The sequence below is a fragment of the Hemicordylus capensis genome, chromosome 10 (genome assembly GCF_027244095.1).
Source record: "Hemicordylus capensis ecotype Gifberg chromosome 10, rHemCap1.1.pri, whole genome shotgun sequence".
Taxonomy (NCBI): Eukaryota; Metazoa; Chordata; class Lepidosauria; order Squamata; family Cordylidae; genus Hemicordylus; species Hemicordylus capensis.
This window is the reverse complement of record NC_069666.1, coordinates 4,971,029-5,043,117: the sequence shown is the minus strand read 5'-3', so window position 1 is coordinate 5,043,117 and position 72,089 is coordinate 4,971,029. Positions and strand designations below refer to the sequence as shown.

Here is a 72,089-nt window from a genome sequence, read left to right as displayed (position 1 = left end):
CTTGGGCCTGATCTAGCAGGGCTGTTCTTATATTTTTGTGAAAAGATATAATTCTCTCCCCTGCAGCCATCTTGGGATTCTGCTTTCTTATTTTGTTTGTGTGTGCCACAGACCAGCTCTTAGGAGTTTAGAAGAGGGGTTCCCAATCTTCGGTCCCCTGTTGTTGTTGAACGACAACTCCAATCATCCTCAGCCACAATGGCCAGGCATGGGACCCCCCCCCCGATTTAGGACATTAGCTTCTACCTACCTACATTCTTTGTGCTCGTGTCTACCCATTTACTGACTGAAAATCCTTGCTCGTCAGAATATAAATGGAGTCTAAGCCAAATGGAGTCTAAGAGAACCCTCTCCTTGACATTTTTAAAGGCTGGTGGTATATTAATGGACTTTGAGGCTGTTGAGGACAATAGTGACCAAGACAGATGGATGACTTGGCAGGGGAGACTCTTGTTGAGATGAGCCGGATTACGATAGCCCCTGCTGGACACAGCCCCCAGATGGATTTTATAGTCATTTGGTATTTTGCAACCCATTTTATTTCACAGTTGAACTCTGATGCGTAACATCTGGAATCAGTGAGCGAGGAGTTAAGGAAGGATTAGGAACACATTGTGATATATCTCCTGCAACGCTTCTGGTTATTGTTTGTGCTTCCCGAAGCAGAGTCCAACTGATATCCTGCAATCTAATGCATCTGCCTGGTTGTTGGGTATTGGTTTTAAGTGTTCCATGGAGTTGAAAGTTTCATATCATCAGTCAATGGCCAATTCTGCACAAGCCTATTACCTTCTGCACCGGGACCCAGACAGATCTAGGCAGAGTTCGCTCTTAATTTAAAAAAAAAAAAAAAAAAAAGCATTTCTGAGAAGATCAATCAGAGAATTTTCATATGAGAAGCCAAAAAAGGTTTCTATAAGACATGTACAATTCCTCGGGGAGCTTCTGCACTTAGCCCCAGGTAGCGTTCTTGGACATATTCTAGCCTCAGCTCATGAGATTTCCTTGTTCCGGCTATGGAATCCCTGCTAATCCTTAGTATTTTGACCATGACACACTTAAATGGTGAGCAAGAGGGAACCAAGTATCGGAGACTTCCATTGTTTATAGGCTGGTTCACATGAGCAGGGAGCTGTGCACACACAATCTTGGTTTGTGGTCGTGTGAGAATTGAAACTATGGTCATAGGCAAGGGAAGTGATGGTGTGTGAAGCTCATGAAGGGTAGAAAAGCCACCCCAGAAGCTGTTTAATGTCTTACCCAGAAGCCGTTTAATGAGGTAGGAAGAAAAGCCCTCCTACTGAGCAGGAACTACTCAGAGACTTGATTTCCCCTGCCTCCTCCCTTGTTTTTTTAACAAGCACACAGTCACAAAAGCTGCGAAACCGGTCTTGTGGTAGCAAGCATGAATTGTCCCCTTTGTTAAGCAGAGTCCATAAATTAATGGGAGACTACATGTGTGAGCACTCTAAGATATTCCCTTTAGGGGAGTCCTGCTCAACGTAGGCCTCCAGCTGTTTTTGGACTACAGTTCCCATAATCCCCAGCTACAGTGGCCAATAGCCAGAGATTATGGGAGTTGTAGGCCAACATCTGCAGAAGGGCCACAGCTGAGCAGCCCTGCCTTAGAGGAATATCTGGGAAGAGCATCTGCATGTTTGCATGCAGAAGGTTCCACATTCCTTCCCTGGCATCTCCAGATAGGGCTGAGAGAGATTCCTGCCTGCAACCTTGGAGAAGCCACTGCCAGTCTGTGAAGACAATACTGAGCTAGACCGACCAAGGGTCTGACACAGTATACAGCAGCTTTCTATGTTCCTATGATTACTTTTATTGTCCAACCACGCAAACCTTAATGGGAGCCACTACATTCTCTCCAGCTTGTAACTCCAGAAATTTAATTCCAGAAATCCAGGGTTTGGAGGCCAAAATGGTGAGTGAGATTGTTCGCCACTTGTAGCCACATATATTACGTGGATGGTACTATCCATCACTATTTTTGGAGAAGGACACTAGATTTTGTTTATTAAACTGGTTCCACTCCCCATTGATCCAGCCACTTCCATTTGCCACCAACAAATAATCAATACAATCAGCAATACAAGATGCTGGCGTTAGCATCTGAAGCCTCTGCTCCCAGGTGAGAAGGTGGACCTGCTTCCCACAATCTCTTGATTTTGGGCAACACAGATACTTGTCACCTCACTCCTTTGCAAAACCAGTTTTCACCATCCGCCGTCTCAGCACGCCATGCTGTCTTTGTGATGTCCACTCACATCCTCATCTGTTGCTTCCCTTGGCACGAGGAAAGGAGATGGACCCTATCAATCCTTCTTGATGCCACTTCGGATTAGGAGCACAAGCCGCCCTCATCCCAATCTTTCATTTCCAATCAGTAGCACCTCTGCTTTGATCTAGGAGGCCAAGCCAGGAAGTTGACATGCCTATGTCTCCATTGCTTAGAGCAGTCTGTCTCCTTTCACTTCGTGCTCTGCACCTTTAACAAATTCGAGGACGGTCACCTCTGCGCACTTTTTTTTTTTTAAAAAACGAACCTTTCCCTCTCTGTCATTGATGGAGCAGGCATATTAATCACACTCAACCCTACTAACGTTAACAATCCGTCAAAGTGGCTTACGTGATGTTTCATCTAGAGTAACTAGGAAATTCACCTGTGGACTTGCTGATTTGTCCTGGCATTTTGGCTTGGAGGACAAAACAGAGATGGAAACCTGTTTCCGTCTTTCTTATTTTCCTTTCCGTTTTCTAAAACACTTCCACACCTTCCTTCCCATCACCCTCTCCCTTCACCATTCAGAGCTTGTCAAATGTGAACACCATCTTTCCTTCAAGGAAAGCTTAGACAATATTCTGATTCAGGGAAGTGGTGGATGGGATGGGAAACCTGTCTCCGGACTGTACAATTTCAACTTGTGAGATGGTGGCATTGCAGGGTAGACGGCTTCCGCATGAAAAATGGTTCTTGCACACAGAAAACTATCATGTCAGGGAAAAGGCAAGGCTGGGATGTTTCTCCTGATAGAAATGAATGTATGGAAGAGGTTCCACTTAAAGCATGAGGCAGCTGTGGTGCTCAGTACCATCCGAGGGGGTGGGGACGAATGTTCATGGTGATTTTTGACAAGATCTACACCCCTAGAGATGGAAAAGAGGTGACAGCATTGCAAGATAACACAGAGAAAGCTGGAAATGAAACAATGCTTTCATCTCTTTTCCATCTCTAGGGTTTCAATCCATCTGGACACAAGGACTATGGAGCAAATTGTCATCACTTGACTTTTCTATTGAATATTTGTCATTATTAGATTACAATAAAGCCAAGGAGATCCTCAAACAGATGATCTTGGACACTGAACACCAGAATGATTTAAACTCCATTTTGGAGACCATAAGAGGGCACCTTGGTGACTTTAGCTGGAAACCTGCTAGCTACCTACTGTCACCTTCTCTACCGAGCCACCACAGGGTGTTTCTCAGAACAAGATATGATGCCCTACCGATGCCCTACCAGCTGCAGTTTTATCAGGGAGGTTTTTGAAAATTCCTTTAGCCAGTCAGATTTGCCTTTGTGGCTCAGGCGTGTCAAATCTGTCCACCAATGCTGCTGTTTTGCTCTCCCCACACCCATGATAGTCGGTGTAATCTTATTTCTCCCCTGCTATCACACTTTCACAGTGGGGAAATGCTTGACTAACAAGCAGAAGGTTGCTGGTTTGAATACCTGCTGGTGGTTCCCAACTTTGGAAAACACCTCTATCGGGCAGCAGGGATATAGGAAGGTGCTGAAAGGCATCATCTCATACTGCATGGGAGCAAGCAATGGTAAACCCCTCCTGTATTCTACCATAAAAAACCACAGGGCTCTGTAGTTGCCAGGAGTCGACACTGACTCAACAGCACACTTTACCTTTATCACACTTTCCCAGGCAAACTGCTGAATTTTATGCCACACTCTTTGCAGATAAGAAACCTTCTATCACTCACAACGTTGCCAAATTTTATGCGGCTTCTGTTAAGATTTGGGTGGTATACAGGTTAAATTAAATAAAACAAAATAAAAAAGAAAGATCCGCCAACAGCTAACTTCCAGATCTACTTCCTAGCTGCCGATACAAGAGGCTACTATGTTGCTGTACTCTGTATGACTGAATTCTTATTTGAATATAGTATTATTTGTTTGTATGTATGTACATCTGATCAGTGGTTGTAATAAAGCTATTCATTCATTCATTCATTCCTTCATTCCTGGGGGGTGGGTAGATGTTTCCAAAAATTCTTATGAGCATTCGTCCCCCGGGATTGTACTGCTGGGCAAAATTTGTGGGCCCAGCTCAGGGACTCTGGGCTCGTGCCTGGCTCCACACATTCAAAGGTACCATTTACAAGGAGCCCAGGACTTAACATCACCACATTATTATATTTAGGGCCTTCCTGGAGGCATCTGATTGACTACTGAGGGAATGAGGATGGTGGACAAGATAGACTTGGGGGCTGATCTTTGGGTAATGAAGGACTCCAAAAATATACAGGGCTGTTAAAAACCATGGAGATTTAGTGTGGTGCAGTGATTAGAATATTGCCCATGGAACGGGACATCTCGGGGTCACATCAGCCTTCCCTATAACAGGGATTCCCAGATGTCATTGTCATTGTCATAACACCTACCATCCACAGCCACAGGCAAATGCAACTAGGTATAACGGGAGGATATCATCAACAGCATTGAATCAGTCCACTGATTCACATCCCTTCCTGGCCACAAACCTCACTACCACTCAACTGAACCTGCCTCACAGGGTGGTTGTGACGACACAATGGGGCGAACCTCAAGTACCTTGCCCTGAATCCTTGGGGAAAGGATAGAACGCACATGTGAGAATAGCAAGCCCTCTTCTCAGGTCTCAGCTAGACTTAACATTGGAAAGAAAATGGCATTATTGATTATTTCCACCTTTCCCCCACACTCCAGTCCAGGGCTGCCACAAACCACTGACAACTCAAAGGGCACGGGGAGGGTTATTTCACTTTCAAGTACTAAGTAACAAGTATTAAAAGAAGAAGTAAAAACACACAATGACCCTTGTTATTAAGTATTTCAAAGCAGAGACTGGCAAGATACAGCCAAAAGCACACTCCATTTTCTGCTGTGCAGAAGATTGACATAACTCTATGGGTGAAATTTAATTGACATAACTCTATGGGTGAATTAGCTCATAGTAAGACAGTTATATCATTTGACTTTTACTGCTGGTATGTACACTTCCTGCATTTGTTTTAATGTGACATTGCTAATAGGTCACTGGGCACCCAGTCAGCAAGATGCTTAGATTTCATTGATTTTTTTTTTAACAGAGAGCACCCAAGCAACTCATGAATGCTTAGGTATATGTTTCTCAACAAGGCTTGTAAACGCCAACTGATGTTACAGTACATCTATTTGTTATTTATTTGATCACAGAAGGACAAAGAATAACACATGGTTGAACGAGACACCCCTGGATAAGGCTGAGCCAAAAGAGGGGTACTTTTCATGAACACTTTTGGCAGTGCCAAAAAGTATGTTCTCTGAACTGGCTTTGTTGGCTACTCTGAACTGGCTTTGTCACTCTTAACTGGCTTTGTTTACTGCTTTGAGTTGGCTTTGTTTGCTTTAGTGGCATCCACATGTAAGCAGATCCGAATGTGTTGGGTTATCATCATTTTCACTATAAGATCCCCAGTCAGGTGGGATTGCCTATGTGAATAATCAAGAGAAAGGAGCAATAACAGAAAATTGCGGTGAAGTAGCAGGAGAAATCATGGCCATAAATCATATCAAAAGAAGATGAACATTCTCTCAATTTAGTGGTTCTTCAGTGGAGCTGTCACTGAACATGGAGAATCCTGCCTGTAATCTTGGAGAAGCCATTGCCAGTCTGTGTAGACATTACAGAGCTAGATGGACCAATGGTCTGACTCAGTATAAGGCAGCTTCTGATGTTCCTATGTATTGCCTGATTTAGGCTGCCAGCAAATTCTATCTGTAACAAAACAATGTGGATTTGCAAATTCCTCAGTCAAATTATTTGAGGACTCCTGAAGGAAGCTTCAAGAGTTTTGCCAGGTCTCACAAGATGTCTTGGGCAGTGGGGGAGTGAATGTCCCCCCTTTTAATCCCCCAGCCTGTTTCTGAATGAAATTAAAAGTTATGACAATGGGGGGGGGGGGCCCTCACACATCTGTGAGGTTTCAAGAACTCGACTCACTTCAGTGGTTGTCAGGCAGAGTCACTTACTGTTAGAAATACTAAACACCGCTTGTTGATATCATGAAGTTGGCAAGTGACAGCAACATCATAGGAAATTATCGCTGGGATCTGCCTTCCGCAGTAGGCCTTGATGAGTTGGACATACTGAATGAGGTGATTTGCTGCAAAGTCGTGAGGCATCTCTTCTATTCCCCCCCCCCCCCGCACCCCAGCCCTGTTCTTTAACAGGCGCTAATTACGGAGCTTCAGATACTGTAAAAATATACCAGCTGCGTGTACTGTCAGTGCTATGCTGGCTGCTGAGGGTGTCTGCTGCTGCATATGTCAGTGTGTAAGCTGGAGACAGTGGGTGGTTTGACTGTTTATTCCATACGTGCATTTAGAGGGAGTTGGGGAAAAGAACCACCCTGGGTTTTGGGCTCTTGTAAGATGGTCGAAAATGAACCAACGTCATGAAAGCCCCATGAGCAAGGTGTGGGCAGAGAAGCTTTCCAGATAGGCTTCCCCGCCTACATCCCTGTGAAGAATTCCATAGCAGGTATGGTGTGGAAAAATGATCACCGGCAGGCAGAGGTGCACCTAGGTAATTTTGGAGGCTGGATCTAAAGACCTTTGGAGGCCCTCCTTCCCTTAAAATTAAGCATCGCCATGCTCTGCCGTGTGACCACACCACTTGAGACAGACTAAAGAGGATTTGGAGGCCCCCAGGGGCTGTGGAGGCCCGGGACTTTGGCCCCGGAGTCCAGGGATAGGAGTGCCTCTGCCAACAGGGGCCTTATTAGGGGTTGACCCATGGGGCATGGGCCCCCAATTTGAATATGATGAATACAACAAATATTTATATATAATATACATATAAACAAAAGTCCCCAAAGCACTACATCATAAATCCACCATTCTGTCTCAGGAGTGTCCTTAGCTTTCCATTTCTGGCATTTAGCCAGAATTAGTGCCCACAATAGCCATAGTTCTTTACCTCTAGATAAATTCCTGTCTCTTGGAATAAGTCCAAGTGTTGCTACGAAAGCTGTACATTCAAAGTTAGAACCTAATATTAATGATATTCTTTCAAAGACTTCCTTCCAGAATATGGCAACAAATCCGCACGTACACATAGCTTTTAAACCAACTGTTCTCCAAACCACTGACATAGTAGTAGCTTTTGGCAACACCTGCAAAAATGTCTGTTTGTTTACCTTGCCTTCACTTCCTCCCTCTCTCTGAATTGGCTTGCTGCATGATCTCTCATTGTCTTGGATTATGCATGTGACGCAGGAGAAAAAAGCAGTGATTAGAAGAGAAAGTAAGGTACTCAACATGCAGTTGTTAGAGGAAACAACAGCATCCAATAGGACTGAAAACAGGGGGGATTTATCACTATCAAAGCACTGTGGAGAAAATATTTCCACCCTTTCTTAAATGGCTATTTTTTGGCCTCAATAATGAAATCCAAGAATACGTGATGCAGTCGTAGTAAAAGCTACATATCCCTATAGAAGCCGAAACTTGAAGAGTTATTTTAAGAGGGTTAAAGAAAGGGGGGGTGTCACATCAAAAGATCAGAGCAGTTCATCTAGAAGGGGAAGGTTTGCTGTCTATAGCCTTGAAGGAGGAGAAGAAACAAATTTCTCTTAATATCCTGATTACAAGTGGATATTACAGAAATGCTTATATTATTTTGGTATCTTCCTGGCCACATGTACAACTTGCAGCATGAGCAGGGGAGAGGGGAAGAATAGAGGCCCCCCCCCCAAATATCGGCAGCTCTCTCTTTTAGGGTCAGGTTGTTAATCAGTTTCAGGGTTATTTCTCTTTAAAAAGGAATGAAAGACTTCACTGGCTGAATAGTTTGCTCTTCTCAGGTTACGGTGAAACAAAATATGTAAAGTTTTCTCCTTCTGAGTGTTGGAGACACTCTTTTAACTTCCTTTTTAAGTTGGGAAAATGTGGTGAATAGAATCGCTCTTTTCAACTCAAAATTCTTCTTCATGAAGGGTTGGCTCTGTCTCTTTCTCTGTCTCTGTCTCTCTCTCTCTCTTTTTCCCTGGTTGCAGTAGTAGTAAGACATCAGCATCGGCCGACCTTTCCTGAGTATCACACGGAGACTCTGTCCTGATTAAAATGGTTCTATACACTGAAGGCGAAGGCCTATGACATAACTCTGAACAAAACCTCCACAGGACAAGGTGTGAAAGCATAAAGGGATATGCTGCATCCTCCAAAGGCAAGAGAGGAGGGAGAAAAGAGCGGTAGAGATTCTGAATAGTGGTGAGACATACAAAAAAAACCCCTCCGTTTCATTTTGATTAATTCTAGGCAGCTCTTCTTTAAGCAAATGACTATTTTGACCTACGACCCAGCAGGGGAAAAGCTTTCAAGTCTGTCCTTCAAGAAATCCAAAATGAGCGGTGCTGAGACTGCGTCCTGGCTCTGACCCATTGCATTCATCGGCTTTCCGTGGGCAAACGTCAAGTTCATATTAGCTTCACGTTGCTGGGACTTGCATATTGCCGCTGTAATTTAATAGCCAGCAAGAGATTTATTTATTGGGGATTGCGGATGCAAGCATCTCTCTCTCTCCCCCCACCCCACACACCCAGCATACATATTGGCGAGGGGGCTAGGGTCAAGGTGCACGTGAAGAAGGCAGGAGTGTGGAAAAGATGCCGAAAGGATGTGGCAGAGGGGGGATGAAAAGCCAAGAAGAAAACGTAAAAGGAATGACAAGCTCCCGGGTAAAATTTATAGTTATGTGATCCGAGCCCAAAGGGATGCCAAGGCAAGAATGCTCTTTGACCGTAAAAATGCACTAGCTAGTAATGGCTGTTAATGGTGCCGTGTGATTTTTACAGGGATAGACATGTGTGGGTATTGGAAGGAACGTTCTGGAAGTGAGACAATGCTAGGCATGAAAATGGGAGCTAGCCGATTCGGTGAAGTCCATGTGGTTACGTTCGCCTTGTTTTTCACTGCATAGTAAGTTCTGGTAGGAATTACTCAGAAGGATGGAGACAAAAACCGAACCCCATAAACATGACGTAGAGGCCAAATGACATTCTGTGCTGCTCGGCTTGTATGACATTGGAGGAGGGATATATTTTTACATCTCTCCTTAGAATACTTCTGCCTTTTTGCCATTCAGTCCAACTACGCACAACACTGTGTTCTTTCCCCCTGCCTCAGGACAGCAATGCTCTAATAGCACCTGAAGTCTCATTGGTTAGCCAGGTCCTTCCAATTTGCAGAGGGATAGAAAAGCTCAGGATCTGAGTGGGAGGAGGAATCTCTGGCAATCCAGGGGTCAGACAGGGTCCATAAAGCAACTTGATCTGGCTCTCTGGTGCCCTACTGAGTTTTAATCACAATATATAGATCCAATTGTAACTCAAATTTTATTTGTACAAGAAAGAAAGGGAGTCGAGAGTGAGCATGAATTGCCCCTTTGCTTAGCAGGGTTCACCTTGGTTTGCATTTGGATAGGTGACTACTTCTGAGTATTGTCCGTTGTAAGGTATCCCCCTTAGGGGATGGGGCAATAGTTCAGTGGTAGAGCATCTGCTTTGCATGCCGAAGGTCCAAGGTTCAGTCCTTGGCAGCATCTCCAGATAGAGCTAAAACATTAAAAGCCTCCTTAAACTGACTCAGTTAAATTTTTTTAAACACAACAGACTATGCTTCAAAAAGCATTTTAAAAGCCTCTCTAAACAAATGAGTTTTAAGGTTTATATTTTTTAAATCCTTAGGGAAAGAAATGGCAAAGCTCTTCTGGGAAGGCGTTCCAGAGCTGAAAGCCCACAACTGAGAAGACCCTGAGCCGGGTCTCACGATCAGTGAGACCCGGCTTAGAACCGTGAGTGGGGAGAGAGGGCTAAGCCCGCTCTCCCTGCACATGAGCAGGAAGGGAGCCCTGGGTGGCCGGATCAGCTGCCCACATGATTGCCGGTGGGGGGTGGGGAGCTTGGGGGCCACATGGCCCCCAGAAGCTCCAGTATGCCCTGTGCGAGTGCACAGGGCATTCTGGGGAGACCCCCAGAGCCGGGAGGCGGCTCTTCGCTTCCCCTCCACGGTTCTACTCACAGGTAGCCGCAGTGTAGAGCCGCGCCACAGCTAATCATGATCAGATAGCCCGGGTTTGTGGAGCGCTCGGAGTGCTTGCGGAGTGCTGTGGTTTACACGATCTCCTAGCCTGATTTTTGCCGATCGTGAGAATAGCCACCCCACCACACCCATCTCTACTCTCCCCACCACCTGTATCTCAGTGAAAGGCAGGGCCACAGGCAAGGTCTTGAGATAATCAGAAGATAGTCCTAGAAGAATCTTATGGAACAACATAGGAACATAGGAAGCTGCCATATACTGAGTCAGATCATAGGTCCATCCAGCTCAGTATGGTCTACACAGACTGGCAGCGGCTTCTCCAAGGTTGCAGGCAGGAATCTCTCTCAGGCCTATCTTGGAGATGCTGCCAGGGAGGGAACTGGGAACCTTCTGCTCTTCCCAGAGCTGCTCCATCCCCTGAGGGGAATATCTTCCAGTACTTACACTTCTAGTCTTCCATTCGTATACAACCAGGGTGGACCGTGCTTTGCTAAGGGAACAGTCCATGCTTGCTGCCACAAGACCAGCTCTCCTCTCCATGGAGGAGAGGAGTCTTACAGGGACCCCAACCCCAAACCATATTTGGCCTATTTAAAGGCCAAAACCAGCACTTTGAATCTAGGCCAGAAGCAGACTGGTAACCAGTCTACAGGATGGGTGTAATCCTTTGAGAAGCAACTAGTGCCCATGGTCAATCTTGTGGTAGCATTCTGGCCAAGCTGAAGCTTCCAAACCATCTTCAAGGGCAGCCCCACATAAAGTGCATTGCAGTAATCCAATCTGGATGTCACCAACGCATGAGTGACTGAGGTCATGTCTAACTTCTCTCAGTAGGGTTGCAGTTGGCATACCAGCTGTAGCTGGTAAAGCTTTTCAGTGTTGGGCCTATAATTGTGGAATTTCCTCCTAGATGCCTCTTGATAGCCGAGTCTGAAAGATGTCGAGAAGCTTTCTAAGACTTCCTGTCTGAGCTGGGCAACTTCCTGTTTAGTCACGGCCCCCAGTTAGGACTCTCTTTTGGAGGCTTGCATATTGGAAACATATCCAATGTGCCCTGAATGCTGGAGCCATGCAGTTAAACTGGAAAGCTCCGAGCCTCCAGAGCATTGGCCTTTGAGAATATGAGAAGAGGAGCGAAATTGTGCGGGGAGCGGGGAGAGGAGGAGAGCAAATGCAAGCAAGCAAAGCAAAGCAAAATAAATCAAAAGCAGCTTTTTTGGTTACACCAACATCTCAGAGGCCAAGCATAAGAGGGCCGGCACGCTAATGATATCAATTAGGTTCAATCCACTGTGACATTTCAGATATATTATGCTTAGTGGTTAAGTATACTTAAGTCCATATGTATGAGGTTATTAACTGGGTCCAGAACATAACAAATTATCCCCAGAAAGGGGTTCCCCCTACCTTCAACCACTTTTCACTTTCTAAAATAAATTACAGCCTGTAATGGTTCCATGCTGAGGAGTTAATTCCATTTAATTTTTTTTTTTCTGGGTAGCATAAGGGAGTCGACAGATTACTGGCTCTGTGTAATATACATATAAAGGCTATTCACAGATTATGTTGTGCACACATGCTGTCACCCGCATGTGAATACAATGTAATGTGTGAATTAAAACACATACACAATCAAAGTCAATAGGACAACTGGTCCATTCAAAACTGGAGAGTCCAGATCACATGTTCAGTTGTATGCATGAACATGTGAATATACACATGCACAGATCAACAGGTAGTCGATCCTAGGCTGTGGAATGCACTCCCTATAGACATTTGTGGTTTAACATCTTTGCCAGTCTTCTAAAGAGCTCTTAAGACACATTCCTCCTCCCCCAGTCAGGCTTTTAGTAATCTCCAAATGTTTAAAATGTTTAAATTGCTGCTTTTAACAGTTTGTTTTATTTGGGTTTTCTTGTGTTAATTTTTGTGAACTGCCTAGAGCCTTTGGTATATAAATAAATGAATGAATGGATGAATGAATGAATGAATGAATAACAACAATAAGCATATTCATTCACAGACTGTATGCGTTTTGAACATAACGTGCCATTAGGGCTGCAGTTATCAGTGATGGGTCCCACATTTTGGGTCCAGCAGAACATGCCAGTGCAAATGTAGGCATTGTCAACAGGACAAATGCTGTATTTTCAGCCATCTACAAATCCACTTGCCGGCTCACCAGTGGCGAGTGCCCCCAGCCCTCTGGCGAGCAGGACACCCAGCACCACACAGAACTCCTCAACAGAGGTCTCATTTCCACTGCCATTTTTGAGAAGGTAAGAAACAGCAGGAATCCTTTCTGAGCAGCAGGAGTGGGCTCCCACTGTTTCACACCTACTCCATCTCCCGGTCCAAATGACAGAAGACCTGCTTCTTTCCTAGGAAGGACCTCTGCCTGTGCCCCAGAAAGGGGAACTAAGGAAAGAGGCAGGATTGGTGGTGACCACTAATAATGGCTATCATCGAAGAGGGTCCAGGTTAGTGCGGGTCAGGCAGAACAGCCCTTGCAGTATGAGCCACTCGGGACTACCAGCCCCATAGCCGGGCTTTCGTGGAGGGCAGCTGCTCGGTCCCCATGGCTTCGTGCCCTCGCCCGCCTGATTCCGCCACAACAGAGTTCTCAACCTTGAGTCCCCAGATCTTGTTGGACTACAGCTCCCATCTTCCTCAGCCACAATGACCAGTCGCACAAAGAACAAAGACCACTGTGGTTGGCGATGATGAGTAGGGGTGACCCTCTCATGAGGTAAAGTGAGGCAGTCACCTCAGGAACCAGATTATTGGGGTACCAGCAGAGTGCCAAGATGCCCCTTACCACCACCGTTTTAGCAGCTCATCAGGACCAGTATGACCCTTGCAAGCTCTGCAAGGAGAACATCTCCTCCTTGCAAGGCTTGGAGATGAGTAAAGAGGAGGCTCCTGTCCTGGCAGCCTCCCCATCTCCCCGGCCCTTCACCACTCTCCGAGTTTGCAAAGGTTGCTTTGAAAGGGGGCCAGCCCCCAGCAGGGGCATGGGGCAAGGTAGCATTTTGCAGCTCACCTCTGGTATTGCAAAACTTTGGGCCACCCCAATCAGGGGTGTAGCTAGGGGAAAGGGGGCCCATGTTCATCCCTCTACCCGGTGGCCCCTTGGAATGAGGAAGATAATGAAGAAAATAGGAAGGGCTGCCGATGGGGAGCCCTTAGGATCTGAGAGACCCGGGTTCTTTGAACCCATCTGCTCAATTATAGCTACACCCCTGACCCCGATGACGGGAGCTGAAGTTCAGCCACATCTGGAGACCCCAAGTTGGGAATGCCTAATGTAAGAGAATCTGCCTCATCCTCAGCACACACATCCAGAGCTTTTTGACCCTTGGCTCCTAACTGAGGAACTGGTCCGTACCAGGCCAGCTGAAAACTGCAGGAGAGATGACCCTTAACCCCACACATGGTCTCAGCCAGCCCTCTTCCTGGCCAGGAAGGAAGCAAATAGGTTGGCCTGGCTCCTGGGAAGCTGGTGGCGCCTCTAACCTACCTGGCTGCACAGGCTTCTGCGGCTTGCTCTGGGATAGAGGAGGTTTCTTTAAACAACAGAGGTCCTTAAAAATAATTAATTCAAGCAGTGGGACCACAATATACTATGGCTGTATTGTCTGACACTTTAGTATGAAATCCCAGTTTGTTGGAGAGAGGAGCGAAAAGGGGTGCAGAAAATATACAGCATGCTCCCTGGGGCAAAATGGTGAGTGGGGAAGGGTAAAGCATCTCCCTCCTTCTGGCCACATCTCCACTGGAGATGGCCCCCTCATTGCTTCACTTCATGGCGACTGTTCGACAAAGATCTGGGTTTCCAGACTCACATGTGCAATCTGCCATTCAGGGAAGAGCGAGGCTCTGTGGATCTCATTCCATTCTTCTCTCTTCTTTCTTGCCCGCACCTAAGCTCATAGATATTCAGGAGAGGGTGCATCGCTTCCCCATCATTTTCTGTTGAATAATTAAAACCGTGTCACCTTGACAATGCCTGGCAGATAAAGCTGTTGCAGGTATAAACACCTCCTATGTCGGTGTGGGTAGTGTAAGTATATATGTATCTGATACGAGGGAGAGAAACACAGATACGGAGTTATACCAAGTCCCAGTAGAATTTTCGCTCAGATTGAAGGATGCCCATTTCTCCTCTAATTAGCCACCCCAAGGATGCAGTGTCCCCACTAAAGGAGTCTCCTCCCTCCCTTGGAAGCTCTGGTTATTTTCTTTTCCCTTTGCTACTTTCTGCCTCTCGTTTCTGGAGGGCCATCCTCCCTGCTAAGGAAGACTAGACAAGATTCCCATTGGAACTCTTCCCGGCTAGTGTTCACGTAATTGGCACAAGGGGTCAGCATCTGAATCTTCTCCCCCGCTTCCTTCCCCTCTCGCTCTCTGTCTATATCGCTTGGAGCGTATTATCCTTGCGACAAGCTGAACCCCTGCAAGTCCTAAGCCTGAGAAGATGAGACAAAACAAAACACACACAAACACAACCACTGATACTACTGAGAGAACAAAGGGGAAAGCACCGAAGTAACAAAGGACTGTTTAGAGCATGAAGTAGTTCATCGAAAGACGACATTTTTTTTTGTCTTGTAAGGCAGGCCTTCGATTAATTACCCATATATATATTTTAAGGGCTCCAAGATTAGTTTTAATTTATAGCCCTTGATCATGCATATTTGTAAAGCAAGATGGTCTTCGTAATCAATCTATCATACAAACATGCTTTATTACCAATGCTTAAATTTAAGCATCTATTATCAATGCTTAAATGTTGTTCTTAATTTAATCTGATTACTAATGAATGATTATAATCGCTGATATTCTTTACTTTTAGGTCTGCAAAGTCTCTCATCATTTTGATCTGCTTTATTTTGATAAGCAAAATGGCTCAGGAATGGGTCATTATTACTTGAGGTTTTAAGGCGTGAGTTGCCTGAAGCAAAGAGGAATGGACTTGGGTTTTCACCTTGACAGTGTGAACTGAGAGAGCAGAATTATGTTTCCAGACCTGGTAACAAGCAGCTCTGGAGGGACTGGGGCCATGGTGTTCTCAAACTACATGGGTATACTCCTCACTAAGGCAGTTTGGATGATCAATAACTGTAGAGATGTGCGAACTGGCTCGCCCTTGAGCCGGTTCGACATTGAGCCGGTCTGGCTCGAGGGCTTGCCCTTGAGCTGGACTGGGCCCGGTTCGGCTCAAGGTCAAGCTGAACCCACCCCCCGCCAGGCTGGCTTGAGGCTTGTTCAGTGGTTCTGCAATTTTTTTAAAAAAATAAAAATCCCCCCGCCAGTGACCTCAGGGGGTGCTGCCACGGCCACAGGAGGGGGGTGTCTCTGTCACTCCCCCTCCCTCTGCTGGCCTCCCCTGGTCACCCCTGGGCCATTTTAGTCTGACTCGGGCCATGCAAATGGCCATGGCGCATGCACGGCAGCCTCCAAAATGGCCACCACCATGTCAGAAAGGGCCAGAACAGCCCAGAAACAGGCTGAAACAGCTCGAAAATGGGCTGAAACAACCTGGAGGTGACTGGAGGGAAGGCCGGCAGGGGGAGGGGGAGCCAATGGAGATCCCCTGCGGCCACCAGCAGCACCCCATGAGGGCCTCGGGAGCGGTAAATCTGCCATAAACAAACAAGCAAACAAACAAATGAACAAACAAACAACCCTCTCTGGTACCCCAAACTGGGCCCAAACTGGTTCAAATTTGAGCCAAGCCAGACCACTCATTCAGGATTTTGGACCAAACTGGGAAAGGCGGTTTTTTGCACATCCCTAAATAACTAGGAGATTCTGGGTAACCTTTTATTGTCTGTGAGGGAAAAACAAGGTGGTAGGAGAAAGTGGAAGTGATCATGTGTGGCAGGGTCCTTGATCATCTGAACTGCCTTATTCTCTCGCCACCACCCTTACATACTCACTGCTGGCTTGACACTTGACCATCCTTTTACTTTCTGTAGGAAGGCTACAGCATCTGGGGCTCTTTAGTTTGGAAAAGAGGAGACGATGGGGAGACATGATCAAGGTGTGTAAACCTATGCATGGAGTACAGATGGTGGACAGAGAAAATTTTCTCAATCTCTCACAGCACTCAAACCAGGGGTCATCCCATGAAACTGAACGCCAGGGAATTTAGGACCAACAAAAGGAAGTTCTCTTTCCACACAGCACATAATTATTCTATGGAATTCTCTGCCACGGGATGTGGGGATGGCGGCCACTAGCCTGGATGGCTTTCAAAGGGGCTTAGACAAATGCATGGAGGACAGGTCTATTAATGGCTATTAGTCTGGTGGCTATAGGCCACCTCCAGCCTCAGAGGCAAGATGCCTCTAAATACCAGTTGCAAGAAAGTAGCAGTAAGAGAGAGGGCATGCTTTCCATCTCTTGACTGTGGGCTTTTCAGAAACATCTGGTGGGCCACTGTGTGAAACAGGATGCTGGTTTAGAGAGGCCTTGGGTTTGATCCAGCAGGGCTGTTCTTATCTTCTTATGTACTTGAATGAGGGAGATAAATCCCATCATTAGGGGTACAGACCAATCAGAAACATTGGTATATCCATTCATATATATATATATATATATATATATATATATATATATATATATATATACACACACACACACACACACACACACACACACACACACACACATACACACACACGCTGTCATCAAACCATTATTAGGTCTATTACTCAAAAACATCTACAGCAACATGACTTTTAGTTGATTAATCAATTTGCAAATCAATTAAGCCTGCCCACATTTGGATAGGAATACAAACAGTACTCCTGAAGGGGAAAAAAACAGCCTTGGTTTTATGATGCATTCACTTGTCACAGCTGTTACCGCTGCAGAAGTGATATTCCCTCCCAAGTAGAAGAGAGAATGCCTCTACAATAGTACCTGATTGATTGATTGATTAATTGCTGTCAAGTCAGTGTGGATTCTTAGCAACCACATAGATAGATTTTCTCCAGGATCATCTGACTTCAGCTTGGCCTTTAAGGTCTTTCAGTGATGCATTCATTGCTGTCATAATCGAGTCCATCCACCTTACTGCTGGTCATCCTTTTCTTCTTTCCTTCAACTTTTCCCAGCATTATGGACTTCTCAAGGGAACTGGGTTTCCACATAATGTGTCCGAAGGTCAATGCTTTTTCTATCTTGCTTTGTCAAAGTCCAGCTTTCTCATCCATAGAGCGTCACGGGAAAAACCATTGTCCGAACGAGTCTAATCTTCAAGGGAAGTAGATACAATAGTGTGGAGGAGTACCTACTGATCCAGCAGAGGAGTACCTACTTCCCTTGAATTTTTGGTAAGCACTTGCATGAAGGAATTTTGCTTTAAAAAGCAACTGGTGCCCAATTAATTAGAGGCTAGCTATCACATAGTGCTGGGGAAGAGAGGAAGAAGGAAGGAAGTTGCCTGAGCATTAGGAAGGAAGTCGTCTCCCTGTTAGGTGGGTGAGCCAACTCTTGGGGAGTCACATCTCCAACAGGGTTCTCCTCCTCCCAAATGAGTCTGCCCATCCATTCAGATTGTCCAGGGAAAGTCTTCTGCATCTCTCCTGCATGTTGGGTTTTGGTTGGCATCAATGCAGGAGGAATCCCCAGGGGTGACCCTTCCATGAGAAAGAGTGAGGATGTTGCTTCATGTGCAGAAGGGACAGCAGGTATCAGGAGCGGCCGGTGAGGGCAGTGCTGGGGGCATGGGCAGAGAGAGGCACATTTAAGGGGAGATAAGCAGGTGCTTACCAGTGTGTAAGCAGCACCTGAAAGCTGCCACGCTCCTTAAAGGTGCTTCTTGCCACCCCCACTCCAGCACCCTCACTGGCTGCTTCTGGCAAGCATTGTTACTCCAACCATCATGGATGCCAGCCCACAGGCCACACAGAAACATGCTGCTTCTTTCCTCTCTTCTCCCTCTCCTGATGTTAGTTAGGAATGCCCCTACATGGCTTGGTGGTAGAGCATGTCTGCTTGCTACTGCTGCCCCAGCCACATGGTCTGAGAATAATGAGCACCCACTTGCAGATGTGGGGTGCTATATTGTCCGTGATGGGAACTGTAATACAACATGTGGAGACCCAAGGCACATATGTTTCACCAGCACATCGCAACCAGCTGCCTTATTTCGAGTCAGACCCTTGGTCCATCTAGCTCAGTATTATCTACACAGACTGGTAGTGGCTTCTCCAAGGCTGCAGGCAGGAGTCTTTCTCAGCCTTATCTTGGAGATGCTGCCAGGGAGGGAACTTGAACCTTCTGTATGCAAGCAGGCAGATGCTCTTCCTAGACTGGCCTCATTCCCTAGGGGAATACCTTACAGTGCTTACACATGTAGTATCCCATTCAAATGATAAGCAAGTGTAGTGCCTGCTTGGCAAAGTGGACCATGTGCTCCCTGGGAACAGAACTGGATTCATGGTGGATTGGGCAAACCTGTCCTAAGTAGCCTCAAGGTGCTGTTTTTCGGGACCATTCCAAGGGATAATCCTCAGTCATAACATAATCTGAATTTCTGAGGCCTACAAGCAATATAACTGGATCATTCCTTCATTTTGTCTCTTTCAAAAACACACCTCTTCCCCCCACTGCCCAAATGGCGACAATTCTGTGATATTTCCATTAGCAAAAAGAGGAATAGCAAACTGTAAAATGAAAGGCCATTGATGATTTTCTGATTTTTTTTCCTGCACTTGAAGAGGTTTTATTCCCTCTCTTTTTCTTTTCTTTCTTTTTTTAAAAACTCATACACAATTTGGTAAATTAATTCTCAGGTGCAAACTTAAAATAAGACATCCTTTAGGAGTTGGGAATGAGCCTAACAGCATCAGGGATAGAGTGGCAAAGGGCATCCTTTAAGAATACCAGAAAAGATTTTGTAACAAATTAAGCTGCAGATGAAAATGAGCTTGGTGTTTCAGGCCATTATTATGCCTGGTTATGAAACACTAGTATGCATTAATAATAAAGATCAGTGTAGCCTTCTAGGGAAAAATTGAGCATTCTTTTAATTAACTTAAATTTTTCATCAGATTGATTGAAAAGCTCTCATCCTTCTGTACTTTCATGTGGCTCTACATTTTTATGCCGGAGGCTCAGAGCATTTTGAAAGACTCCATGAGTTTGGAGTTTGGCAAAAAATATATATATCACAGCAACAAGCTAGAAGTAAGCTGGGGCATGAAATGGGAAAACATAGAAGCTACTTTGAAGTCAATTTCTTTTTTCCAAATAAAGAAACCCATATTTATTTTCCGAGGCGGAGGAAATCCTCCATGCCTTTCACATGAAAGTAGATATGAATATTCGTAAATATTTTTAAATGTGCCGAATTCTCTTGCTGGGCAAATTTTGAGTGCCGAATTTGGAACTGTAAATGGCATTTTTCAGTGTGAAACTTTGCTTCAGTATTTGGGTGATTAGATCCAGGGGAACCTCTTTGTCATTTCAGTGGGCATCAGATATGAAATGTCATAACCATTTTGTTGTCAGAGATTGTCAAAACAGTAAATGCCAAAAGAATGGGGGTTGTAAAGGAAATAGTTGAAAGTACTCTTCTGCAGATGCTTGTGGAAATAACAGTGGAGTTTACATGGTTCTTTAATAGGTGGGTTCTCATGCTTGCTCAACAATTTGTAGAAGCTCTTCTACAAGTGGAAAAACTATTTTCTGAGTTGGGGAAATGGCTTGTTTTCCTCAAGATCAGATATGAGGGTGTGTGGTGTTGAAGATTTGCCCATCACTAGTATCTGTGCACAAAGAGCTTCCTGCAAGGAGAAATCTAGCAGAGCAGATAGTGGATTGTGCTAAGATCTCTCTCCTTTATGACAGAGGCTTGTTTTTATTCTTAAAAAACCTTGTAGGGCAGGAGTTCCGAACTTGTGGTACTCCAGATATTGCTGAAGATATCTTGGAGAGAAGAGCTGGTCTTGTGGTAGCAAGCATGACTTGTCCCCTTAGCTAAGCAGGGTCCACCCTGGTTGAATATGAATGGGACACTTGATGTGTGAGCACTGTAAGATATTCCCCTCAGGGGATGGATCCGCTCTGGGAAGAGCAGAAGGTTCCAAGTTCCCTCCCTGGCAGCATCTCCAAGATAAGGCTGAGAGAGATTCCTGCCTGCAACCTTGGAGAAGCCGCTGCCAGTCAGTATAGAAAATACTGAGCTAGATGGACCTATGGTCTGACTCAGTATATGGCAGCTTCCTATGTTCCTATGAACTACAACCCCTATCATCCCCTATACATTGTATTTTGGCTAGGGATGATGAGACTTGTAGTTCTGAAACATCTAGAGCACCACAGGTTGTGGACCATTGGTCAAACGACTATTTGTCAATGCAATTAATAGGATGGTTAGAATAATTCTCCAAAATATGTTCTACAGTTATAATCAATGCAGTGACAAATATTCTTTCCCAAATCTGGTTTTGGTTTTTATGCAGAGAGCATTCGTAACCATGATTGCCAAGCTGTTTCTTGAAGTAGCATGGTCCATACTATCATCTCTAATCAGGACTCCTTGGCGCTGTTCTTTCTCTGCATGCAGTGCTACATTCCACAGCCAGCAAAGAATAAGAATCACCTGTGTTGATCTCAAAGAATGGTAAGTTATATCACTTGGACACCGGGAGATAACAAAGCAAAGAGAACAGGAAAACTTTGATGAATTATACAGTAGTCATTTTCTGACGTTACCAGTGTAAGGCAGAAGACAATGTTTCTGATATACTGAGGGAGAATTCATCATCCAGACTGCATTTCAGAGGGGAAGTCCATGACTCCACCACACCACTTCTGCCTGAATGTTCCACATTCAGGAACAAGTGTGGGGCCACATGATCACTTCCTCCCAGAACACAGATGTTTTTGTCAAGAAGCCCAATATTTATTTTTCTTAATAAAGTCCCTTTTCAAACCAAATCACTTGCGGCAGAGCACAACACATCATGGCAAAATCCAAATAAAAACATTAAAACAACACGATTTTGTTTAGCTTTAGTTATATTGGTATTTCTGTGCTGCCTTTCGGTCATGCTGACTCACAAGGTGGCTAACAAGCAATTTAATAAAGCATCCACAAAACATAATCAGACAGTTAAAAAGGTCAGAAGAGAATAAACAGCTCATACTTCCTGTGGGGAGGAGTTCCACAGATGAAGATGAATAGAAAAATAACCCCACAGGAGACCAAAAACCATCACAGTCAAGCAGGCTCAAAGACCTACCTGAAAAACTAGGTCTTAAATGAAAATACATAGGGCGGGTTCACACAATCTAACACATGTTAGTTTGATGGGAATCTCAGATTCCTGAAGTGCATACTCACTCCTGGGGAGCATGTTGTGTGACCCCAGCCATTTCCAGGGATCTCGGGATTTATTTATTTTTACATGCATATCCTGCTCTCCCTCCAAGGAGCCCAGAGCAGCATACATAGTTATGTCTATCCTCACAACAACCCTGTGAGGTATGTCAGGCCAAGAGAGAGATGACTAGATGAGCATCACCCAATGAGTTTCATGGTTGAACAGGGATCTGAGCTCAGGTCTCCCTGATCTTACTCCAACATTTTAACCACTACATCATGCTGTCCAAAGTGACATGAAGCCAAGGTTGGATAATTGAGATCTGAAGTTAGCTTGATGCTCTTTGCTTCATTTCAGTTTGGTGCCACACTGAGTTTCCCGATAATGGCTGGGGTCACACATGCTTGCACGTTGGGAATCTCAGGTTTTCACCTAACTAACATGAGATCAATTGTGTGAACCCATCCATAGTTTAGTAGGGGTGGGAAGGTGCCGTAGCTTAGTGGTAGAGCATCTGCTTTGCATGTAGATGGTCCCAGGTTAATCATGAAAATCGTGAACCCCCAAACAGCTGGTGGGGGAGGGAGGTTGGTCCGGGGTTGAACCAAACAGAGGGTGGTTCAGTTCAACCCCAAACAGTCAAACCAAACTGGTTCGATGTCAAACACATTCAACGTTGAACCTGTTTGCATATCAATACCACTGGGCACAGCTTCAGATTTTAAGTGGAGTGTCCAAAGAAGTATAGATGGAGGCAGGAAGTCCTTAACAAGCAACCTGTACTCTTCAGCAACTGAGTCCTCATTGACTTCCCCATCTAGTCTTATTAGTGCTTTAAATAGCTGATGCCTTTATATATAGCCACCTAATGGTGCAGTGGGGAAGCAACCTGCCTAGAAAGCAGGAGGCTGTTGGTTCGAAACCCCACTGGTGTGTTTATCAGAATATGGGAAACTCCTATCTCGGGCAGCAGCAATATAGGAAGCTGCTGAAAGGCATCATCTCACACTGCACGGGAGGAGGCCATGGTCAACCCCTCCTGGATTCTACCAAAGACAATCACAGGGCTCTGTGGTCGCCAGGAGTTGACACCGACTCGACGGCACAACCTTTCTTTTTCCTTTTTCCATATATAGATAAATTTTATACCAAATGAATCCATATTTGGTGCCAAGAAGCACTTGAAAACCAGGAGTAGATAGTACTGAGTAAAGTGGGCCAATGTCCAACTGAGTAGAAGGCAGCTTCAGATATTCTGATAGTAATACATAACGCAATTTGTTTCTGCTAGTCAAATGGGAGGCACAAAGAGCTTAGAAGGGCATTGATGGGCTAGCCTTTGACCTCTAGAAATCCTGCTCAGGCCACACACTTTTAAGCCTTTCCCTCTTTGCAGCCAACAAGGGCTAGAAACATGAAACTTCCTAGAAAGAAAGAAAGAAAGAAAGAAAGAAAGAAAGAAAGAAAGAAAGAAAGAAAGAAAGAAAGAAAGAAAGAAAGAAAACCTTCTATTCTTCAGATGAGAAATATGTTGCTCCAGTTTCTGCAGGCAGCCAACAACAGTCACCACCACCATAGCAATGCCATCAATGGACATGGCATTCTATAGGTCAGGGATTCCCAATAAGGGATATTAGTACCCCAAAGGGTACTTGAAGGGCTCTCAGGGGGTACTCAGAGCCTTCCTGCTTTCCCCAAGTTAAAGCCCCGATATTTGTTCCCGATCTGAGCATCGCTGACATGAAGGTGATGTGTCCTCAGCCATGTGTCTGCTGCAGAAGGGGAGGGAGGAGGGTGAAGACTCTCCTCTGCTTCTGATTGGCTGGCTGTATGCTGAAGCTCAACATACTCCTCCCCTCAGCCTGACTGACAGGCTTCAGAAAATTAGCACTGAAAATTAGTGCGCATGCGCACTCACACACACAAAAAGGTCTATGGCAGGTGTACTCAAACTCAGGTCCTCATATGATGTTGTATTTTAACTCCCATAATCCCCAGCCCTGATGACCTTTGGCCATTGGGGCTGGGAATGATGGAAATTGTAGTCTGACAAAATAAGGGGTTTGTTTGAGAACCCCGGCTTTATGGGATACCTGAGATGGAGGGTTGTGACAGAAGGGGTACACTTCTTTAAAAAGGCTGGGATCTCCTGTTGTAGGCTAACCAACAAAACAAGAAACCCGGACTCCTCAAATTAAGGAGCGTAAGGTCACATTTCAATAGTGAGGGAGAGGAGGGAACAAAGGGATGTCAAAAGAAACAGAGGCAGCCCACATTTGTCCAGATTTGGTTTTTGGAAACGGATACCTGAATATTTGAAGAGCTTTTGGCAAAGCTGTGCATGGCCAACGAACACAACGGCATGCTCACAACCGGACCCTATACAACAACTGTCAATATATCCCTACCTCTATTGAAAACCAAGTCAGTGGTTTCCTCTCCCCCCCCCCACCTTCGTGGCTCTGGCTGTTGCAGAAGATAATGGCCAAGCAGGGGGACGCAGCCTCTTGAGTCGAGATCAGGCACTGCTGTTCACTTTGTAGTAAGGCAGGGAACGTTATTAAAGGAATGGGAAGCGAGGAGTCAAGCTAGCAGTGGTAAAACCTGCAAAGCAGTCACAACAACACAAGGCAGCAGGCCATGGCAACTGACAGGAGGCTGGGATCTTGGATCCCCCCATGTTCTTGTTCTTATTATTACGACACAGCGTGACTAAAAAATATCACATCAAACACGAGAAAATCCTGCCGGCAAGGGGTAAGAGAGGAGGCTGGCCACCGTTGGAAGTGGAACTTATTGTTCACCTATGTCGGGCAGCGGGAAACAGAACTCTGGGAGCAAAAGGCCGTGGTAAGCAGCTGGCGCCGTGCTTCAGATCAACAACCAGAGTAACTGAAACATTGGATGGAGGCAGGAGAAAGCAAAAAGGAGAGCAGGAAACAAACCCCCTCCCCTCAAGTCTCCCCTGCAAATCTGATGACAAACACGCACTGAATATTCGCTGGCCGTGTGCAAGTTTGCCGAATGTTCGTCAAATATGCGGATATCAGTTTCCAAAAACCGGATCTGGGCAGATGTGGCTGGATTCGATCCTTGGCATGCAGTGGCCTCTGGAATGCTTCCATGTTCAACAGCGAACATGGAATGGCCTTTATTTGAATGTTGACAGCAGCTAGATCTGCATGCCGGATGCCTGGCCAACGCCATGTATTTGGATGGCATGTTTTTCATTCGATACACAAAACTGATTTTCAAATTAGGGACCAGAAGAGCAGATTGTACAACCTTTGCCCTTTTGGAGCATTTGTTTCACCTCTCAGAGGGACTACTAATCTCTTCTGAGAGCTGGTCTTGTGGTAGCAAGCATGACTTGTCCCCTTTGCTGAGCAGGGTTCACCCTGGTTCCATATGAATGGGAGACTAGAAGTGTGAGCACTGTAAGATATTCCCCTCAGGGGATGGAGCCACTCTGGGAAGAGCAGAAGGTTTCAAGTTCCCTCCCTGGCTTCTCCAAGATAGGCCTGAGAGAGACTCCTGCCTGCAACCTTGGAGTCGGAGCCACTGCCAGTCTGTGTAGACAATACTGAGCTAGATGGACCGATGGTCTGACTCAGTATATGGCAGTTTCCTATGTTCTTAAGGAACGGATAGCTGGTGAAGACTGTCTTAAGGGAATTAGTTATGGGTCTTATTTTGAGTGGGACTGCTGTTTTTTTCTGGCCCCTTATCACCTCCTTTACCTCTCCAGTGTCCTAGGCAGATATGTCATTTCCTGGTTCTGCCACTTGGGTTCCTAAGACCTTCTGCTTATAAAGCAGGCACTCTGTTGGGATTCCCATAAAGAGTCTATTAAAAATGTGAAGCAAGCAAGCAAGCCATGCCACAGTCCTCCAATGGGTTGGATGGCCAAATGAACAAGAACAGGAGCTGTTGACCCATGCCTCCAGTCCTCTGACTGGCAGCAGGTCTCAAAGTCCTCTGACTGACTGGCAGGAGGAGTCTTGCCCAGCCCTTCCTGAAGACACAGGAGTCTTGACCAGCCCTTCCTCTTCACATGAGGGGAGGCCAGAGGTCAGATGAAGCTGAAAGACAGCATGTCTGGAGGCCATACGTGGCACGGTCCCCATCCTCGTAGTTCAGACCAGATGCCAAGCCCTTTGCCGGAAATGGGAAGGGTTGTTTTGATACTGCAGAAATGTTCACCCCCCAAAGCCATGTTATTTTGGTGGATTCCTTATTTTGGATACCTGCTTGCAGATATAGGGTTTATTGTTTAGCATTTGGCGAAAGTGCCCCTGGATTGGTCCATGTCACGATCCTTTTTGGACACGAACAGGTAAGAAATGGGAAGGGGCCCCTTTCCCCACTAGGCTTCTATTCATTTCCTATTCAAAGAGGTCTCTACGTTGTCAATGTGACACTTTAATCAGTCACCAAAGTGACTCTTGGAGAACTGATTTCATAATCAATGCCGACACCATTTCACATCGTGGTTCCAACACCGCTTAGTCATTTCGCTTCAGAAGTATGAGTGGAGGGTCAATACATTTCATTACTTTGTTTCATTTGAAGGACAGTACAACGTGAGGACTTTGATTATATTATAAGAATTGCCTTAATGTGACACCGGATTCCTGATATCACAATACCAGACAGAAGAGCTCTGGAGGGCACTCAAATTATCCTTCACCCAGACATCTCACCAACCAACTCTACAAAAGAGACTACAAATGGAGGGAAAAAATGGGGGAGAGAATGCGAAGATGATGTTGCTTCATTTTCATTGCTTATGCTAGATTGTATAAAGGTCTTGAACACATTATGAAACATGGACTGACCAAACTAAACTTTGAAGGATATCAGTGGTTGGAAAGCAAAGTCAATTCTCTGTGTTCCATATGGAGAAACTAACACATGCTTCAATCATGCACATCACTGTCATAATTAGGAGGGTTTGGAAGATGCCATGTCACCATAGCCAACTCACTTCTTCTTGTGTTCAGGATCTCTATGCCTAGTAATGCCACATCAGGGTGATGGACTAGTTAGATTGATCTTGACTGGAGACAACTAGGTTCCAAAACTTTTTGGAGGATGTAGTCTATGATGGAGATAATTTTTCTGTCATCTTGGTTAAATTCTTGTACACCAGGTTTCATTCATTCATTCATTCATTCATTCATTTTCCTGCCTATCCTCCAAGGAGTTAAACACATCATGTCATCTCAGAATAACTCTGTGTGTGGTAGGTTAGGCCAGGAGAAAGTGATATGAGCATGGATACCCAGTAAGCTCCATGGATTGAATTGGAAGGTCATTTATCTAATTTCAGTGGTTCCAGCCACAGCCTCCAGCTAAACTGTATTGTCCAACACAGACTAGAAGCCAACTCAGCACAGAACAGAAAAGAGAGAGAAAGGGAAAATGCTCAGACATCAAGAGATAAATTATTTCCAGATTGTGGAATGATGACAGCAAAGATCCTGCTCTTCACAGCTGATGTTCTAACCTTATCAAGTGAAGGTGGCCGGAGCAGGGCTTGATCTGGTCTACCAAAGCACGAAGCATGGGAGGTGTTAGATATGTGGGTCCCGGGCTGTGAAGTTCCACCCGCATTGAATCAATTAGTTCCAGACTCGCAATCACTGAAGTGCCCACCATCACACTTTCAGCTTTTCCCTCTTCAAACAATCTCCGTTGTAAGCATGAGTGGTGGTGGGCGCTGCTGATGGATGCAAGAGGGGCGGAGCTTCCTCCCTCTTTGCTCTGCTGCACACAGTAGGGCAAATTTATAATGTCTAAATGAGACTATTGTGGTTCCTGTCTGGTAGCAAACCAGGAAAACGTAGGAACATAGGAAGCTGCCATATACTGAGTCAGACCCTTGGTCCATCTAGCTCAGTATTGTCTTCACAGACTGGCAGAGGCTTCTCCAAGGTTGCAGGCAGGAGTCTCAGCCCTATCTTGGAGATGCCAAGGCAACTTGGAACCTTCTGCTCTTCCCAGAGTGGCTCCATCCCCTGAGGGGAATATCTTACAGTGCTCACACATCAAGTCTCCCATTCATATGCAACCAGGGCAGGCCCTGCTTAGCTAAGGGGACAAGTCATGCTTGCTACCACAAGACAAAATATAAGAGAAGCACCACTTTTAAAGGTGCCTCTTTGCTCAGTTAGCAGGGGACTAGCAGGACATTGGAGCAGTATTAGAGGAGCTATTAGAGGAGTATTCATCCAGTCTGTCAAGAGCCAAAAAAAAAAGAAAAAAAAAAAAAGATAATTCATTGAATGACGATCCTGTCTACCATCTTTGCTGTTTTTCAAGTGGGGATCACTTGGACAAAAAACCTTCAATGTGAGAGCCATTCCTCACTGTGCTGACCTTCTCCCAATACTGTACTTTTCTTAGTGCTGAGAGGGCCCTTTGACAGAGCTGGAGCCATCTTTTAAGAGTGCTAGGTAGGGGGAAGTGCTGGGAAGGGCTACACTTCCCAGCATTCTGTGCATGCCTTCTAAGATGGTGCAGGGACTCAAGAGGGTTCCATTTTCCTCAAAGGAGCCCCCAGCGCTGGGCAGTGGGAATGGGGACCTCTGTATAGTTCCTGGGGACTGTGCAGAGTATTCAGCTTCAAACAGGCCCAATAAACAGTTAGTCAGGAAGCAGCACTCAAGGTTGGCGGGGGCCATCTCCAGGCCACCATTAGCCCCCGGGCCTTACAATTACACAGTGCAACGGCTTTGAGAATGCTGGTCTGGAGGCAGCAAGGAGGACTACCAAGAGGGTATCCTCTTCCCTCTGTGCTATTTAATAAACAAGGCAACAAAGAACAAGGAGATCTTACTGATGTCACCCGCCGAGATAATGAGCACAGCTGTCTAATTACCACTTTGAAAGATCTCCTACTTCTTGAGCAGTGCAAGAGTGATTAGACCTGTAAAGCAGACGAGGAATTTAAAACAAAAGCCAAGGAAGTGTGAGGACTATGAGAGTGGCGCTTATTTAAGAGGGGAGAAAATGAACGAGGAAAGATGTTCCTGCTGAGACAAGTAGGATCACAAAACACCGACACAAGAGTCATTAAGTTTTCTAGTGGCTCCCAGGAACATGAACACCTTCATGCAACTGTTACCGCTGAGGAGGATCTAATGACATGTTGGGAAGGCAATTCAAGTAAGCAGTGTGAGAAAGCAGAAAGGAAAAACAGTAGCTGCATTCACACGCAACGCGGAACCACAGTTGAATGGGCCTGTAGTTCCATTGACATTTCATCTGACTGTGGGGAACCGCAGTTTGATGCGGTGATGAAACTAAAGGTTCAGAATTGGAACTCCAGTCTGAAACTGAAAGTTGTAGTGAGTTTCATTGCCAGAACCCAAGGTTCCCAGCAGCCTGTGATATGTCCGAGTTTAGAATCGCAGGCTGGCGTTGGTCCTTGAACTGGAGTTGAAGGAGGAAGGTTGTAGGCAGGAGTCTCTCTCAGCCCTCTCTTGGAGATGCTGCCAGGGAGGGAACTTGGGACCTCCTAGATGCTCTTCCCAGAGCGGCTCCATCCCCTGAGGGGAATCTCTTCCAGTGCTCACACATCAAGTCTCCCATTCATATGCAACCAGGGTGGACCCTGCTTAGCTAAGGGAACAAGTCATCCTTGCTACCACAAGGCCGGCTCTCTCTCTCTTTCTCTGTCTCTCCGCATGTGTGTGTGTACTATTATCTCACATGAGAGCCACCTGAAATTCACTTCAATTTTCCTTTTTCTGAAATGTTGGTGTGAACCCTAAAGCAACCAATGTGCATGTTTAAAGATCATCATCTACTACTACTACAGATATTTATATACTGCTCTTCAACCAAAGTTCTCAAAGTGTTTTACACTGAAAAATAAACAAAACATAAAGGGCAGAAATTGAATAAACAAACAAACAAATAAATAAGATGGCCCCCTGTCCCCAAAGGGCTCACAAACTAAAAAGGAACATAAGGTAGATACCAGCCAAAGCCACTGGAGGGATGCTGTGCTGGGGTTGGACAGGGCCAGTTGCTCTACCCCTGCTAAATGTAAGAGAGCCGCCACAAGGTGTCTCTTTCCTCAGTTAGCAGGAGCAAGCATATTTTCCCTGTGTTCCAATGTAAGCATAGGAGCACAGGATGCTGCTTTATACTGAGTCAGACCATTGGTCCATCTAGCTTGGTATTGTCTACACTGACTGGTAGCAGCTTTGCTAAGGTTTCAGGCAGGAGTCTCTCCCAGCCCTACTTGGAGATGCTGCCAGGAATTGAATCGGGGACCTTCGGCATTCAAGCAGATGCTCTTCCATGGAGCGATGGCCCCATCCCCAAAGAGGCATATCTTACAGCACTCAGATGTAGTTACCATTCAAATGTAAACCAAGGCAGACCTTGCTTAGTGAAGGGGACAATTCATGCTTGCTACCACAAGACGAGCTCTCCTCTATATTTGTGCAACTTTTCAGGGCCCAGATGCATTCGATAGGAGTGCAAAATCCAGGAGTCTGGAGATAAAGTAACCTTGGACAATGCATAACAAAACCAATGCACAGACTGGAATTGACCAAATAATCTTCACGGATATCCAGATATTAAAAATGGAGTTTTGCACATCTCTAGTTATAGTCAAACACAACCAGAAGAGTATTTCAACTCAGGAATAAAAGGCAGAAAGCGTAGCTCTCCCAGAGACACCCACCCCTATAATGTCAAATTATAACGCTCCTGCGTTTTGGTAAGAGAAAAGAATCTCTGTGTCCCAGAGAGCTTAACAATTGCAGCAGGAAGAGAACTTGTTTTTAAAGCCTCCTTGCAAGATGGCTCTCTGGACCATGCTCTCTTTGCTGAGACTAATGAGCATTTTACAAATTTCACAGCTATCAAGCATTCTCTCTCCATCCGCCCCAACATCTTTCCCTGAATCCCAGGCAGCCGGGCTATAAAATATTATTTTAAGCTGTGAGGACAGCCAACCTTTTGAAGGTGGGTCTCCATCTGGAAGGTGAAGGCCAGGCATCCTGCTGGGATAATGTCACTCTTCAGCTTGCCGAAAACTATTGTAAGCAGCACTCAGAGGATGGCGTTATCACAGCAGGACATACGGACACCCTGGAGCGTCCAAGTGCTTAAATGACAATCTTGAAAAGTGGAAGAAGGATGGTGGAGAAGGACACAGCTTTACTCAAAGATGCTAGCTATGAGGGGGAAAGGAGTAAAGCAAAGCAAGGCAGAGTTTCAGCCAAGGATGGATGGAATACTGAAAGCCTCCCTTTTCTTCTCTAGAAGAACTTCCAATAATTGAACCAAGTGGATCATGATCTTGTTTAATAAAGCACTGAATCCTAAAGGAGACTTGGGAACATAGGAACATAGGAAGCTGCCATATACTGAGCCAGAACATTGATCCATCTAGCTCAGTATTGTCGGCACTGACTGGCAGCAGCTTCTCCTAGGTTGCAGGCGGGAGTTGTTCCCAGACCTACCTGCAGATGCTGCCAGGGAATGAAACTGGGCCCCTGCTTGCAGATGCTTTTCGACTGAGCTACAGCCACATCCCCTAAAGGGAATATCGTGCAACGCTCATAAGGAACGAACCGGGAACGAACCGGGAATGACACAACGAAGGGAAACACTGGGAGTGTGAGGACCTCCCCCTCCCCCTGAATCCCAGGATGCCCTGGGGCATGAGAGCAGTTGCTGCTCTTATTAGAACAGCCACCACACTCGGCGCAGCTGCTCCTTCCTCTGGCTCAGTGCCGGAAATGGCAGCAGGCTGGGGGGAAGCTGTTTAACCCAGCGGTGATCATCCAGATGATCGCCTGCTGAGATGAAGCGAACAACAGGCTCACTTAACCCAATGCCAGGTTTAAAAGTGGGGCTTGGTGCGGGTTCAGCACCAGGAGTGGCCTCGCTCGCGGTGCATCACACGGAGGAGTGCAATGCTGTCAGGAACTCTGAGAGCGAATCCAATGATCCACTAAGGACTAAGCCGCGGAGAGCGGAGGCAGGAGCTGGGAATCAGGAGCCAGAGAATGAGCTGCTTATTGGGGCTGGGGCTGTAGTGGAGCAGCAGAGCATCTGCTTTGCATACAGAAGGTCCCCGGTTCGATCCCCGGCAGCATCTCCAGGTAGGGCTGGGAGAGACTCCTGCCTGAAACCTTGGAGAATTGCTGCCAGTCAGGGTGGACAATAATGAGCTAGATGGATTCAGGTTCCGACTCAGTAAACAGCAGCTTCCTATGTTCCCATGAGCTGATAGACCAGACCAAAGAGCAAACCAAACTCACAAGAGAGCCATCCCAGCCCAGACAATCAGGGAACCTTGTACTGCTGTTCCAGCCTAGGAGGAACTAATATCCAGCAGGGATGGGCATGGCCAGTCCAGAGACCGAGGCTAGTTTATTTTCCAATAAGATATCCCAATCTGAAGCCTTGATGGCTCACAAGAGAGCCATCCCAGCCCAAACAATCAGGGAACCTTGTATTGCTGTTCATGCCCAGGAGGAACTAATGTCCAGCAGGGATGGGCATGGCCAGTCCAGAGACTCAGACTAGTTTATTTCCCAATATGATATCCCAACCTGCCGCCTTGATGGCTCACTGTACCGGGCACCCACACTCCAAACCAGCTCTGAAAGTCCCCAGTTCAGTTCCTGACATCTCCAGATGAGCTGGCGAAAGACTGCTGCCAGTCAGTGTAGACAATACTGAGCTAGATGGACCAATAGTCTGACTCTGTATAAGGCAGCTTCCTGTATCCCTAGGGCTCAGAGCCTCTTCAGGCACAGAAGATGGGGGTGTACAACCTGGGGCCCCATAATAGGCATGTGGTAGGTAGCATCAGGTCGATACTGTGTATGCTCTGTTCCACATTATGCTGAGCTCACTTTGCATACTGTACAAATCTCCAACAATATTAGCCGCATTCAGGGTTCCCAAAGCTGGGGGTGGGGAGGGGGCGAAATCCCAATCTTTTCCACATGCAAAAAGTTTTAGGCGAATTGCCAAGGCAAAGTGACGGTATTCTGAGTGCGCCGGTCTCTGTGCATGTGTGTTTGTTGATTTGGTTTGTCAAAGGATCAAACAGAAAGGTCAAAGAGAGGAAATCGCATTAGTAAGCTAAACAGTAGCAATAATTTTAAGTGCTGGTTTCTCCCCCGAGATTAATTTTATATTCTAATATAACCAGCAGCCAGTCAGGGAAGAAAGTGACATTTGACTGGACTAAAACCAAACTTAATGACTGTGAAGGGGCATAAATGTGCTGGGAAGATTTTGGAAAAGGGGTGGGGGCAAGGGGGGAAAAGAATGCAGACAGTCCCTGCAGGATCACATGGCTAGTTTATACAATGATTATCATACGATATAGTAATCTGTTGTGGAATACATGGTTTCGGCTCCCTTCTCTTCCCCAGTGATCTCACAAGAGATGCAGATATCGCCACATTCTGAGCATTCCATAGGTTTGCATATGGACATATTATATCTGCTATTTGAGTAGGAAATATGTGGACATACTTGGTGGGGGGGGGACCAAATGCGATTCTTTTTTGGTGACGGAGGGAAAAACCTGGGGAATTTTGAGTGGAGAAGAGTGGAAGGGAAATCAAATGAATCTGCAGAAAGGCTGGGCAGAGTGGAAACTAGAGAGAGCTGTCTGTCCCCAAATCTCTTTGCCAACAAAAGGTTGTTAGGAACATAGGAAGCTGCCTACTGAGTCAGACCATAGGTCCACCTAGCTCAGTATTGTCTACATTGATTGGCAGCAGCTCTCCAGCATTTCAAGATCTGTAGCCCTACCTGCTGGAGATACCAGGGGAGGTAACCAGGGACCTTCTGCATGAAAACATGCAGTTACTTTTCCAGTGAGCTATGGCCCCAGCCCCTAAGGGGAATATCTCACAGCGCTCACACAAAGTCTCCTATTCAAATGCAAACCAAGTTGGACCCTGCTTAGCAAAGGAGGCAATTTGTGCTGGGTACCACAAGCCCAGCTCAGCCATTTCCCACTGCTCCGAGTCTATATCAACCTAACTTCCAGTAATGGAGGAGTTTGGAGCAGAGCTTGCTCTGAAGGTCTCCTCTAGTTGATCTGGCTCAAGGCTGTTTAAAGCTCTATAGTCAGGGTGATCAGCTTGAGGCTCACCAGCTGCTGTTGATTTAAACTCCCATCACCCCCTGCCATAATTTGTTGTCCCACAACAGCTGAAATGCCTTAGGTTGCCCTCAGTGTTCCCTGTAACAGGAACCCCTGCATGTTGTTGACTACAACTCCCATCATCCACAGCAGATGGGGATTATCTGAGTTGTAGTCCGCAACATCTGGGGACCATTGTGGACCACCCCTGCTTTAATACCACACCTTGTGTCACATCTGGAAAGAGAATGGAAGCCAGCCCAGCAGTTATTTAGCACGGGTGTAACATGCGCTGCCATCTGTTCATTCCTGCTGGTGTTCAAGCTGCCATATTTTGAACTAATTGACATTTCCAGACAGTCTTCAAGGGCTGCTCCAGATACAACATATTGCAAGAGTCCAGTCTTCTGGTTATCAAGGTATGGCTTGCAAAGATCACCATTCTTTGGGTCACTCTAAATCGGTAAAGGGCACTCCTGGTTATGGTAGCCACTTGAGATTCCAGGAAAAACACCAAGTCCAGAATTTACTCCAGATTACATGCTTGATTTTTCAGAGGGAGACTAATTCCACCCAGCAGAAGAGAGCCATTAATTCCCAGATCAATCTGCTCTCCAACTATTCACATCTCTGTTGTGTCTGGATTAAGACATCACAAACTCCAGACACCTGTTTCCACCACCCCACTTGGCTCAGCTGAAAATGAGTCCCAAACATGCATCGTATCATATACATTCCTTTTCTTGATTCATAGTTGGGCCTGAACTTTACTTGGCTTCAAGGCTTGATCCTGACAAAACTTGCTCCGGCACGATGAGTTAAACTGCCCAGGGAAGGCACTTTGCCCTCGCTCCCAACCCCAACTTCCGTTCCCAGGTTACATGAGAAAAGAGTGACCCTCGTTAATACCGCTCTAACGGGCTGCTTATTGTTTTTACTTGTTTTATTTCCTTGCACTTGGAAATAGAAGCAATAAATTTCCAGGGAAATGAAACTCGCTTATCAGATTTCCCAAGCATCAAGTTTCATATTAGGAAAGTAAAGAAATCACTAACTGGATGCAATATCACTGTAAACCAATATAAGGCGGTGGGGAGGCTGGATCGGCGATTAAGAATCTGTGGATGGCCCCCTCCCCTCTTGTGTGAGCTTCCAGTTTCAGACAGGGTGGGGGGAAGCTTTGCTCTTTAAGAGCATTCGCTTTATCCCCTCCAGTTTTAGCTTCCCAAAGCAAAAGCAATTAATACATCTCCCCACATAATTTCCAGGTTGTTATATTTTGATATGCTGGCAAGGAACTGATTTATCAAAAGCAGGAGAAATCCTCAATTAACACTCTTCATTCCTATCATCCAGATTTAGCTTCTAATGGAAAATAACCTTAATTTTATACCAATCTTAGCTGCCTCTTTCTCTCTAACAGCCACCCTTCTGTAGGGCTTCCAGAGAGTCAGGATCGGGGCTTCTGGAGCACAGCTTTAGATAGCCACCTTCTGCCATTCATAACCGTGGCATAAACAGGGGTTAACGCCATTGACGATGCTGTATAATGACTTTGAATCTTATCACCTGAGTCCAGCCCACAGAGAAATCTGGCAGTGTGTGCAGAACATTCTCCCTCTGCATGCCTCAGTTTGAAATAATTTTGAGTCGAGAAATAAAGAATGCAATCTGGAGTAAAGTCCAATCAAGGTGTTTTGTTGTTGTTGTTCGTAAAAATGTTCTGATTTGTAATTTTATAAAGATATCACCTCTTGGATTTATTTGATGAATATTTATGATGAATATTTAGCAATATATAAAAATATCATATTTACAATGATATCTAGTTTTAACCTGCTTTTAATTGGTTTTCTGATTTTAATAATTAGGTATTTTTTCTTTTAGTGTACACTGCCTTGAGCCACTTTAGGAAGGGCGGTATATAAATTGAATATTATTACTATTATTATTGCTACACAGTCAGACAGGTGTTATTGACTGGTTTGTTTTATCCAGACATCGAGTCCTTCCCAAAGATCTGGGATGGCTGAATTTTATTATCAATGTTGTTGCTATTATTATAGATATCGTCGCAGAATATAGGCTGTTCCCAGTAAAGTTGCTTTTTATAACTGGCTGATGGTGATTTCTGTGGCCCCTATGGTGTTGAGGTGCTCTTCAAGGTCTTTTGGAACTGCACCCAGGGCGCCAATTACCACTGGGATTATTTTGGTCTTCTTCTGCCACAGCCTTTCAATTTCAATTTGCAGATCTTTGGAATATTATTATTATTATTATTATTATTATTATTATTATTATTATTATTACCACCACTACTTTTCAACAGTGGTATGTTGAAAAATGGACCTTATGTTGAACATATGTGATGTTGAAAAATGGCCCTTTATAGCCCTGAATGCTTGTTTTCCTAACTCATTGGGGTAAGAAGAAATGGTGAATTATAGGATACTTCAGGGCTGTACAGGAGAAGGGCTTGTGATTCATTAGAGATTTCCGGCTTGCCTTACTGAGCGGGGTGTTTGATATTTTAAAATGCAATTTTACAAAGAAATGTTTGTGATTTACTTATGGGTAGCCAAATTGCCTATAGTGAGCATTTTGCTTGAGGGACTGACATTCTAACTGGGAAGAGGTGCTTGTGCAAAACAGCCACAGCTGTTTTGTCAGGACAGTCTTAAATGCATCATCAAAGTTTCTGCCAGATTTCTGTGAAAACACACGTTCAGTGCATCCCGAGCATGCCTTAATCTTTGAGTGCTCGCTCTCTCTCTTACACACACACAGAGCACAGTGCTTTTCTCTTTCTTTCAAGAGCTCTAAATTAGCCAAAGAAAGCATTGCTAACTAACTAAGCTATCAAAACAACACTTAAGAAGAACTCCTTTTCTCATTGGGTGCCACCAGGAGGCACTGTAGTCTGCTTTTTTTGCCTTTTAAAAAAAATGCAGGCACACACAAACACCCACAAGCCCCCCAGCCGGCCTGATGAAGTGTCTATTCAATGCCAGAGTGGCTGTGGTGTCATTCCCTATTTAATGGCTGTCAGTGAGAGGGAAAGACAACGCGGTGGGTAATTAAAACCAAATTGCCAGCCGGAGATGACGGCACAAGAATGATATTGTCATTAATACTGATTTAACATGCACCTGGGTAAGGTGAGAGAGCAATCTGAGGGAAGAACTGAGGCATCCAGGTTGCCTAATTTCAAGATGTGGCATTCCTAGCTAAAGCATGTGTTTTTTTTAAATGCACAGAATAAAACCATACTACGGCAAGAGAGATAACCCTGAAACAAATGTGTTATGCACCTCATTGGGGTGTGTGTGTGTGTGTGTGTGTGTGTGTGTGTGTATTTTCCAGTTCTGCATCTTTCACCAAAGCAAGATTTGTCTCTGTGTTTCCCCTGAAGTTCAGAAAGAGAGACAGGGGAAGAAGAAAAAAAGGTTTTCATGTGGCCTTTGCTCACATCTTGCTTTTAATATGTCCACCGCTCCTTCGGCTTTGACAACACAAACTGTCAGGAAAAGATCTTTATTAGACAATAATAAAAAGCTATAGAAGATCTCACCAGTCTAGGAATATCTATATCTATACCCACACACATATACATACTCTGTTCATCTTTCTACCAGGGAAATTTTCCCACCTGGTATTGAGTAGAGATTGGAGGTGTAACTCGTTTTTTAGATTCTATTGCAGAGCTCGTGAGGCTGTAGATGAAACAAAGGAGGAGGTTTGGTTAATGAGCGGATGTTACTGAACTGAGTGCACAACATTGCAATGTGGGGAAAAATGAATTTCAATATTAAAAATAGAGAGGCAAGATCTTGTCTTTAATGTTGGCGAGGAGCTGGTTTCTTCTTTCTCAATGATTAGAGAGAGGAAAGGGACCAAAAAAGGGGGGGAGGAGAAAAAAGCAACATCCCTAATTATAAACCCAAATGGATCATTTTTTCCAGCAGCTCTTTTAAGCAGGAAATACGGCTTTACATGTTCAATCTATTATTGAAGCCACAGTGGTGATTGATAAATTGCAGGGGGCCCCCAATCTTTTTCCTTGATTATTTATTATTATTATTATTATTATTATTATTATTATTATTATTATTATTATTATTATTAATTATTTTGCTATGGCTTCCCCCCCGCCCCCCTTTTTTGTTTAACCTTAACTGAAATATGTGCCTTTCAGAGAAGGGTTATCATGCTGCCAAGGACCTGAAGAAATTAATCACCGGAGACCATTGGAAGATTTACAGTCACTTTTATATAGAAACCAAATTCAAAGAGTAGATCTGAGAGAGGGAGAGAGGGAGGAGAGATCAAAAGGAAGAGTGAGAGAGAGAGAGAAAATGAGGGAACGTGTGTTTGTGCAACAGAGAGGAAGAGAAGAGAAGAGATGATGATGGATGGAAGAAAAGATCATGGAATGTCTCTGTGTGTGTGTGTGTGTGTGTGTGTGTGTGTGTATGTATGTGTGTATGTGTGTGTGTGTGTATGCATGTCACAGACACAAATCTTTTCTTTAACAGCAACAGGTGGGGATGTGACCTTTGTTGACAATTCTGCTGCAATTTGTATGAGGTATTGAAAAAATAGAACGGATATTTCTAACTTTTGGGACCAGGAGGAATACATTTATAGAACAGTCTGATCTCTGGTTCTGTGCTAGAGTGTCCTCCTCCTGGTTGTCCAAGTGGCTTTTCAAACACAAGGACAGGTGATTCAACAGATTCTTTTAATAAGTGTAGATGACTGAGAGGACTTCTGGCTTATCTCTCCTGGCATGCCAGGGATCACAGAATGTTTAATACAGCTTGTGATTCACGAAGTCAAACACAGCTCACCACCCCTGCGTTGTTGCCTGACTGGGGCATTGCCCTCCCAGACGTCTACTGTTCCAGGCAGGCCATAAAAGCACGAGGTCATTCACACAATCAAAAAATGTGTCCTACCCAGGTTTGGATGCTGTGTGTGCTCCCAATTTTTGGTTGTGTGGAAGCAAGTTAGGAGGAAAACCTGGGTAGAAGTGATTGTGTGGAAGCAAGCTAGGAGGAAAACGGACCTGGGGAGGCCAGTGGGAGTGGAGGGGAGCAACCACCAGTGGCATTTTTAAAATATTACATTACTCCCCTCCCACCTGCTCTACTTTTAGGGAAGTCACCCTGCCTCCCGTACCAGTATTGTTCCGAGCTGGCTCGGTTCGAACCAGGCGTGGTTCGGTTCAAACTCAGACCAGCCGAGGCTTGTCTGGTTCGAGCCCAAACCCTTTGAGCTGAGCCGGCTCGATGTCGAGCCTGGCTTGAACCGAGCCAGCTCACACACCCCTACAGCCTTCTTTTATAACTGCTTCCCTCATAAACACAAAGTAATCTTATATAGATTTAACTAAGAGTTTATTCAGAAAGAACTCCATTTTCTCCTTCTCCTTCTCTTCCCTTTTCCTTTCTGACTCCACCCCCCACACTCTCTACAGGATCCCCACCGGGAAAAACTTCTCAACAACAAAACGTAACAGATTACTGGATAGAATACAACACCTTGAGCTCGTCCACACTACCACACTACCTCTTTCCTCAGAGCTGGGGTGCAGTGCCTTCCTGACTCCCCACACACAATTGTGGCAGAATCCCTGCTCACCGCACTGTGCTTGCCAATGAGCAGCACTGCAGCAAGCAGCATGACGGCAGCAGGGAGGCCTCCGTAAGGATGCCCAGCCTCCAAAAAGCCCACAATGCACTGCACTCCCATAATCCCTGGCTATTGGCCACTGTGGTTGAGGATTATGGGAGTTGTGGTCCAAAAACAGCTGGGGTGGCCAAGGTTGAGCAGGCCTGCCTTAATGTGTGGTGAGGATCATGCAAAAGAAGGTACTATCTAAGGTAACCCACACCTAACTTTATATCTTGCCCAGAAATATATTGGCAGCAAGTGTGACCAATTAAGAACCGGCATACACCTCACCTTCCTCCATGAAAAGACCAGCCCTGATCCTCCATCTTGACCTCCTCTCCACCCCCTTTCAGAGAATGAGAAGACCTCCAATGTTGGCCGGTACTGTCTATCATATGATTAGAGCATCCCTTATTACCACTTGGACACCAATATCTTACTTCTCTTGACCTTGCCATCAGATCAGCCCGAATGCGCTTTTGTTGTGTTTTGTTCCGGGCTGGGAGTAGGGGATAGCAGCAGCTAGCGACATAACTAGAAAATCCATTTTGGTTTCTATTATATTTTTCTAGCTTTACAAAACAGATTGCCTTCTGGGAGCATGAAAGGATACTTAGTATTGAAAGGCAGCAAACTAGGACAGGTTCTCAGATGGCGCCCGAGGTATTTGGGGTCTCCTGTGGCATCAGGATACTGCCTAGGAAGCTGGCCTAAAGGGGCGAGTTTAGATTTACTGGAGGTAGAGAATCTCATTTATGAAATCTCTTAACATCAGGTAATTTCACCCCCCACCCGATATTGTGGAAGAATTACAGGGGTTCGTGAGCATTTTGAGAGAGCTTATCGAGAGCCAGTTTGAGATAATGTATCCCCATTTGGATTAATATAAATGTGTGTTATTTGCAGAGGAGACTATTGGGTTTGGGATAAAAATAAAAATAAATAAAACCCTCTGCAAATTTTAACATGTTTACTGAATGGATTGTGGAATTTATTGTGCAATTTGTTCCCCAGCTCTTCTTGTCTTTTTGACTTTGTTTTGTAACTGCCCTCCTGCTTTCCCCCAGTCTAATCTATTGTTTTTAAGTGAGGGACTTTTGAGGGACTTTTAAGTGAGGGTCTTTTAAGGTGAGGGTCTATAATATATAAAATACCATCTTTGCTAGAGACGATCCCTATTTTTTGTTTCCTGTCCCTGCGGGGTTCACAAGCAGTTACAATAAGTGAATAAAATGTAGAGTTGGTGGTGAAGAGTCTTCAGCAAGAGAGTGATCCTTGATATGAGAGAAGGGATGTTATGTCTCCATCTAAATCTATGAAATCAGGGGCGGCCCATTCATGAGGCAAGGTAAGATGATCGCCTCAGGCGCAAATGCAAGGATGGGCATAGGGGTGGCATACTAGCTCTCTGCCACAAGGGGGAACACCCCATGGGCTTCTATTGGAATTGCACTGGCAGTCAGTATGGAGAGAATCAAGCCAGGAATCAAAGTCAAGGAGGAGAAACTAGGAGGTCAACCTATTAAACAAGTCAAGACCTGGAACACATCAAGAACCATTATTATTGTGCGCCGGCAGAACTCTAGAGACGATTTTGATCTGCCTGTTCTAGATGGGGTTACACTTCCCCAAAAGGAACAGGTTCACAGTCTGGGAGTACTTCTGGATTCACACCTCTCCCTGGTTTCTCAAGTTGAGGCATTGGCCAGGGGTGCTTTCTATCAGCTCCGGCTGATACGCCAGCTGCGCCCGTTTCTAGAGATCAACGACCTCAAAACAGTGGTACATTTGTTGGTAACCTCCAGACTTGACTTCTGTAATGCGCTCTACGTGAGGCTGCCTTTGTACGTAGTCCAGAAACTTCAGTTGGTTCAGAACGCAGCAGCCAGGTTGGTCTCTGGGTTATCTCGGAGAGACCATGTTACTCCTTTACTGATGGAGTTACACTGGCTGCCAATAGATTTCCGGACAAAATACAAAATGCTAAATGGATTAGGCCCTGGGTATTTAAGAGAACGTCTTCTTCATTACCAGCCCCACCGCCCATTGAGGTCATCTGAAGAGGTCTGTCTCCAGTTACCGCCAACTTGTTTGGTGGCTACATAGAGATAGGCCTTCTTGGTCGCTGCCCTGAGATTGTGAAATGCGCTCCCTGCTGAGATACAATCCTCCCCATCTCTGACAATTTTCAAAAAACACCTTTTAACCCATCTTTTCGCCAAAGCTTTCTCAGCATCCTAATATCTTGGGGTTTTAATTTCTGGTTATTTTTAAATTGTTAAATTGTTTTTAAGTTTTTGTATATGTTTTTAACTGGTTTTATGTTATTGTAAACCACCCAGAGATGAAAGTTTGGGGCAGTATACAAATTTGATAAACAAACAAACCAACAAACCAACAAACCAGGCAAGACTATTATTACCCAGGCAGAGTCCCAATCTGAGTAGGGAGATTTTATTGTCCCCCTTGTTGAGGACAGCCAATGGCCACCCCAAGGGGGCAGGGCCAATCTGAAGGAGGGGAAAGCTCCAAGGAGGGGAAACCTCCTTTCCACAGGTTGGTGCTCCTCTGGTATGGAAGAGGAGAAAGCCCCTGATAAATTTTTTCTAGCCTTGTAGAATCACGTTTGGCTTCTCCTGAAAATTCTCAAGCCTTTCAGCCCAAGAGGAAACCTGACATTGAATTCAAGTCTTGGTGCCAACCTGAAGCCATGGAGCAGCTGTGTCTGGCATGTGCTCTTAAGCGACAGCAGCTCCTGACACCGTCTTGTCTTCATCTGATCAACAGGGCAAGCAGACTCTTGCTTCTCAAGTCACTAGATCCTGAACTGGAGAATATATCTTCCATGTCAGGATTCAAGCATAGCTACTTAGAACCCCAGTCTGGCTCTTAGAGTCGACCATGACCACACTGGTTGACCACTGTACAGACAGACAGAATTTGATCTTCGTAAAATTATCTCATCTTGGTCTGGGATTTTCATTCTCAACTCACCCATAATATGGATGGCTACCCACCTCCTTCTTCCTAGGGAAAGAAACCGCTACATATTCCCAGTATCCCACCTATACTGATTGATTAAGTGCCGTCAAGTCCATGTCGACGCTTAGCAACCACATAGATAGTTTCTCTCCAGGATGATCTGTCTTCAGCTTGGCCTTTAAGGTCTCTCAGTGGTGCATTCATTGCTGTCGTAATCAAATCCATCCACCTTGCTGCTGGTCGTCCTCTTCTTCTCTTTCCTTCCACTTTTCCCAGCATGATGGACTTCTCAGGGGAGCTGGGTCTTCACATAATGTGTCCAAAGTATGACAGTTTGAGTCTGGCCATTTGTGCCTCGAGTGATAATTCTGGATTGATTTGTTCTAGGATCCATTGGTTTGTTTTCCTGGCTGTCCACGGTATCCTCAAAAGTCTTCATCAGCACCAAAGTTCAAAAGCATCACTGCTTTTTCTATCTTGCTTCTTCAAAGTCCAGCTTTTGCATTCATAGAGTGTCAGGGTGAAAAACATTGTCTGAACAATTCTAATCTCTGTAGGTATAGACAGGTCACAGCATCTAAATATCCTTTCCAGGGCCTTCATTGCAACCCTACCAAGTACTAGTCTGTGGTGTATTACTTGACTACTGGATCTTTTACTGTTGATAATAAAAGGTAAAGTGTGCCATCAAGTTCATTTTGACTCCTGGCACCCACAGAGCCCTGTGGTTTTCTTTTGGTAGAATACAGGAGGGGTTTACCATGGCCTCCTCCCATGCAGTATGAATGATGCCTTTCAGCATCTTCCTATATCGCTGCTGCCTGATATAGTACCAGCGGGGATTCGAACCGGCAACCTTCTGCTTGTTACTCAAGCATTTGCCCGCTGTGCCATTAGGTTGATCCTAAAAGGCAGAAGCTATCCACCGCTTCAGTGTCTTCATATTGCCTTATCTCATTCTGCAGTACACACACCATGTGCCTTTTGGTGCCCCAGCTGCATCCAATGAAAGTAATTATCACCCCAGACACTGTAAGGTATTAAGAGTAGGGGCAGACCTCCTGAGCAAGAGGCGGATGGAATCCAGGAAGAACTAAGCCTGCTGACGATCTTTTAGCAGAACGAGAGAACATTAAAGTAGCAATAAGAGTCTATGGGGAATATTTGCAAGTGTGGTAGATAGGGTAGAAATAAAGCCTGAAGGAACTACCACTGGGGAAATTCATCAGAAGGTAGTCAAGAATCATGGCAATGCTAACTCAAGGAACTGACTGAAAATTGCTGACAATCTCTAAAAATGCAGAGCCCAGTGGCAAATTTGAAATCCATGGACCATGATCCACATTGATCCATAAATGGAGGACCAACACATGTTATTGGCCTATATATCATAGTATCTTGTTATCCCAACTCCCAAACATCCTCTTTCATTTGTGCTTTTCAGAAAGCATTGTTTCCTTAAGACTTGCAGATAAAGAAAGCAGTTGGTAGACTGTATCTTTTCTATACCACGAAATTGGCAGTGATGGTGTTTTAGAGAGGGCGACATGACCGTTGGCAAGTCCAGTACCTGGGGAAATGTCTGGAACCAAGATCATGTGCTCTAGGTTGTGGAATTCCACTTTCCAGTTCCCGAGCCATCTGCCCAGAATTTTACTGACTTTCTCTATCCAACTTCAAATCTTGGTTCCAGTTGGATGAAGAATGTTGGGTGAAAGTTGGTAGAATGTTGGGTGGATAGCTTGGGAACCAGAATTGAGTGCGTGGATGGGTCTGCATGACACATCCTGAATTGTCCCCTTTGCTAAGCAGGGTTCACCCTGGTTTGCATTTGAGTGGGAGACTACATGTGAACACTAGGAGATATTCCTCTTAGGGGACGGGGCCATAGCTCAGTTGAAGAGCACCTGCATGCTTGCAAGCAGAAGGTCCCAGGTTCCCTCCTTGGCATTTTCAAGATGGGAGTGAGACTCCTTGCAACCTTGGAGAAGCCGCTGCCTGCCTGTGTAGACAATACTGAGCTAGCTGGACCAATGGCCTGACTCGGTAGGAGGCAGCTTCCTGTGTTTCCTTTTTCCTTGGTTTCCGCCCTAGATAGCAGAAGGCACTTAGGACCGCCTGAGGTGATTAGGTGCAAAGAAGGGTAATTGATCTGCAATCCAAGTCACTCCTGAAAGCTTTGATCAACTGGAGAGAGAGAGAGAGAGAGAGAGAGAGAGAGAGAGAGGCACTCCCTAGGATGTTAAGTTGCTCAGACGGAAAAAGCAAAGCAATGGTGCATTTCTCAAACAGGTTAGAAAAGCTGCACAAGCAAACATTAAAAAAGAAAGAGGGGCAGAGGGAGGAAGAGAAAGCTTTTAGCTGCAAAGATGGCCGGGCATCATCAAGGCTGTTATTCTGGCTTCTGCAAACCCAGTTCTCACGGCAGGAAGGGAAAGAGGCAGGCCATGTTAAGAACACAAGCACTGCCTTGCCGGCCCAGAGGCTGGATACTTCAGGGAAGGTCACAAGTGAGGGCTCCCTCTTTCTCTCTCTCTCTCAGGATTTTTTCAGCCTCCTGCCTGTCCATTCAAAAAGGAAGCTCAAGGCAGCTGACATAACACATTCCACCTGATAATAAAAAAACAACGCAATGCCCACAGCGGCAGAAAAACAGATGAAGCAAACGTCTGATATTCAGGGGTATACGACCCCTAAACATGGGTCCCCCCGCCCCACTATTTGGTTCGGCCAAACTGCGGACCGGTCCGGTGGTTCAAGGAGCTGCCAGGGCCATCAGCAAGTGGCACCTTCAAAAGTAAAGCCCCAGGTCCTTACACGGGACTGCCGCTCCTCATAAGAACAGCCCTGCTGGATCAGGCCCAAGAATGCCCATCTGGTCCAGCATCCTATTTTGCACAGTGGCCTGTGGTGGGTTGCTGGGTTGCTGGGGGAAGCACCGCTGCACCAGGCTTTACTTCGAAAGGCGTCGCTCTCCTGGCACCACCTTGAACCACCACACCAGTCCGTGATTCATCCGAATTGGGCCGAACCAGGTTGCTGGACAGTGAATTCAGACGACGGCCCGAACCGCGGTCCGTGCACACCCCTACTCCTTATACCCATAGAGCCTGATAGACCTGACCAAGAATACTGTTTTCTTAAAAATGGACCTCTCCATAGTTTTCTTTAATCTAGTGCAAAGTGACATGTGGGTACTGGGAAGGTCGGCCCTTTCATGAGGCAAGCTGAAGCAATGACCTTAGGCGGCAGATTTTGTGGGCCACAGAGTGGCAAGATGCCCCTGCTGTGGCAGTCACACTTTGGGACCGGTCTGACCCTTGCAAAAGTTGTAAGGAGTGCCTCTCCTTCCATAGGAGCATAGGAAGCTGCCATATACAGAGTCAGACCCTTGGTCCATCTAGCTCAGTATTGTCTACACAGACTGGCAGTAGCTTCTCCAGGGTTGCAGGCAGGAATCTCTCTCAGCCCTCCCTGGAGATGCTGATAGGGAGGGAACCTGGGATCTGGAGATGCCAGGGAGGGATCCTGGAACCTTCTGCTCTTTCCCAGAGCAGCTCCATCACCTGAGGGGAATATCTTGCAGTGCTCACACATGTTGTTTCCCATTCAGATGCAACCAGGGTGGATCGTGCTTAGCAAAGGGGACCATTCATGCTTGCTACCACAAGATCATCTCTCCTCCTTAGCATTGGAAGGAGCTCAGATTCCACCAAGATTTGAACTCGGATTGCTGGATTCAGAGTCCAGAGTGCTAACCATTACACCATAGAACCACTCTTTGCAAAGCTTGCAAGAAGCGCAAAGAGAGGAGAGGAGAAGAGGATGCTGGAAACTTTCTTTTCTCTCTGCCTCTGTGCCACTTTCAAAGCTTAAAAGTGTTTTTCAAGGGTTACAGTGGTGTGGTGCAAGGCAGCATTTTGAGCTTTGCTGCAGGCACCACAATACCATAGGTCACCCCCTAGCTACTGGACAGACAACAATTCGAACTGTGACCCAATTCGAATTTTATATCTTTGTGCTTGTTCCCATCCCACTCTTGCTTGTCAGTGAAGGCTAAGCCAAAGAACATAACAGAGGAAGTTGGGTGTAGGTTTCACCCAATGAAGCTCAGTGGCAATAAGTTCAAAACTGATAAGAAGGAAGTATTTCTTCATATCGGGCATAATTTAAAGGATGCTGCAAGGTATGATGGTGGTGACCATCAGTTTCAATGGTTTTAGAAGTCAGAGACCTATTCATCGGAGAAGATCTATAGGAACATAAGAACATAGGGAGCTGCCTTCTACCTGCTTTCTACCAAGTCAGACCATTGGTCCATCTAGCTCAGTATTTTCTACCTAGACTGGCAGTGGCTTCTCCAAGGTTGCAGGCAGGAGTCTCTCTGTCATCTGGTCTCTCATATGGAGATGAATGTCTCTCATCTGGAGATGCCAGGGAGGAAACCTGGAACCTTCTAAATGCAAGCAGGCAGGTGCTCTTCCCAGAGTGGCCCCATAACGGGAATATCTTACCGTGAGTGCTCACACATGTTGTCTCCCATTCAAATGCAAAACAGGGCAGACCCTGCTCAGCAAAGAGGACAATTCATTCCTGCTACCACAAGACCAGCTTTCCTCCAGCTCTCCTCCTATCAGTAGTTGTTCGCTGTGGTAAATAATTGCCACCAAGTCCAGAGGCCGCATCCTTCCAACCTCCCCGATGCGTCTGGCTGGGCGGTCTTGGAAAGTGAATCCTGGACCAGATGCCTCTTTGGTCTAACCCAGAAAGGCAGGTCTGACCCACCCGACCATTTCCACAAAGTCTTTGGCCCTCCTCCGTAGTCCCCTGACTTGGTTATAACTATGCCCAGGCACATGTAAATAAAATAACTCAATATTCTTCTTCAGTGTATCCTTCTATCACCCTTTCTTCTGCTCTGCTTTCTTCTGCCGTCTCCTTTGTGTTGATATTTTGATTGTGAGCTCCTTTGGGGCAGAGACCCAGTCTGCTTCTATGTAAAGCATAAGAAAACAAACAAAAAATAGGAAATGCTGTTGTGGTAGCAGATTCTTATGTATACATTCTCTCTCTCTCTCTCTCTCTCTCTCTCTCTCTCTCTCTCTCTCTCTCTCTCTCTTCCCTGTTTAGATCACTGAGAAAGGAGTATAGATTTCTTTCAAAGAGATACTGTCAGTTCTGGCAGGCCTAAAATTAGACCAACCAGGTAGGGATTTTGCAACGTCCCCTGGGTCCACCTGTCAGCCTGTTGGAAACAAGACTTGTACATTTCAATAGTCTGCCAGCACACGGTGTTCATGCGAATGATGCAGACAGGATGAGTGGAGAGGAGTCCCACATGGCACACATTTCAGGCTCTTGCTTTTGTTATTCTAGGTTCACATTTATTTTCTTCTTCTTAAAGGACGACTGCAGCTCACAGGAGCGCAGGAAAAGTCACTACCTATAAACCCACACATGGTTGGGCTGCTGAAATCCTACAAGTTCAAGTTTAACTTGATTATATCCAACCTTTCTCGCATGCTGGATTTCAAAGCGGCATACGATGGGACTCGTAGGTGAGCTGGTCTTGTGGTAGCAAGTATGACTTGTCCCCTTAGCTAAGCAGGGTCTGCCCTGGTTGCATATATGAATGGGAGACTTGATGTGTGGGCACTGCAAGATATTCCCTCAGGGGATAGAGCCGCTCTGGGAAGAGCATCTAGGTTCCATGTTCCTTCGCTGGCTTCTCCAAGATAGGGCTGAGAGAGATTCCTGTCTGCAACCTTGGAGAAGCTGCTGCCAGTTTGTGAAGAAAATACTGAGCTCGATAGACCAATGGTTGTGAGCCTTTTGGGGTCAGGGGAACATCTCATTTATTCATTTATTTATTTGTCTATGTAAACCACTCTGAGAACTTTTGTGGAAAAGCAGAATATAAATATTCACAGTTGTTGTTGCCTTGCCTGTATATTTCCCAGCCCTTCTAGTCTAAGACCCTCTAAGGTAGAGAATTGAAGAGAGGTTGGTTACGTGTCTACCACTGAGCAATGGCCTTGAAGTAGTTTAGTTCGCATGCATTTTCCCCAAGAACCATGGAAGCAGTCCTTCTGCCAGAAAACCAGGAAACTTCTGGAGAATCCACAGTCCCCTCTCTTTAAAAATCCCAGCATGCCATGGGAGTGGGAAACCTGTTTATATTGGTGATGCTCAAAAGGACACAGAAGAGAGATAAATGAAACAGTAAGGGGAAAGAAAGGTCTTTCAGGTTACCAGGTCGTTTATGCACTCTCAGTTCATATGGAAATGATGAACAGGAAGTAAGAGAGGACTCTTTAGTACCCCTCACCAATAGCCCAGTGTGCCATCTACAATGGTACATTACATAGGAACATAGGAAGCTGCCATATACTGAGTCAGACCATTGGTCTATCTAGCTCAGTGTTGTCTTCACAGGCAGGCAGCGGTTGCAGGCAGGAATTTCTCTCAGCCCTATCTTGGAGTTGCTGCCAGGGAGGGAACTTGGAACCTAGATGCTCTTCCCAGAGTGGCTCCATCCCCTGAGTAGGGGAATCTCTTCCAGGGCTCACACATCAAGTCTCCCATTCATATGCAACCAGGGTGGACCCTGCTTAGCTAAGGGGACCAGTCATGCTTGCGACCACAAGACCAGCTCTCCACTCCTCATTACACTGAGCTTCTGTGAGGAAAAAGCTCAGAATCTTCTACAGCAGACAAATTGGGAATGGAAAAGTTTCCCTGAAGGTAGGAAGTTTGATGGTCATTGTTCCAGGGAAACTATTTCAGAATCTCACAGTTACCATCTCCCTTAAACACCTTCAGGATTCCTGACTGGTCCTCCTTGCTTCAGGTTTTCTTCCTATGAAAAACGTGCACAGTTAGACCACCAGAGGTGTTACATGAATACGTAAATAACGTTGGTGCCGTTCTTTGAAGATGAAAGGTGTTATATGACTGCCTGAACGTTATCCCAGATTCAGAGCTCTGAAATGTTTGATGTGATTATGTGCGCACATAATATCTAATGGTAATTCAATATGCAAATTTGAAATGTTATTTACATTTCTTCCAGGCAAGCTTAATTTCCAGTTATCAGAGAGGGAGGGAGAGAGAAAAAATCTTTTGCACAAATAAGGTATCGCTTATTCCAAAGGTCCCTTAAGGCTACTTGGGACCATAATCTCCCGAGAGGTTTTTTTTAAGCTGTCCATAAGACGACAGGCGGGTCTAGTTGGTGGCATTATTATGGATTACTAATGAAACAATAACGACACGTAATACGTCCATCAAAAAGTAGACCTCTAGAAGCAGAATTGGTATTTTCATGCTTTAAAAAAGAATGACACCACACATTCCAAAGAGACTCCATCTTCACTCGTGCACAATTTGCAAATTTATTCACAAGCCACTGAGAATCTAATTCTCTTCAAGCCCCTTTCACTTCTTAATCAATTTCTGTTAGAATTAAAAGGTTTTTGAATAGTTACCATACGGAACTGTCACAAGCTTATTTTTGCGGGTTATGATGACCGCGTCGGAACGAAGTTTGCCAATTTGAGCTCTCTAAATCAAATTGGAGGCCCAGTTCTGCAGAGTACAAAGGTTTAGTCTCGGTTTCAGTGATACCTTTTCAGTTGCGGGCAATAACTGGATTCCACCCCCACCCCACCCCCACCAATCTGACAATCTCTGCCTCTATTCAAACCGGAGCACTCCTGATTGTAAAAGGAGTCTTCAACTCGGGTTCTTCTGGGAAGAAGATATAAAATAACTTTAAAACATATGAGGAATCCTGCCAGATCTGAACGAAGTGGATGGGGTTATAGCTCAGTGGTAGAACATCTGCTTTGCATGCAGAAGGTCCCCGGTTCAATCCCTGACTGCTCTAGGTAGGGCTGGAAAAGACTCTTGCATTAAACCTTGGAGGAGCTGGCTGCTGCCAGTCAGTGTAGAAAAAACTACTGAGCTAGATGGATCAATGGTCTTAACTTTGTGTCAGCTCACCCCTCACACACAAACACACACACAGTCACACACACACACACAAGGAGGCTATTCCCGCAATTGCCCAAAAGCGGGCTTAGAGAGCCCCGCCCACTTTGGGGCGATCGTGTGCTGCAACGTGTGCAGCTAGCCTCATTAAATCCCCCGCCCCTTAAATGAGGTTAACGGAGCAATCGCGTCATTAACCTTGTCTTTTTGCTCGTGTGTCACATGAGTAGACCCCTGACCGGGAAGCTGCAAGCAGCCTCCCAAGCTTGGGAGTTTCTCCAGGTTGCCCTGTGGGCTCGTTTGTCCCACGCCCCCCCCCCCCGATTCCCACAGCCCCCACCGGCTCGTCTGTGGGGAGAGTGGGCGAAGCCAGATCTCCCCACAGAACTCTGTCAGGTGCTTCACACGTGTTGCGTGAAGCGCCTCAAGATCTGACTAATTTCTTGTTTGGACCCACTTGGATATGCACATTTAGACATTATGAAAGCACCTGCAGAGTAAACAAAGTGTAGCCAGCAAGGTCTCAGAGGGCCTTTGTTTCCAGCTTTTGCACCAGCTACAAACTCTTTAGAACACTTCACAACAGACCATTAAATAAGCAGATAACAATAAAAATCAATGGTGTATGCAGCCATGCTAGCTAGGGATAAGCAAGAATTTGTATTCCCTTCTGTCTTCAGCCTCTCTTTATGCTGCAAGCCAAACTTCATTGTGGATTCAAAACTTATATCATAATGTTATATCATTGTAGGATACCATTATATCATGCCACAGGTACCATGAATATTGCAGTCCCCAACTTTTTGTGAAAACAGAGGCATTTGCCATCATGGTTTCTGCCTGTATTTAAACAGTAGTGACAAACCCAGATTCAGTCCTGCCACTTATATAGGCAGAATGCACTACTTTTAACATTAGAAGTAACTTTAGAATGACTTTACTTTAGAATATGCTAAGGGAAAGGTTGATTTTTTTAAAAAAAGGTATTTTTAGATGAAATTCTGAATAAGATGCTTCCCACTGATCTGCAGATAACAGATTTTGCATGGACAGTCCTGCCATTTAGCGGAATGCACTACCTTTTACACCATAACATGCTCAGGGATAGGTGGGAACTTTTTTAAATGGCACTTTTAGAAGAAATTCTGAAGAAGATGCTACCCACTGACCTGCATGTACCACATTTTGCATGGACTCTCCCCTCTTCCTCCCTCACCTCCACTCATGCGCCAGACCCAGCAAAGGGTGTGTGTGTGTGGGATAAACACAGTGAAGAAACTCTTCAGCAGGCACGGGTAGTGGGCGGGGGAGATAAATGCACTGGTGGTGGTGGTGTGAATCAGCAAATCTTCTCATCGCTGTCCACAGCCCTTGTAGCTATGTGCAGCCTTCCTGCTCCTGCTGCCGCAGCCATATTTCTTCCCCCCCGTCCCCCACAGTGGCGGCATTCCTCCCCACTTGCTGGGGATGACTCCTGCTGACCCCACAGCATTTCTTCCTCCCATCTCACCACCTGGACCTGCCCAAGTGGTGGCATTTCCTTCCCACTTGTTGGGGCTGGAAGAAACCAGTCCCAGCATGGGCAGAGTTGGGGACATGACAGGAAAGGAATGAGGAGTAATGACACCACTTGGGCAGGGGTGGGTGCAGGGATGGGGAGAAGAAACAAGGTGGGGTTGGACATTCCTGGAAGGACGTTCCTGCTGGGCAGGCATGGAATCTGGGAGACAGGGTCTGGGGGGGCATTTGGGCTCCGCCAGAGACAGTGGGGGCTGGACCTCCTCCTGGAAGTCCATTTATCCCAAACTTTAAAACTAAAAATGAAAAGCCTGACTAAACAGGTATGTTTTTAATTCCTTCTTTAAAACATTCAGAGAAGGGGTGGCCTCTAATTTCATGAGGAAGCGCATTCCAGAGTCCTGGGTCAACTCTAGAAAAGGCCCGGTTTTGAGTCGCCACCAACTGAACTGGTGGCAACCCCAACTGGAACTTCCCCAGACAATCTGGAGAGGTGATGGGGTTGACGAGGCAGAAGGCCTTCTCTTAAATACCTCGGACCCAAGCCGTTAAGGGCTTTATAGGTCATGACCAGCACTTTATATTTCGCCTGGAAATGTATTGGCAGCCAGTGCAGCACCTCTGCAAGCCAGCATTCTGTTTCCCACAGTGGCCTACCAGATGCCTCTGGGAAGCCCACAAGAGGATCAAGACATCACAAGCTCTCTCTTGCTGTTGCTTCCCAGCAACTGGGATTCAGTGAGTTCCTCCTCTGAGCACGGACTCTTTCTTGTGTCCCAAGCAGTTCTAACAGCATGTGTTTAGTTTGTACTAGTTTGGTTTTGCTTGCCCATACATATAGTAAACAGTATCGGTCTAGCTCTAAAGGACCTGACTTTGTTTTTAGTCATTTTCCCTCTTCACTTTCCCCCCTCAGGAAAGGTGGCGATATGTTCAAGAAACTCCCATTATCACCACTGAACAGGAAGGGGAGGGAATTTGTTCACTGGCGTTCAGTTAGCTCTAAGCTCCAGCATCTAGAAACTGCTTGATATAAAGAACTGACTAAAGAGTTACAAGAAATGTGTGCAGACATCAAACTAGGGATCCCAATTTGAGAGTTCAGTTCCTGACCAATTGCATCGGTTTGACTCGCCTTCCACTCAAGGGAGGTCTGAAATGTCAGCGTCTTCTGTCATCTCGCTTGTCATCCCACATCACACAAAAGAGACACGGAAGTCTTCAACCTGTCCTGCTGTTTATTGTCACAAAACCCCATAAACACTCTCCATAAATGGTATCAGCCCAATTAAAGCACTCTTTACTAACCCTGATCATTTTCAGACAGAAAGTATTGATTTATCCACCTATGGGCAGTGCATAGAAACATCTCTTAATGAGAATGATAGCAACCCCTGAACTTTGCTCTTTAACCCTGTAATATACTCTCTCAATTTTCTGTTAAGTGGTCTAGTGGCACATCAGCAGAGATGGAAAGATGTGCCGATTCTTTAATGTCGACCCTGGCATACTCAAAAGGAATCTCAAATCTTCATTTTAATGGGAGGTGAATGGAGAGGTCGCTTTTATGCAGGGCTCTCAGCTTGTTTGACAAGACTTCTCTTAATAAGTGAACTATTGTTGGGGTACATTGTCCATCAAATGCCACAGCCACTTAACCACAAACACTACTCAGCTCAAAACAAATTGGTATGGAATGCCCAGGTTCTAGAACATTTAGCCTGTGCATCCTACCCTAAAGGTCTGTTACAGAAACTGGGACACTCGCCATTCTATTTTGGTTGAGGGTAGGAAGGTTGAAAACCAAAACCAACCTCTGCTTCCAAACAAAGTGAGTTCATTCTACCCAGAAACAAGAGAGCTTTTGCATTGTTCAGAAGCATCCATTTAAATGGAACCTATTCTAGCGCTCCGGAACCACTCCCACTTAAATTAACATGGCTTTGGAATGAGAGGGCTGTGCGATATAAACATTAGGAGGCTGGTAAAGGTGATTTGGAAGACATTTCACCAGGCAGGTTGGGAAGCGTTGTGGAGTAGCAGTGCACTGATCCCATGGATAAATGCACATAAGTGAAGCCCAACTAATGGCTTTTAATTGTCATGCCTTTTGGTTTTATTGCTGTAAATGCAGCCATTTGCAGGACTAATGACAAAGCCTGAGTCCATTGCATCAATTGCACCACTGAGCGGTTGGATCTGGTATTTTGTCGGGTTTCCATGTACACCATCTACATGCCTTGCATTTGACAAAATTAAACAGCATCATTGTGATGCCATATGCTGTATCTCGGAGAGCTTTCTGAGGACAAAGAGCAGAAAATGCAAGTTGAAAGCGCTCATGCAAAATGTGTCAATCATTCCAAGCAATAATGTAGCAAACAGCCAGGAGATTCAGATGGCAGCATCTGAAAATGGAAGGGCAATGTTGAAATGAAGAGGATGGATGTTTTGGAAGGACATGGAACAGGATGCACAAAATAATATCGGGATGTTCTTTGCTTCTTTGGCTTTGCTTGGTACCAGTGTTGTGAGACTGAATTGGGAAATAGGAGACCAGATTAAAGTAAACGTTAAGGCAAAGATCTGGTCTGTGGTATTGTTTGAAGAAACTGCTTGGAAAAAATGTCTTCAAACAGTACTTCACCAAATCTCACAATGGTCTTTAGGTTTTGTCATCAGTACCCATCCAATGCTAGATCTTCTCACAAGAATGATCGAGTATTCAATTCCCTGGTGGCACAGTGGTAAAACTGCCGCCCTGTAACCAGAAGGTTACAAGTTCGATTCTGACCAGGGGCTCAAGGTTGACTCAGCCTTCCATCCTTCCGAGGTCGGTAAAATGAGTACCCAGAATGTTGGGGGCAATATGCTAAATCATTGTAAACCGCTTAGAGAGCTCCGGCTATAGAGCGGTATATAAATGTAAGTGCTATTGCTATTCCGATTCCAGCACATCCACACAAAAACTTGTTAGAGACCAGACTAAAATGCATTTCTGGTGGTGGTGGGGACTCTCCTAGTTAGAGCTGTGGCCAACATTTGCAATTTGGATCAAATATTGTCATTGTGAAGATTCAAAATCTTTCTTGGAAAATCCTGGTCATCAGGCTTTGAATCGACCATGCTTCTGGTCAACTAATGTAGGCCAAACAGATCCGGGCCAGAAGGTCTCTCTGTTTTCAGTCTAACAAATTTCATGCATCCTCATGATAACATTATTCTTGGACCAAACTTCCTTCTGTAATCTTGTCAAATACCATTCTTTCTCATTTTGGGGGGATAGAGATGGGGGGGGGGAATCCATTTATATTTAAATATGCAGTGCATCTTAGTATGTAAAATATGTGCAAGCACCACATAGAGATTCACAATTTATTTATTGTTAGATTTATATGCTGCCCTTTATAAAATTATCCCAAATGTCTTTGTGGCATTCCAAAGGAAACTGAGCCTTTTGAAATTTCTCAGCAAAATTTCTCAGGAGCAGAGGTGATCAGCATCTCCCTTCCATGATGAGTCTTGATCATGAACATACAGCTGTACTAGTTTCAACACTTGTAAGGAAAAGAACTGCGGGGGAGGGAAATGCCCCAAATGTTTGAATCTGGTTCAAACTTTATTTTATTTTATTTTATTGTAATTGTTTTATGATTGTTTTTAAAATTTCTGTGTAAGCCGTCCTGATGGATGTATAGTCCATGGGAATAATATCCAGCCTTGCTGTGTAAGAAGAGGATGAACAGAAAGGAAGAGTGCCTTGGCTAGCACAAAAAAGCCAGACGAACAGCACATAGTATCTCAAATGGAGCCATTGCATGCAGCCAGTTAGAGTAAGGAAGTCTTTGAAAATATAAAGGCACTGGTTTAGAGATTTTCTTTCTTTTTTTTTTCTTTCAGTAGGAGGTTTTCAGTAATGGAGGTTGCAAAGGCCTGTCTCTTGCATATCATATGATCTTCCAGCTTCCCTTTGCATCCATTATTATCATCTTCCTTACATTACCCCCTTTGCCCTTTTTCCTATTTGGTGGAAGCCATTGTTACAAAGAAGGGGGCGGGAGCAAGGGAGGATTTGTATAGCGAGGCAAAAATGAGGCTGAAATGAGAAAAATAATGGGGATCTAGGGAAGGAGCATGTTGGGGGAGTGACATTTGCCAAGCGAACTCATTCCATCATCTCATTTGGGGGATGCTCTGCATAAGAATGCCAGCTAAAGAGGTCTATCACCCAAATGGCAGGCAATATCGGGTGGCATCCCTGTTAACACCGCCTGAAATAGGGAATTGGGGTTGCTAATCGACGTGTCACGTAATAGAGTGCAAAATTAGGTCGGCAGCATACGGAGGCACAAAATGGTGCCAATCGGTTTGGAATGAGGAGGCACCAAGCTGCGATGGATTGGGGAACTCTGTGGATTTCCATAAGGTGGCGATGGCAGGGCGGTCTTCACAACCTGGACCTCAGAGACCAACCATGCAAGTTCCTAACACAATGGTCTTCATTCTAAGGACCAGGGGCCAGTGGGGGCCCCGTCAACCCTAAGCGTGGCTCCCCAACCATTTATTTATTTATTTATTTATTTATTATATTTATGAATCGCCTCATCCGAAGCCTCTGGGCAGTGTATAACAGGTTTTAAAAGACACAAAAACACAAACCATTTAAAACACAGTGCTCAAAACAATATAAGAACAATTCAAAACCATTTAAAACCAATTAAAATACTTTTTAAAAACCACAATTTAAAAACCTTGGATGCCCAAGCCAAACAAGTAAGTTTTCAGGGCTCTCTTAAAGGCCGACAGCGAGCCTAAATGGCGGATATCTGACGGGAGTGCATTCCATAGGCCAGGAGCACCTACAGAGAAGGCCCGGTTCCAAGTTGCCACCAGATGTAATGGTGGTCAGGGGCATAGCCACCATTGTGTGAACGGGTTCAAAGAACCTGGGCCACCAATGGTAGGGGCTACTGAAGCCCCCAGGGGGGCATGGCTTGGGCTCCAGAAAAGCCCAGAACAAACCCCCTCCCACCTATGCCCGGGCTACTAAGAGCCCTGAGCAAATGCCCCACAGAGCTCAAGACAGGGCTCTGTCTCTCTTCAAGGGTCCTCCCAGCACTGTGAAAAGTGTGAGAACCCAGGGTAATCCAGAAGTTCCCTGTCAAGGCAATGGGACGGGTCACTCTGGAATTTACGTATCTCTGTGGGTCAGCTATGTTCAAGGCTGAATCCCTTCCTCTTCCATCCCCTCCAGCCTGCAGATCTGAGACATATTTATTCAAGTCGATAGAAAAACTCTCAATGATTGCAACTGCCGGGGCCGTGCTCTGAACATGTTAACAGCACAGCAAAACTGGACAGCTATAATGTATATATTTCTCTACACAGCAACATGATAAGGCAGGAAAACAGGACCTTTTACAAGGGCATGGAGTTATTCCTTGGCTTAGTTTGTTGCCTCTTTAACCCTCCTGTCGGCTTCAGCGGCTGCACCCGTGACTTACCTATCAAAAACCAGGGATTGCTCTGAGCTGGCGGTGTGCATACATGTATACTAGGAAGCCTAGAAATAGGCAGTGGAGACAATAATTTCCCCGCCGCTTGTCCCACACCATGTGGTATTCACAGGTATACTGTCTATGAATCTGGAGGTTCCATTTAGGTAGCAAGACAATTCCCGCCCCCCTCCTTTTCAGGCAGTGTTTTCTCTACAGTGAGGGAGAGAAAGAGAAATAAAAGCTGTCAGGCAGCAAGTGCTGCCTGAAATGGAGAGGGGAAAGCTCGCTTGGGGCTTTCCAGAGCCCGGGTATGGTGGGGGAGAATTCTCTCGGGGCTCTCCCAGAGCCTGAGCCACACACCCCTATGACCTTCGGTGGCCTTTTTCATTGGCGGCCTGGGTTCTTTGAACCCAGTTGCACAATGGTGGCTCCGCCCCTGCTAAGGTCGTACATGGTAAGCCCCGACCACACAGTGCTTTACCAATCGGAGGTAACAGAACAGAAGCCCTGTGGTGATTGGGCAGTTGGGATTCCATATGCAGATAGGGAAGAGGAGCAGGGAGGCAGCGAGTGAGAGGCAGGGAGGGGGCAAGTGAGTGAGCCAGTGGCGGGGAGGGGGCGAGCGAGTGAGCGAGTGGTGGGACAGGGGCGAGTGAGTAGTGAGAGGCAGGGAAAGGGTGAGCGAGTGAGAATGGTGGGGAGGGGGCAAGCGAGTGGCAGGGAGGAGCGAGTGAGCAAGTGAGCAGCGGGGAAAGGGTGAGTGAGAGAGCAAGCAGAGAGTGAGCGAGCGATCGGCAGGGAGGTGGCGAGTAAGAATGGGTGACTGACACGAAGTAATAAAGCAGGAGCTGTGGCAGGGGGTGAGGAGAGTAACCAAGTCCTAGCGCACAGTTGATCTGTGCAGGTGCAGCTGGTTTCTTTAAAAGCACTTACAGTTCCAAACTGCTCTCCCGAGCAAACCTGCCATCCCCAGCACTCAAACGCTGCCACCCTGCTCCAGCGGCATTTCGCTCCAGCCCCAGAGTGGGAGAGAGAGGGAAACAGGAACTCCCCCTACACAAACACAGCCCCAGCTGCACTTCACCCTGGCCAAAAACCACCCCGACTTAGAAGATTTAAAACCTAACCTGCAGCCACACCTTTTGCTCAAAGGAATCTGATCAATACTTCTGCAGGGCAATTCTCTACATGTTTATTCAGAAATAAATCTCACTGAGCTCCATGGGGCTTCTTCCTAAGTCAGTGTGCTGAGGATTGCAGCCATAAATTATTCTGAATATGTTTGCAAGATGTATGGGTGCATCACAGGGCCCTTTTAAGGATTCGAGAGGCCCAGGGGCAGAATGTTAATGTGAGCTCCCTCACTCTCCTATCTCTCTGACATACTGTGCAACTCTTGCACATGGTGGAAAGGAACATTCGTGCCGTTGTGCAAGTGCAGAAATGGCACACTTGGAGCGACATTTAATGGCTGCACTGTTGCACAACTCCATTTGCACCCTTTTTGTGCTTGCACAACAGTGCTCTTGTACAATTGTGCAAACGGGACATTCTACTGCGTGTGTAATATGATCATATCAAATACTAAACCGTAGTTTGGATTGGGGCCCCCTCAGTGTGTGGGGCCTGGGGGAATTTCCTCTATACCCCAGAAAAGGTTCTGGGAGAAACCTCTCTCTCTCTCTCTAGGCCTCAGTTGGTGAAATGTTCACTTTGATGCTGAGTTTTAAAATATAGAGGAACCCTATAAAATGAAAAAGGGAGAATACTGACTCCAGTTTTTCACAATACAACATTCATCCTCTTTCTTGTTCTCTTTTTTTTTTTCTCTCAGCACCCTCCTCCCACCCTCCAGGGCCAGTTAACTGGAAGGTTTCTTCATTCATCATAAGAATGCAGGAACACAGTCTGAACACAAAATCTACACTGGAGGAGAGAATACTGTAAAGAAGAAAGAATCCATTGTGGTTTATTGGCAGAAGGATACAATAAGCTTTTAGGGGACTCATAGGAGATTAAAACTATCTCGAAAATGAGTGTGTGTCTGTATCTTTCTTGCCCCAATCCAGCTAAGATTTGCATGCATAAGCATATTTCCACACATGAAACAATTAGCAGGTCAAGAACTGTGGCCATAGACTGGATATGCATCTAAGGCTCCATTCTAAACATCTAAGTCCTATTAAACTTAGTGGGATTTACTTCTGAGTAAACAAGCCTTAAGCTTGCTCTGTAAAATGTGTATTGGAAGATGCATCACAGTTTGGATGCTGTTCACCCATGCTGTATTGCTTTCAGTTTTCATTGCTTTGTGGTGAATACACACACACACACACATACATATCTCTATCAAAACATAAACCTTTCAGATTTAATTGTGAAGTTCTCCTCCTGGCTCTCAAAGGGTTAAAGTACCCTTACTCAGAGCTCAATTTATCCTGGTGCTAAATGCAATGACAAATAACCATTATTCTTTCCAAGTGCACAGATAATCGGGACAGCTTAAACATTTTCGCTGGTATAAGTGAAACCATTAATCCTCTTGGATTTCACGATAAGTAGTGACTGCAAAATAATGACTGTGTCATTGCAAGCAAGGAGAAAATGTTAACAATTAAAACAAGTTAGCCATTATCTTCCTGAGTCCCGAATCGCTTTCACATTTCATTAGCAATATTGTAAGTGATATGTACCTTATTAAATAGCTCTTATTATCCAGGAAACCTAATTAGTCAAAATCTCCCACTTGCTGGTTTAATTTTATGAAGGGCTTTAAAATACCCACGCTTGGGGTAATGTGATGGCAGCATTTGGGTTTTGGAAAAGAATCCTGAGAAGAAAATGAGGTTGTAATCAGCCATGGTTGTGTTCTCACCACCACAAGGGTCCTGGTTACAAAGTTAAGCAGGATCAGCGAGCCCCGTGGAACTGATTGTGAGAATGCAGAATTTCAGGGCAATCCTGGCCCAGCCATGCCGGTTAATGAGGATATCACATCACATCACATCACATGACTAGCAACACATTTGAGAGACATTGAAGCTCTTCTCGCGATCCGGGCGAAGAGCTTCTGTTGGGTCTGTGGGAAGACCGGGCTTAGCTCTCAATGTGCAGCCCTGGGCAGCCGGATCGCCCACCCACATGACTTCTGGCACCGTCACGGAGCTGGTGGGGGCTGCTGGGATCGGGGGGGCGCATGGACCCTGGAAGTCCTAGGATGCCGCACACGAGTGGGCAAGGCATCGTGGAGAGACCCCCCGTGGTTACAGCCTCCCGGTCAGGGGTCTACTCGTGTGTCACCGCATGCCGCAGTGACACCCCCCCCAAATGCTCCGTTAACCTCATTTAAGGGGAGGGGGGATTAGGTGGGCTAGCTGCCTTGGGAACACCAGGCTCGCCTGTGAGCGATCGTGGGAATAGCCTCATTCACTTTCTACTCTCCGTCTTGTATGGGAGAAAGTTGTTGAGAATTCTGGCTGACTGCAAAGACTAAAAACAAAAAACCCTGATGAGGCCTCTTTTCTTATCAGGTCGTGAGAGACATTCTTGATTCTCCTCACACTGATTCCTGAGCCTTCCCATTAATGGAGCTGATGATCTGACACCGGAGGCACTGCTCTACTAGGGAGCTTGTTGGAAAGCGACTTGCGTTTCTCCCCACAGCAATGTCAGAGATCACCACCTCAAATCCTACAGGCTTTATCCTGTAAATCACTGGGAACGAAAAGTCCGGGGCAATGTATTTGCAGTGGCTATTGAGTAGAAGAGGATGACCCACTGCAAAACAATTCCCCCTGTTCTACCCCACATACTCCGCAGTGCAATGGCCAAATTTTAATGGAGCTGTGGTTAAAAACAAACCAAAGTGCAGGCAATTTCATTTCATTTTTTTAAAAACATTTCTATCCCACTCTTCCTCCAAGAAGTGTCCACGGTTATGTTTATTCTCACAATGACCCTGTGAAGTGAGTTAGGCTGAGAGAGAAGTGACTGGCCCAGAGTCACCCAAGGAGTTCCATGGATGAACAGGGATTTGAACTCGGGTCTCCCCTGTCTTAGTTCAGTTGGGGAGACCTGAGTTCAAATTCCTATTCACCCATGAAACTCACTGGGTGGGACTCTGGGCCAGTGACAATAGCACTGGTTAGAAAAACAGGATTTCCCTCCCCAGACTTTGTGAGATAGAGCTATTCTTCTCTTTTGTGTGGTATCCGCCTCTTTCTGTTTTGCTAGGCCTGAGCTGAAATGGCCTGCCCAAAGTTTTGTGACCCCATTTGCCGATAGCAAAAAATGGGGCTGCCTTTGTTTTCCCTGGAGCAGAAATGAGTCCAGGCCTCCAGGAATCCCAAAATGCACCAGGTGAGCAGAGCACTGCATTGGGGGATTCCCCTTAAGTTGGGTGCTCTAGGCACCCAACTCTGTGTGTGCTCAGGCTGCATGAAGCACAGGGGGAAAGGAATAAATAAATAAATAAATAAATAAATACCAATAAACAAAAAACAAATGCGGCTTCAGGGGTAGGAGGGAGTTTGATGAGGGACATGGCAAAGGGAGAAAGGACAGGACCCTTCTCTCTTTGTCTACGGCCCTGATCCAAACTGGGGAATCTCATGGCTTCCCTTTACAAGAAGGAAATTGCCTTAGGAGTTCCAACCCCAGAGCTCCAACCTGATGCCTTTCAGCATCTTCCTATATCGCTGCTGTATCGATAGATCTCCCATAGTCTGGGAAACATACCAGCAGGGATTCAAATTGGCAACTACTGGCTTGCTAGTCTAGTCATTTTCCCACTGCGCCATTAAGTGGATCAGGCGTACTGTGTGATAAATGCCTAGTAGTTTGTATTCGAAAATCCTGCAGGATTTTTGCCTCTTCATTTTCTGTTACCTTCTCAATCGGATGATTCCACCACCACCACCACCACCACCATCATCATCATCATCATCATCATCATCATCATCATCATCATTATTATTATGATGCTATTTACACAGAGTCTACCAGATGTTATTGACTGGATTTGATACTTTAATTATTGGGCCCTTTCCAAGCATCTAGGATAACTAAAGAGAAATTAAAGATAGCGTTGTAGTATTCGTGCTGTCCCAAGTAGTGTGGCCTTCTGCAGTTGATGTATTGTAATTTTATCGATGCCCAAGGTGTTGTTGTTGTTGTTTTTATTATTTATTGGCTTAGCCCATCAACCAGCCAGAGCCACACTTCCGACGTTTAATTCATTTGTTATGAAACTTGGTCCTAAATGATGGCCATTAATATTGGTACTGTAGCAAAAGCTAAGCCATGCAAATCCATCTTTTCAACATGTTTTGCTTTCAGCATTGGATTCCTCATGTTTGATAATTAATGGTAATTAATTCAAGAGCCAGGGATGCAATCCAGCTCCTTTACCTATAGTATTTAATCTGTCCTGGAAGGAAATAGTTACCGTTTTTTGCACCCTTTCTCTTCAGATTATAAAGGGGAACTTTTTATTCCCTAAGCAAAAATGTTGCAGACCTGAAGATGCGTTTCCCTCAACTTTGCGTGCCTAGCTGCTGGTTTCCAGGCTTCTTTCAAATCCCCCCTGAAGTATTTCATTAAAATGAGAAATAATTGTTTTGTGGTTGTTTGTTTCTAAAGTAGGCTGAAAGCCTTAATCTCTCAGCAAACTCATAGGGAGAAATGGTCATTTTGTCCCCCTTTGGAGGGTTTTATTTTTAAATCTGTAGAATTGCCTCTGCAAGGACACCTGAGAAAAAAATTTGAAGTGAAATTGGTAGTATCTCTGCAGGCAACACTTCTGAGGAATTTTATGGAAAGGCAAAAGCACTTTGAGAAGACGAATGAAATTTATCAGGGCAATTTCATACATAGGAACATAGAAAGCTGCCTTCTTCTCCTGCCTTGGCCCATCTAGCTCAGTATTGTCTACACAGAGTGGCAGCAGCTTCTCCAAGGTTGCAGGCAGGAGTCTCTCCCAGCCCTATCTTGGAGATGCTGCCAGGGAGGAAACTTGGAACCTTCTTCTCTTTCCAGAGCGGCTCCATCCCCTAAGGGGAATATCTCACTGTGCTCACATATAATCTCCCATTCAAATGCAAACCAGGGCAGACCCTGCTTAGCAAAGGGGACAATTCAGGCTTGCTACCACAAGACCAGCTCTCCTCTAGTTTGTGCCTGGATTTCTGCAAGAATCCCCAAATGTCTGCTGAATTCCACTTTAGCTGAAATCTCATGACAACCTTGGAACATGGAGAAATTTCGCTCCTCTTAACAAGCCTCTTTCTTCTTTCCATGAAATTCCTCCAGCGTTTGAACTGAGGAAGAGCTGCCACATTGGCATTAATTTTCACTTCAGATGAAATCCAGTGACAAAAAGGAAGATCAAAAGTTCACACAGAATGAACAGCTGCAAAGACCAGGATCCCAATACACTTTGACAGTATCTTTATCAAGGGAATCTCTCCATATAACTTCTTCATAAATCTGCTCCACCACTGTTATGTTGCAAATTTCAAACAGTTGTGTTTAAGTGCCCATGATAAAGACCACCACTCTTTGCAATTCTTTCTGTGTGTGCTTCAGCTGTTAAAAAAACACTTCCTTTCTTGTTCAACGCTGGATTTGTAAAGTGAATATTAACGCAGCATTTCTCCTTAGGTGAAACAGAGAAATTTCAAAGGAAGAAGCAGAAAAGGTTGTGATAGGACTCGCGAGATGGTTCATTGGCTCAGAAAAGACCGCTTTTGCTCACATATGCCAACTTGATCAACATCCTAAGTGCTGAAACCATCTTGAAATGAGGATGGTGCCTACTAAAAGTGTGGGGCTTTTCTTCGGTGGCCCCAACATATTGGAATACCCTCCCATTGGCTTATTTACTTTTTAACTTCCCCCCATTGGCTTCAACCCTTTGGAACTCCCTCCCACATGCTCCTACCTTGCCTTTCAGACTTCTGGTAAAAATGGATCTTTGAAAAGGTGTTTGATTTGGAGTGAGGGTACTATGGAAGGCTCCTCCCCCCCACCCCCCAAGGGCTTTTGATCCTAATGCGAAAAGCTGCATGTTACGTCTGATATTCTATTTTTAATTTGATTTTTTTGGGTCTATCTATCTATCTATCTATCTATCTAGTTGTCCATGGACATTCATACTGCTTGTATTGCATGCTGCAAGAAAAACAGGATATACATTTTTTTTTAGAAACCCCCCCCCCTCCCAAATCCTCTTTAATCTGTCCTGGGTGGTGTGGTCGCCCGGCCGAGCATGATAATGCTTAATTTGCAGGGAGTGGGGCTCCAAAGGCCTTTAGTCCAGGCTCCAAAATTGCCTAGGTACACCTCTGAGCAGCAGAAAAAACAAGAACAGTAATAATAAATATTGCCATCATACATTGGGCCCAGAAAGGACCACCTTTACTTACTGTGGGGTGTGTTTTTGTTGTTGTTGTTGTTAATCCATTCCTTGATCCAGGCCAGTTTTTGAATGGGGCTTTAGTTACTTGTATTCCAGTGCTGGAGTAGAGGCGGGGCAAACAAACAGCCAGCAGCAAGAGCCCTGAAAAGTAGTCTGCACTTGCCTCTGGTAATCCATTCCTTGATCCAGGCCAGCTTTTGATTGGGGCTTTAATTACTTGTATTCCAGTCTTGGCGTAGAGGCGGGGCTAACAAACAGCCAGCAGCAGGAGCACGGAAAAGCAGCCCACATTTGCTTTTCTGTACATAATATCTATTTCATTAAACAATTAATATTCCTGATTCCACTCCACTGCCTTGTCCTTGCATATCACAGCTCTTTCCCTTGGATTCTACACAACTTGATCTACATCCTAGGTGTTGACACAATCTTGTAACGGGAAAGGGGGTCCAGGCAGTGATTTTTGGACAGAATTGCGACTACTATGGATATTTATATACTGCTTTTCAGCGGAGGTTCTCACAGCAATTTGCAGAAAAATAAATAAATAACCAACCAGATGGCTTTCTGTCCCCAAAGGGCTCACTTTCTAAAAAAGAAATATAAGGCTGACACCAGCAACAGCCACTGGAGAGACGCTGTGCTAGGGTAGGATAGGGCCGGTTGCTCTCCCCCCTGGTAAATGCAAGAGAATCACCACTTTAAAAGGTGCCATTTTGTAACAGGGTGTGTTACAAGGGTGTCCCTGTTTTCGACTTTGCAATATTCGAGCGCAGGCCTTTCTGGAGAGCAAAACGGCCATTTAAGTGCAGCAAGAAGCATTAGAAATAGTTCCTCCAATGCTTTCCCCAACCCTTGCCTGCCTTGTAATATCTTTTAGGTCACACGGAAAAGATTTTCCCCTTAAGCCTGAACCTTGTTAAATAAAATTTACTCTGGCCTTTCCTACCCGCCAGGGCAGAGTGATAGGGTGTCCTCCCGCTCTTATTCTTTGAACTTCAGGCTAGGCTGTTCCTAAACGCTAATGGGGGGCAGGGGACAAAATCGACAAATAGCCACAACAACAAAAATCCAAGAGCACAGCCGATGCTCCAGGTAAGAAAATTTAAATATAGCTGCTTCTTCAGAAAACTGTTATGTGTTGCCTCCGGAAGGGTCAACTCAAGTAAAACTCAGACCTCAGCTCTGCCAACGCGGTCCGGTTTTATCAGGTCCTGCCTCTGGATATTACTGTTGATGCGACCATCTTGTGACTAAGGAAAAGCTACTGTGAAACCAGCCCTGTCGTGTTCCATATAATCTGCAGGCCTCAGCCTGTGTCTGCAGGTGTTTCTCTGTATTGAATCTCCCTGGGGATTCTTTGCCTTCACAGCAAAAGCCGGCTGAAGTGAAAGTGATTTGATTTGGATCCTATTACTAGCACTTTACCTCTTCTATTTCCGTGATAATAGCAGATTGGAGTCGATTATTGTACCGCAAGGGAAGTTAATGCGTTGTCGAGAAACATTGGTAAAAGTGGCACAAGGAAAGGGGGCATAAATAAAACTTCAGCATGGAAGCAGGTCGGAGGAGGAAACCTGCATAAATCAGGTGTCCTTCTGGGCTCTGGGTTGGGCATGCATAGTGTGTGTTTTCTGCACAATCGTTCTGGATCGCTTCCCCAGTTTCTCATTGATTGAATGGTAAATGTTAATCCCCAGTTAACTTCAACATCCCAACCTTATGCACTGCTCTGCTTCCTGTATTCTTCCACCCTTTTAGCCCCTGTCAGAAAACCCATCTACCCAAACTGGGTTGCTGCAAGGAATAGGCTGGCACTCATTATCTTGCTTTGTGTTCTCATGGGTCTAAAAGTTTACCAGTCCCGTCTAGCTTCATGCAACCTGGAATGGAAACAATGGGGAGGTGTGAAAGAGGCACTTTCTCTCTGCTCACAAAAGAAAAAGAAGGACATTTAAAGCTTTACAAGAACTCCAGCTAGGTGTCAAAGTAGCATTTCTAAAATGCCCTTAGGAGCCCCTTCAGCGTCAATACTGAAAACATTGTGTTCTCCATGGTGCAGCTTGAAATGGGAGTGACGCTGGGTTATAAAAAACAGGCAGCTAGAGGTGTGCATGAACGGTTCGAAGTGAAATTGGTTCGCAGGTTAGACCATGCAGTTTGTAGCAGAACAAGTTCACAGGTTCGATTGCGCGGAGGCCAGCATCGAGCCTGAAAGGAGAATCTCCTTCCCCTCCCCCCTCCCCACATACAGTACAAGCTGAATCCATTTGGACTTGATTTGAATCGAATCACGTCCGACTCGAACCGTCCTGCTTAGGGCTGATTCATGTTTGAATCAAAAGAGCACATTTTGAATAAAACTCAAATTGAATCAAGGTTTTAGATTCATGCACATCCCTAGATAGATGTAGTGGGAGTGATTGTGTGTGAGAGAGGAGTTGGTTTGGGTGACATTTCCTTCTGCCTTGTTAAAATGTTGGTTATGAGAACTGGATAGGATGGTGCCATCTTACCTAGCTCCGTTCTCATGCACAATCACTTGCCCTCTCCCAGTTGTTTGGTTACACTTGATCAAAAATCAAGAGTGTGCACAGCTCCCAAAGCTGGGTAGGATGCTTGTGCTACCCAATTTATGGCCATGTGAACTCCCTTTAAATGTACATTTGGCCTAATCCAGCCATGCAGCCCCTTCATTCCTTAAGAGGTTTCCCCACATCACTGAGTAGCCAAGGCCAGCTGCCACAAATGTGGGATTATGGAGAATCCAGATCAGAAGGTGGCGTAAGCCCAAGCACAACTCATTTTAGACACGAACCGCTGCCCAGAACTTCTGATGACCCGGATCCATACTCTAAGCCAGCTTCTGATGAAGGCTTCCATTTGCTCTGTATATCTTTCAGTTTTGATTGATGACTGTCCCTCTGCACGAAAATTCAAGCTGTAGAAGCAGGTTTTCTAGCAATAAAAGATCCAACTGCTGCTTCACCCTTTCCCACTGATTTTTTTTTTTTTTTAAAAAGAAAGTTCTACAGTGACATGAAAGAAGAAAAGGGAAAAAGAGAAAATGATAAAGAAAATTGGGCTGTCAAACTGCTGGGAGCAGGGGAAAGCTGTCGAGTAGTTATTAAAGAACGAGAGTGCATGACAAGACTCCACAACTGTAATCCCAGCTATTAATTCGCTGTAGAAGCTTAATTCCTTCCATCTTTCTCTCTCCCCGCTGCCTGCAATTGGTCACCAGTGTTCTTATTACCAACAAGGAAGCCAGCCAAATGACCCCTTTCTTTCCTTTCCCAGCGAAAGCTGCAAAACGAAGGATATTTAACGTGAAATCCTGCACAGGGCTGGATTAATCTTCATGCTAAACTAGCTCAGTGCATCTGTCAAGCAATGATGCAAGTTGCTGTTCAGTTTTCTGCAAGTCCATTCATTAGGGCAGTACACACAACTGTTGTCAGGGTAAGAGAAGCTACCCTGATTTGCTACCTACCCTGATTTGGGAGCTGGTTATCTCCTGGTTATCAGTTGTACATGAGAATCCAGGATTGCTGGATTAGGCTCAGGGTCTGCCTAGTCCAGCATCCTGTTTCACACAGTGGTCCACCAGATGCCCCTGAGAAGCCCACAGGGGCAAGAGGTGAGGGCATGCCCTCTCTTCCACTTGCTTCCCTGCAACTGGTATTTAGAAAGATCTTGCCTCCAAGGCTGGAGGTGGCCTCTGGTCATCAGCCATGGATAGACTTGTCCTCCATGAATTTGTCTAAGCCCCTTTTAAAGCCATCCAAGGTAGTGGCCACCACCACCACATCCAGTGGCAGAGAATTCCATAGATTAATTAAGTGTGGTGTGAAAGTGTTTTGGAGTGCATGTAGAGAGATGATACAGATGTCAGCCATAGAATTTAAGAACATAAAAACAGCTCTGCCGGATCAAGCCCAAGGCCCATTCAGTCCAGCATCCTGTTCCCCATGATGGGCCACCAGAGGCCTCTGGGAAGCCAAGGCAAGCGGTGAGGCCATTCCCTCTCTGCTGCTGCTCCCCTGCAACTGGTATTTAGAGAATACCACTATTCAGCTCCCCTGATTACTGGTATTTAGGGGCATCGTACATGCACAGAGAGCCCCTAAATGGCCCCCAAATGGCCCAACCTGTCATTTGGGTGGTAGGCAGGCTCAGGGAAGGAGCTCTTGCCAATGCCTCATCCTCCCTCGCCTCTGTCGCCCCTCGAATGCCCACACCCTGCCACCTGCCCCTGTCTCTGCTACCATCTCCACTGCGTTTTTTTAAAAAATTAACTTGCTTGGCAGGGCAGTGGGCATGGGGGCAGTGGTGGGGCTCTGGGGAGGTCCCCCAGAACATTTGGAGGCCCCTCAGAGACAGGAGGCCATGGACCAGATCCCCAAGGTCCGTGGCAAAGTGCGCCTCTGCTTCTCCATCCCTAAGGACAATCGTGTGGATGTTCAACTCTTGGCTAGGGTTTCTGAGATGGTCTTGCCACTCTTTCTGCCACATGATGCACACGGGTAGAGGCACTGGAGCTGGGCCAAAGCCCTGAACTGACCTTGGCAGCTGAAACCTTTTGAATCCCTCAAAGAGCTGGAGCCATGATACCTGAAAGACCACCGCGTCCCTCTTGTGTCTACCGGTGGCACCCGAGACTGTACTCCATGTTCTTCCACCTTCCGAAATGCACACAAAAGTGAAGACAGAACACATGGCCTTTTCACTGATAACACCACGATGATCGAAGATTCTCCTCGGGAGACCCATCTGGCCCCATCACTGCTTGCCTTACAGACCAATGGTCAGACTCTTTATAAGGCAGCTTTCTAAGATACTATAAGCAAATACCGGACAGCCATGGTAAAATAGGAGCTTAAATATAATTATACATATACTTGCAGAATACTTGCATTAATACTTATATGCTGTATACAAATATACTAGAAGCTGGGTGCAGAAGAGGGCAACCAAGATGATCAGGGGCCTAGAGCACCTTTCTTATGAGGCAAGACTACAACACCTGGGGCTTTTTAGTTTAGAAAAAAAGACGACTGCGGGGAGACATGAGAGAGGTCTATAAAATCATGCATATTGTGGAGAAGGTTGATAGGGAGAAACCTTTCTCCCTCTCGCATAACGCTGGAACCCATGAAACCTGCCAAAGTTTCCAAGAAATTTAGGGCTGACAAAAGGAACTTTTGTCGACTTTTCCACACAACGTATAATCAACCTATGGACTCCTCTGCCACAAGATGTGGTGACAGCTAACAGCCTGGGTGGCTTAAAGAGGGGTTTAGATAAATTCATGGAGGACAGGTCTATCAATGCTTACTTGTCTGAGGGCTATAGGCCCCCTCAGCCTGAGAGGCGGGATGCCTCTAAATACCAGTTGCAGGGGAGTAACAATAGGAGAGAGCATAGCCTCAGCTCTTGCCTGTGGGCTTCCCAGAGGCATCTGGTGGGCTACTGTCTGAAGCAGGATGCTGGACTAGATGGGCTTCCTTGGGCCTGATCCAGCAGGGCTTTTCTTATGTTCTAAACTTAAATACAAGTATGCCACCCTGTTCTCCATGTGTTCTAATTTTGACCATGTCAGGAATTCTTCTTCTTTTTTCTTCTTTTTGCATGGGAGACCATTCCAAAATAGGGCCCTCCACTACCAACTTGTCAGAAGTGGTACAGTCCAGAAATTGACCACCAGTGCCTATGGCTTCCTTCCTCTGAGCAATGGCTCAGAGAAAGACGTGGCCATTTGTTGGAAGATGGCGACGTGATTAATCTGCCCCAGTTTTTACTGGGTTAAGTAGCTTGCCAGAAGACAAATTAATGATGTACTGCCATCATTCAATGAAGATTGATTGCCGGTGAGACGAATGGGTAGTGGGCAAGGACAAAGGAACTCACTTTTTTTTAATGGGGGACGGAATGGAATATGGAGATGGCAGAAAAGGTGGATTAAGCTTGGAGACGAGCCCAGTGTGTGGGGAGAGGTACTTCAGAAGATTTCCTTCTGTTCCTTCAGCAGCCCATAGAGGAGAAGAACCTTAGTGGAATGTCTACTGATAAGGTTTACATTGCATCCCAGTCACAATATTTGCTGCCCCATTAAGCACAGATGTAGCTCGAATTAATTGCCTCCCTCTGCTTAGTAAGCTCTTTTTGAAACTCCTGAGCAAAACTCTCTTTCCTTTTTGCTGTTTTAAAATAGATCCGCAGAATCCCAGTGTTAAGCCAGAATATAGCCTGAAAGCTCTTAGGTGGAGGGCTATGAAGGGAATCAAGAGGTGGGACAGATCCCTGGGACCTGCGTCTTCTTCGTACCACCAGTCTTCATTTCGGTTGGCTGCTTCTGGCAAGACTGCTTTTGCACTGGCCTCCAGTCTGTTTTTGGGCCCAATTCAAAGTGCTGGTTTTAACCTTCAAAGCCTTAAATGGCTTGGGACCGGGTTACCTGAGAGAGCACCTTGCCCAATATGTCCTTAGCCATTCCTTAAGATCTTCTTTGGAGGCCCTCCTCTGGGTGCCCCTGCCAAAGGAGGTGAGGTGGGTGGCTACCAGGGAGAGGGCCTTTTCGGTGGTTGCACCCCGTTTATAGAATAGCCTTCCCAGTGAGGTTCGCCTGGTTTCATCATTGTGTTCTTTTAGATGCCAGGTAAAGACCTTTTTGTTCACCCAGGCCTTCTGAACTTGGGTTTTCAGATTTGATCTGATTTTTAACTAATTTTAAAATGAGATTTAAAGCTGCTTTGTATTGTATTTTGTATTTTCTTTTCACTTTTTTTGTTATGAATTAATATGTTATGTGTTTTTATTGTGTGTTTTAATCCTCTGTTGTGAGCTGCCCAGAGAACAATCTGATAACAAATAAAGTGTATTGTAATTGTTAGTAACAACAACAACAACAACAACAATACATCAGAGAATAATAATAATAATACATCAGAGGTTGGAATGGGTGAGCCCTAGAGGGCTCAATCGGGAGCCTTCCTAGAGTTCTCTGTCAGGGGTTTTACATAAGAACATAAGAACAGCCCTCCTGGATCAGCCCCAAGGCATCCTGTTTCACCCAGTGGCCCACCAGATGCCTCTGTAAAGCCCACAGGCAAGAGATATGTGCATCCCCTCTCTCCTGCTGTTGCTCCCCTGCAAC

At 45.5% G+C, this 72,089-nt stretch overlaps 1 long non-coding RNA gene and 1 other non-coding gene across 2 annotated transcripts; one reads left to right on the top strand and one right to left on the bottom strand.

Annotated features, from left to right (window-relative positions):
* The first annotated feature begins 34,004 nt into the window (after positions 1–34,004).
* Positions 34,005–59,552, top strand: LOC128334768 (uncharacterized). The gene is made up of 2 exons (XR_008311391.1): positions 34,005–34,269; positions 59,351–59,552. It is a non-coding gene; the product is annotated as an uncharacterized LOC128334768 (long non-coding RNA).
* Positions 46,213–46,284, bottom strand: TRNAQ-CUG (transfer RNA glutamine (anticodon CUG)). Its single transcript has one exon. It is a non-coding gene; the product is annotated as a tRNA-Gln (tRNA).
* Positions 59,553–72,089: the final 12,537 nt, after the last annotated feature.